This window comes from Podarcis liolepis (assembly GCF_965112155.1).
Source record: "Podarcis liolepis genome assembly, chromosome: 15".
Lineage (NCBI taxonomy): Eukaryota > Metazoa > Chordata > Lepidosauria > Squamata > Lacertidae > Podarcis > Podarcis liolepis.
This window is the reverse complement of record NC_139566.1, coordinates 46,013,672-46,066,744: the sequence shown is the minus strand read 5'-3', so window position 1 is coordinate 46,066,744 and position 53,073 is coordinate 46,013,672. Positions and strand designations below refer to the sequence as shown.

Sequence of the window (53,073 nt, the reverse complement as noted above, 5' to 3'; positions counted from 1 at the left end):
CCTTTGTTCTTTGAAATACTTGGAAGAAGATAAAAGACTGTCCTGTGACGCACCTTTAATCAGGATCCGCCATTATGAGACAGACTGAGTTGCAGAGATTAATAGTCATAGAGGGAGACGAGCTCTTACTTTGTTATTATATCTGTATTTCAAGTCCGATTTGGCAAACCTCCTCTGGAAAGACTAATGTTTGGTGCAACCTGTCTGAGAAAATTAATGAGCAAACGCCTAGATTTTATTTCATCAGAATTGAGAGAAGATAACGCAGTTATGACACAAGCCCACACAAAAGCGGGTTGCATCTGCAACACCAAACCAAGCGCTGGGTGTGCAAACAAGCAGCCGTGTTGTTGAACCATTTATACATAGCTTAACACTGTAATTCAGGGATGGAGGATGTCAAAGGTTGCAGGACTGCAGCTCTCACTCTCCATCCCATCCGCACGCCCCTGGTGGCTGTTGGTCAGGGGTAATGGAAGTTGTCCTATCTGGTGGGTCACAGATTACCTGTCCCAGGATTAGATAAATGTCTGCAAATGAGAATTATTTAAAGCAAATGCAGCAAACTATGGCAAGTTCTTAAAGAAATGGGAGTGCCTGATCACCTCATCTGTCTCCTGAGAAATCTCTATGTGGGACAAGAAGCTACAGTTAGAACTGGATATGGAACAACTGATTGGTTCAAAATTGGGAAAAGAGTACGACAAGGCTGTATATTGTCTCCCTGCTTATTTAACTTATATGCCGGAAGAAATAGTAACAACCTCAGATATGCAGATGACACAACCTTGATGGCAGAAAGTGAGGAGGAATTAAAGAACCTTTTATTGAGGGTGAAAGAGGAGAGCACAAAATATGGTCTGAAGCTCAACATCAAAAAACGAAGGTCATGGCCACTGGGCCCATCACCTCCTAGCAAATAGAAGGGGAAGAAATGGAGGCAGTGAGAGATTTTACATTCTTGGGATCCATGATCACTGCAGATGGTGACAGCAGCCACGAAATTAAAAGACACCTGCTTCTGGGGAGAAAAGCAATGACAAACCTAGACAGCATCTTAAAAAGTAGAGACATCACCTTGCCAACAAAGGTCTGTATAGTAAAAGCTATGGTTTTCCCAGTAGTGATGTATGGAAGTGAGAGCTGGACCATAAAGAAGGCTGATCGCCAAAGAATTGATGCTTTTGAATTATGGTGCTGGAGGAGACTCTTGAGAGTTCCATGGACTGCAAGAAGATCAAACGTATCCATTCTTCAGGAAATCAGCCCTGAGTGCTCACTGGAAGGACAGATTGTGAAGCTGAGGCTCCAATACTTTGGCCACCTCATGAGAAGAGAAGACTCCCTGGAAAAGACCCTGATGTTGGGAAAGATGGAGGGCACAAGGAGAAGGGGATGACGGAGGACGAGATGGTGGGACAGTGTTCTCGAAGCTACCAGCGTGAGTTTGACCAAACTGCAGGAGGCAATGGAAGACAGGAGGGCCTGGCGTGCTCTGGTCCATGGGGTCACAAAGAGTCGGACACGACTAAACGACTAAACAATAACAATATAAGAGCTTGTTCACCATTGTTCTGGGTTCCTCTCCTTTCTCCCTGGGGGGGGGGGGATGGAGGACCCTGTTGCAACAGTTTAATAAAGGTCACGCTCACTAGCTGCTTTGCTTCTCAATATTCTCGTACCAATAGAGAACCTACATAAGGACTCTCTCTGTATGGGCTCTTGGATACCCCATAAGGGATAAAGGAGCAGAATTTTTTTTATAAGAAGTCGGACAACATTTCCCCAGCCCTACCCAAAATGAAGAGTTGCTGATGACCCCCTTGGAGGGAACCACTCCTGGAGCCCCCGTCTGAGCCAAGACTAGAGCCTCCTCCGTGAGAAAGTGGGACCCCCACTCAAATACCTCTGCCCAGCCAGGCCCTCTGGCTCACAGCCCCCCCCCCGCCCCCCCGGCACAGCAGCCTCCCTCTCAATGCTCCGCTGGGCCTCCGTGCCAATAACCAAGCCGGCTCCAAATGGCTTCTGGTAGCTTTTGAGCGTGATCAAATATTAATCTCACAAAATGGGGGGTAGAACAGGGGGAACACGCCGGCAGAGCCATCAAAGATTCATGCGCCCACTGCCAGCACATGGCAGCACATCCATTACGGCAGCCAGGTGCTCACCTCGGGCTGGGAAGTTCATTTTGTGGCTGGCTGGCTGGCTTGCTAGCTGCTCCTTGCTCTCCAAAAACACCCAGGCGGGAGAGAGATTCTCTGTGGTGGGGAGGGAGGGAGGGAAGAAGGACAAGGTCAGTCAGATGCTGAGCAGGGAGGCGGGGGGGGGCCTTGGAGCCACAAGGAGCAAGAGATTCCCCTTCTCGGCAGCATGGGTGCTGTTTCTCAGCAGCGGTCCGCTGGGCTCCTCCTCCACCCACCCCAAGACACGCAGTTATGACACAAGCCCACACAAAAGCGGGTTGCATCTGCAACACCAAACCGAGCGCTGGGTGTGCAAACAAGCAGCCGTGTTGTTGAACCATTTATACATAGCTTAACACTGTAATTCAGGGATGGAGGATGTCAAAGGTTGCAGGACTGCAGCTCTCACTCTCCATCCCATCCGCGCGCCCCTGGTGGCTGTTGGTCAGGGGTAATGGAAGTTGTCCTATCTGGTGGGTCACAGATTACCTGTCCCAGGATTAGATAAATGTCTGCAAATGAGAGTTATTTAAAGCAAATGCAGCAACTGTTTGGTTTAGCAACAGACCAAAATGGGACAAGTTCATAGAAATGTAGGATTGGAAGGGTCCAGAGGGTCATCTAGTCCAGCACCTTCAGAAAGTTCTCTTTACTTGTACTTTGGATCCATTGGTTTGGGTCCTATGGAAAACAAATGGCAGCCCCTCAGATATTTGAAGGTGGCTTTCCTCTCCCCTCTCGCCCTTTTCTACTCCAGACTAAGCATCCCCAATTCCCTGAACCGTTCCTCCTAAGGAGCATGGCTACCCTCCTCTGCGCACCCTTCCAGCTTGCCATGAGCCTTCGTTTAATTGTGTTGCCCAGAACTGGGCACAGGACTCCAGGTCTGACCAAGGCAGAATTGGTGTCACCATTAGTTCCCTGGGTCTGGACTTTTGTTGCTGCAGCCTAGAATTACATTAGCTTTTTTTTGCTGCTGCAGTTTTATTTTTCTCATCCTCTCCCCTGCCAGTTTTGATAACTTGGTTGTCACCCAGAAGGTGAGAAAAGCTGCAGACTTTTAGGTGAATGGAAGATAAGAGCTCCGCTTATGTGATACCAAGTTGTTGTCTCTCTGCCTTGGTGCTACATTTCCTGTTCAATCTGGCATCACTTTGCAGGCCAGGAAGTATTGGCGTTGACACAACAGGCCCTTAAAGGATGAAACAGATGCAGCCCTTGCTTTGGTGCATCACACAGGGGACACGAAGAGACTTTTCAGATGCTTAGCAAGGTGGGCTGGCAAGGGGTGAGGAGGGATTGTTTGATGAGAAGGGATGGAGAGGCCGTCAAAGGTGTGCAAGCAGAAGCTTGTTTGGGGTCTTGGTAGGGTTTGTCCCTCGTTGCAGAGGAATCCCCCCGCCCCCGCTAGTTCAGTGGCAAAGAAGCAGAGCTGTGCAGGGAGAGGATGGCGTTAGTGTATTGGAGTACCTTTCATGCTGGCACAGCCTTTGGTGGTGGTGACCCCCATGTAGTGGCACTATTTTGCCCTTTTTAATAGGGGTGTGCTCCCCATGAGTACACACATTCTTGGGCAATGCTGGCTCCAGAGCACCTTGAGTGGGCCTCTTAACCTGGAAGAGGCAGGGCATACAAATGGATCATTATCTTTGGCAGCACCTGAGCTTCTTCTGTGCAAAGTAGAAAGGGCAGCACTCTTAGGGCAAGGGGCCCTCGGCTGCTTTGGGCCCCTAACAAATGGCCCTCCTGACCACCCTAGTCTGGAGCCCTCTCCCTCCCTCTCTCTCTGCCCCACTCTCCTTGTGTCTGCAAGTAAGAAGAGTTCAAAGTAACCAGGAAAGTCACCAAGTCCTGCTATAGCTTTATAGACATCTCCCTGCCTATCATTCAGTTCTGTGCCACACTTGTGCCTACAGAGACAGACACACATTTTCTCTTTTCTACAAACGGGGGGGGGGGGGGGTTAATTTCAATATGATGACAACAGGAACAATCTTCTATGTAAAGAGTGGCTTTGTGGTTACAGCACTTGTATCTGAACCATTCTTAGCTCAGGTGAAATAAAGGAAGGCAACATGTGAAGGAGACAGCCTCATATATTTATTAAAGAATTAATAAATAAATCTATTTTATTTTTGTAAATTACAAATGAGATAATTAAAAGGAGGCAAATTTGGGATTGTTGCCTATAAGACAAAAGCGCTGTAACGAGGTTATATTAATGGAGCTATCTGAGGTCTGCAAATTAGAGAACAAAAATTACAAGACACTTTTAAAAGGTCCCCAGTAGACCACTATAAAATCTTCTCCAATATACTTTGTGGTTCTCTTTTATTTCCACAGATTTCACCCTTTTACCACAGGGAGTGTTCAAACAAGGGAGTCAGAATTGTCCAAACCTGGCAAATAAATGCACACACACATACATACACACACAAAAGGTGTTTCACAGAGAGCACTTGATTTGGCAATATCAGTAGCAAGCAATATGCTTGGATAACGGAGCTCCACTGTTGCTGGTTGCAAATTTTCTCCTCCTCAGAGCAACGGGAAGCAATTTGCATCTAAAGGAGGCAAAGAGGAAGGCAGAAAAAAGTTACTCCTGGAACTCAATGCCAAACTATTGATATTTATTATATTAATGCCAGTGCTGCCACCCAAAATATATAAGTTTAGGATTACAAGGCAAAGCTTTCAGACATATCCCCCCACTCCTAATTTTTATAAACTTAGAGAAGCTGAGAATTGAGAGAAATAAGTTCTACAACCCTGGCAAGAAGATCTGCTCACCTTCTCAAATACGTACCTGGAAATCACTAGCTTTGTCAGTGAAAAGCAGTAGTATTTTGTGCACCCTGCAAAAAGACACAAGACAGAAAAAATAGCATATTATTTGTGCTCTTTTTACACTGGGAACTCTGCCTTTCTAAACTTGGCCAAGGAGGAGCAAAGTTAGTCTGCCAAAATATTAAATCAACCCTCTATATATCATGTGCTGCAGAATTGATATCTCAATTAGAAAAAGTCGAAGCTGCCTAAAAATGTGTAGAATTATACATTTCACCATGATGGAGCTTTTTTTCTTTTCTGTTTACAAATATGTGTAATTAGAAGAGAATGAAGGGGGAATCTCCATGGGAAGAACATTTCAGAGTCCCAGATGATCTCCTAAACATGGCTGCAATTCAGTTCCAAAGTGCAGAACCTCGAGATCAAGGCAAGGGGGAAAGAGGACATTTGCAGTTTCTCTTCAGTAGCTGCCCTGGGAGGGAGCGTCCAAAACATTCCTGGGTCTTGGGGCCCCCACAAGCATAGAGGCAACAGAGAATAGAGCGGAAGAGATGAAGAAAGGTGACCGGGAAAGGGGAACTCACCTGGAGGTGTCCTTTCAGATTGGCAGGCGTTTTAAAATCCCCATTAAGAACCTGTGCAAAGAGCAAAAGGTCAGGTGAGGCCCCTGCCCGCCTAATATTTCCACACCTCTGATTTCACATTCAACTCTCACGGAGTCCACCTCCACTCTGAATGCTGCTCTTTGGCCACAGCATGAGTGATTACTCCTGCAGAATATCTCTGCGCAGTTGGGAAGCTGGCTATCCTCAATAATGCTGGCCCATTCTGGATTCTAGTCAATATTATGCAATGCAATGACTGACTGTAATTAGGACAATAAAGGCTGCAAATCACAGAATGGAAAGGAAGTGAACTGGAGAAATGGGGAAAGTGGGAAGAGGCTCTTCTTGACCTCTAGGAAGACACCTTTGGCTGCTCAGAGGAACACAGAAGAGCTCAGATAGAGAACAATATGTGTATCTTCTAGCTTTGAGAAATGGGGGTCCTTCAGCCACTAGGATGCTAGGAATGAGAGACAAGCACTTCCCAATTCTGCCCAACTTAACACAACTGGAATGTTCAAAATATCAAGGCTACCAGATCAGCTTGTATTGCAGGGAGCTTAAACTCCACCCCACACCCCACAACTCTTTAATGTACTTTCATGGGGGGGGGGGGAAGAGTGCTCCATTCTTGGTAGCAATGGGGATTAACCCTTTCCCTGATCTAGACTGCAGGGGCTCTTTGGATCCTTCTGGGGTATGAATCAGATCAGCGTAGCTGCTCTGATCACATTCAGAAAACCTTTCCCTGCCGCAGCAACTGCATAATTATTTATTTAAACAGGAGAACTGATCACAAATCTTCACCAGTACATTATCTTACAGCCCTGAGGAGAGTAAGAACTTTTGCTGCCTTTCTTGATATTGTACTAGTTGTTTCCCTTTCCTTGAACAATGAAGGCTTCGTGCTATTTTTTTTTTTAAAAAAGCACGTTCTCGAGCAGAATGCATTGTCACTGAACTGCTGCACCATAAACACAAACTTTAGTAATGCTAAAAGCCAGACAAGTTGATCTGCTACAGGATCTTTTATCACATGGCATAGATCTGGTGGAAACCACACAACCCAGCTACCGTCACCTGAAGGATGACAGGCTTAGTGGCACTCACCCTGTGTGTGTTGTTGATCACCAGAGGGTCTGGATTCCCATAGTTGGGTGGATTTGCATAGGGGTCATAGCCCAGCCTGGCCAGCATGGGAGCAATCTGAGCCATGTCCTGCAGCACATCTGCCGGGATGTGTCCCAGCCACTTCGTCAAGGCCTGTGTGTTCACTGGCTTGATCACCTGGTCCGTGGATCGCTCAATCCTGCACAATAGCAAGAAAACAGTAAGAACCGGCTAGAGCAGAGAGGCAAGGGGTGGCACCTGCTCACGTTCTCTCTTGATTTCTTCAACCTTCCACAGTCCCTAGTTTTCGCTGTGAGGCCCTTAATTGGCTTCTCTTTACTGTAGCCATTGCTAAATGACCGTAGAAGGCCACAGCAATTGAGCCAGGACAAAATTCAGTGTACAAACAGAAGTTTAAGCCTAGTGCTCAGTTTAAGCTTTAAATGCAGTTCATCGCTTCAATTTAAAAGTTTTTAGCATAGGTTTAGGCAAGAGCTAATTTTAACAAACCAGGACGAGGGTGGCACTGTGGGACAGAGCCTAGGGCTTGCCAATCAGAAGGTTGGCGGTTCGAATCCCCGCGACGGGGTGAGCTCCCATTGCTCTGTCCCAGCTCCTGCCAACCTAGCAGTTCGAAAGCATGTCAAAGTGCAAGTAGATAAATAGGTACCGCTCCAGCAGGAAGGTAAACGGCGTTTCCGTGCGCTGCTCTGGTTCACCAGAAGCGGCTTAGTCATGCTGGCCACATGACCCGGAAGCTGTACGCCAGCTCCCTCGGCCAATAAAGCAAAATGAGCGCCGCAACCCCAGAGTCGTACGCGATTGGACCTAACGGTCAGGGGTCCCTTTACCTTTACCTAATTTTAACAAGCTTGCATTCATAGGAGGTGCTTAACTATCCAAACCCTCCTGTCATCACCACTGTCTCTGGTCCACAGCTGAACCACGTGCCCTTGTTGCAACAAGGCTCTCAATCCCCACGGCTATATAAGTTTAAAGGTAGTTTGCAAGGAAGCCCAGCTCTACAAAGCAAGAGGCTGTCCCAGGCAGGGAAGCACCCAGCAAAACACTAACAAAGGCCAGGTGAATTAAGCACTTGTGTGAGTTTAGCAACAGATGAGGAGGTCAGATCAGAAACTCCACACTGAGCCTGGAGGGAGGGGAAACAGCTATGAAGCTAGAAAAGCAGCAAGGCTGGAGGAAAAGTAGGATATAAATTAAGCAAGTCATCACAGGGAGGCTTTGAGGGGGACTTTGCCTCCCACAGCTCCTTGTGTGTGAGTTTTAAGAAGTGAGTTTCCCCTATGACTTTCCTTGCTAGTCTCCAGAGCTAAATTTGCAGCCCCCTCCTGCAGCTGTAGCAAAGCAGCTTCCCTGGGCCCTACCTGGAAGACAGATGGAGCTCTTCGTCCCTCCCATGCCAGATTCTCAATGGACAGGAGAGCCCTCCAATCACGTTTTAATGTTCCCTTGCAAAGTCTAACTCAGTGCTGTCTCTGCTGGCTGGCGGTGGCTCTCCAGGGTTCTACATGGGGGACTTTCTCTGCCCTCTCTGGAGATGCCATCAGCAGAGACGGAACCTAGGATCTTCTGCACCCAAGGAGATGCTCTTAAGACTCAGCTGCACCCTATCCCATATTGTGTGTGAACTAAGGCGTGACAATTCCGGAGATGACAGCCAGTGTGCTAGGAATGCACACTGCAGCGCGGCTGCAGTACAGACACTCACTTGGAAAGGGAGACTCCGCCTGGCTTCCCAATCAGCTCCTCGTGGTGCAGGACGGCATCGCTCCAGGCGATGTCCAGGAATTCCATGATGGCCTGCATCGTTTTTTGGGGGTGCAGGACAAGCTGCTCATAGTAGATGGGGAGGCATCGCGAGAGCCCAATCTCCAAGCACTGGGAGTGCATCACCTCAATGGCTTTGTTCCACTTGATCAAGCAGTCCCGGTAGCTGCGGAGGTCAAAGCCGGCAATGGTGACTTTCCTGGTGATCATGGAGTGGACGGAAGCCCGGCCGTCACGCACCATCAGGAGAAACTTGGAGTTTGGGAAGATGTGGGAGAGGTACAGGGAGGACTTGAGCGTGAAGGGGTCTTTGTTGCAGAGGTACCTGGCTGGCTCTCCATGCTTGGCAATCACCTCCAGGATGAAGGCCTGCATGGCGGCATCCAAGACTTGGTCAGTCACCCCAGCCTCGTCCAAGCGCATCTTCTCCCGGCCAGATTTGGACCAGGCTTGACGCATGGCTAGCACACGCGGGATGATGCGCGTCTCCTCCCCACAGCGTACTTCCGGGTGAGCATCCAGCATGGCACGCATCAGTGTAGTCCCGCTCCGGGGGACGCCACCGATGAAGATCAGAGGCATCTCCTTGCTGTAACGGTATTCCACCCGGTTGGAGTCCAACATCACCAGCTCCTCGTTCTCCGGGCGCATCAGTCCCCGGTTGGCGCCTTGGCCCAGTATGTGCTGGCATTGCAGCATCTGTTGGCCCAGGTGGGCAGAGACCATCAGGGCAATGGCAAAGCCCACCCCCATAAGAACCCGCCTCATGGTCACCCGCATCCTCTCCCCATCCACATGGGCCCAGGATTCGGAGGTGCTCTCCTCACTTTCAGCATTCAGAGGATGGAAGACCAAGCCACAGACTCCCTGGAAAGGACAGAAGCCAACCATTCAAGACAGGGATGGAAACTTGTTCTTTGGGCATTTAGCTTAATATTTTCATTGCATTCTATTCCTTTATGGGGAGAACAAGGGAGCCAAACTGCTTAGTAGCGGTCCATCTACTTTAGTTTTGTCTACACTGACTGGCAACGGCCATCCAAATTTTCAGAAGAGCATTTTCCTCCAGTACTACCAGAAGATGCCAGAATTGAACCTGGGATGTTTTGCATGCAAAGCAGGTGCTCAACCACTTTGAACCTTCTGGACCTTCTCTTCATCCAGTTCTAACACTCCCCCCAAGGCTGACTGCCGATAGACCCCTTGAACTCTTGGAGGGAACCACTCCTGGAGCCCCTGTCTGAGCCAAGACTAGAGCCTCCTCCGTGAGAAAGTGGGACCCCCACTCAAATACCTCTGCCCAGCCAGGCCCTCTGGCTCACAGCCCCCCCCCCGCCGCCCCCGGCACAGCAGCCTCCCTCTCAATGCTCCGCTGGGCCTCCGTGCCAATAACCAAGCCGGCTCCAAATGGCTTCTGGTAGCTTTTGAGCGTGATCAAATATTAATCTCACAAAATGGGGGGTAGAACAGGGGGAACAACGCCGGCAGAGCCATCAAAGATTCATGCGCCCACTGCCAGCACATGGCAGCACATCCATTACGGCAGCCAGGTGCTCACCTCGGTCTGGGAAGTTCATTTTGTGGCTGGCTGGCTGGCTTGCTAGCTGCTCCTTGCTCTCCAAAAACACCCAGGCGGGAGAGAGATTCTCTGTGGTGGGGAGGGAGGGAGGGAAGAAGGACAAGGTCAGTCAGATGCTGAGCAGGGAGGCGGGGGGGGCCTTGGAGCCACAAGGAGCAAGAGATTCCCCTTCTCGGCAGCATGGGTGCTGTTTCTCAGCAGCAGTCCGCTGGGCTCCTCCTCCACCCACCCCAAGACACGCAGTTATGACACAAGCCCACACAAAAGCGGGTTGCATCTGCAACACCAAACCGAGCGCTGGGTGTGCAAACAAGCAGCCGTGTTGTTGAACCATTTATATATAGCTTAACACTGTAATTCAGGGATGGAGGACGTCAAAGGTTGCAGGACTGCAGCTCCCAACATCCTGAGAGCTACAGAGGTTCCACATCCCAGTTCCACAAAATTATGCATCCAGCTGAACAGACATAAATACCCTGCTGCTGTTTATGTGATCATTTCCATCCCAAGCTGGAAGAAGGACACATGATAAGAGCCCTCATCTCGCTAGAGGTCATTCTGAAGGCCAGATTTTCCATGATGCCCTCGGTCGCTTGGCAATGTTACCACAAGCTAGACGGCCAGCCAAGGAGTAGCAATGTGTGGCAAAATGTAGCAAAAAGTGTATTTATCCTACAAGAGGCAATTTTTTAAAAAACACATAAAATTTCCACTTGAGTTAGAACGGGAGGCAAATAACTATTGTCTAAATGGTTCATCATTGGGGCTTCTTTACAACTACAGATTCACTCCAAATGGCCCAAGGCAATCTAAATGTTTTTGGTGGAAGCTACCCCAGGTTAAAGTGTGGTGTCGGCAGGCACTGACTTGTCCCCATCTTAAAAAAGGGACCCTTCAAATGCGCAGCCCACAGAATAAGCCTGTCACCATGGCAACCTGGGGCAGCCATGTTGTACAAAGTGAAGCAAAGCAGGGGACATAAACATCCCTTAAAGGGCTTCAGCCATGAGCAGCCTTCCCTCCTCTTATTTATAGATTCGCACACGCACAAATATGTATAATATGACTTAAGGGGGGAAAGGCCTGTCAGCAGTTCAAAGAAGAAACTTCCTCTTTGCAATCTCAGAGAAATCTGCTCTCATCCACTTAGCCATTGTGTTTAGAATAGCACAAAGCAGCTACATTCGGTGTTGTTTGTTTTGCTAAATGTTGGGAATACATGTGGAATATCATCAAAAGTGGGTTTTTTATTGTCATTTTATGTTGTGAATCACCCTGAGATCTAAGGGTATGGGGTGTACACAAATTTAATAAATAAAAATAAAATAATCAAAAGCGGAATGCTCAACAGAGGTTTAATATTAATTTCCTAAAGGTACATTGAACCAGCTAGTAAGTGTCTGGAGGGCACCATTTTGGCGAAGGCCAGACCCGCACCCTGATGGCCTGTCTGGCAATCATCAAGGCAGCATCAGCATCTTGATAATAACAAACTCTCTCTGAAGCACAGGAGGTCATCCCAATGCTACAGCAACTGAGCATGTGTTTAGCTCAGGAGGGAAGCTTTGGCTAACAGCCTCGCTCACAGGGTACCTGCACAGGCTCCGCAGACAAAGATGGCAAGAACCACAACGCATAGAACAGCACAAAGGGCACAGGTGGAAAGTGGTGGGAGCCACCCGGAAGATCGGGGGGGGGGGAGTTGCCCAAAGGTTTCATAAACACATCTTTGCACACCTTCTGTCGTGTCCCCCTCTATCCCCTACTCCCAATTCCCCATCACTTGCTGCTTCCTTGCTCCTCCCTTTAACTGGAGATGTGACTGGGGTGTTGTTGTTCTTGTTATTTCTATACTGCCCTTCATCCGAGGATCACAGGGTGGTTTAAAATATAAAAACACAAAATTGGTGCCCATGGGAGCTTTCTTCCCAATACAAACAGCAGTGTCAGGGGAGCGATTTAAACCTGCATTCTGCAAAGAAACATTTGACACGGAACCTAGTTTGGACCTAAGGCATTATTTGGGGTGAGTTCACGCACTCACTTACACCTAAACACACGTATACATATATGGCCGCAATATCAAACAGGACGTGTGTATTTGCAACAGCCATCACTGATCAAATGCCAAAAAGCAGAAGACATGTCAATTTATTTACTATGCATTTCATTTCCTCCCAGAAACTCAGATCACAATGCTTTTCTAAGGGGATAGTTCACGTGTTTAGTTGATGCACACTCATGAGTGATTCAACTTCACTTTCTTGGTTACACATAGAGAGAAACAAAAGTAAACTGAGGCTGCAGTCTTAAAGCTACTAACCAAATGAACCTGGGAACTTTTGCCCCGAGCTATGTTCCCAACTCAGGGGAGACTCAGAGGGTAGAAAGGGAGAGGTGTGTCACCTTACATCCTGCCACCAATTCTCCCCCAGAATTGCTGTTTCTGAGTCCCTCATGCCCTGCAAACGGGCCATTGTTCTGATCACGGAGCTTGGCTGGGGAGAATGGCAGGTGGGCATGTTCCTTGGGAGAAGATGCAGACTAGGGAAAATGGGAAAGCATAAGCTCGTTCTTGCTGAATCTCTCCTGCAATCGCACCCCCCCCAAAAGAGAGAACATTAACGCAAGATCCGTCCCAACTTGTAAACTAGGCTCCTTTACCAAGAGCTGGAGGAGCAGAAGGGCTGACTGTGCAGTCCAGCAAGTCTCCAAATATATCTGCTTAAACCCTGGTGTCCTACTTGCAAACAAGGTAGTAAAGGGTTATGTTCTTGTGGCCACGTGTTCTTGTGGCCTTACAGACTTTTCAAAAAGTAGTTCAAATGGATGGAGATACTCTAGAACCGTCACATGTGCTTGTTGCTAAGGAAATTCTGAGCCGTGCAGCTCACTGCCAAGAGATATTCATAGGAGAGGACCCTTTGGACGTTCTCCATGCACTCCTACAAAGCACCTCACCAGGGATGGCAGAACAAACGCCAGCTTCTTCTTCAGCAAGGTTTAAATAAAATCAGCAATGATTCAACAGATGCTGCTGAGTGCAAATGCACTCAGTTGTGGACTGCCTTGGGGAGTTTTTGTGATCGGAAGGGCATTTCATTATCCGGCTTAAACTCCAGGGCATTTTGAAAGTAATAAATTGGTGCAAGGCTTTCCCCCTTTAATAAAAAGTCTCCTGTTCCAGAAGGAGCGAGTGAGATGGTGGGGAGGGAAAAGACAGCAGGAAGCTTGTCTTCGATTGCAGGTGTTCTGCACACCACCAAGCCTGCCAAGGTGGAATATGCCACTTGCTCTGCCACCCATGAGACGAGGCCAGGCACTCTGGGATTGCTGAGGGAAGGCAGAGATCCCACAAGCAGGAAAGGACAAAAGGCCCCCACTGCCTTATAACCAATTGTGCCCTGGAGTTGCCTAGCTCCATATTGTCTACAAGGACAGAGGCCGGGGCTCCAGTGTTTCAGACGGGAGACGTTTCCAGCCCTGCCTGCAGATCAAGATTGGAACTTTTTGTGGGCACAGCTTTCCCTCCGAGTTCCAGGCTGCCCTGCCTTTGTAACCTTCTGCTTCAAGGCAGCACCCTCCATCCAACAAGATGCAAGGCAGTCCAAACTACTGACAGCAGTAGAGGATGGGCAGCAACCCAGATCATCTGCTGATGAGAAATTGCTCTCTGCCCACAGGAGAACCATCCACGATGCAGGCAAGGAGTTTGCCACGCAAGGTCCAAGTTAAGGCCTCTTGGCTTACAAAGTGAGAGGACAGTAAAAGAGACTAATCAGAGCCCCCCCCCCAGCATATTCCAAGTGTCCTCCTTCACAGAGCAGAAACCAAACAGTGAGAGTTACCTACCCCCAAAGAGGGTAGGAAAAAAAACAGGTGGCAATGAACTCCCATTGTGGACACCCCCATGGGAATTGGCCTACAGATGGGCTGAGCAATTGTGGCTCTCCAGATCTTGAGGGGCTACAACACTCATCATCCTCTACCCTGGCCCTATGGACTGGGGCTGATGGGAGTTAAAAGTCTCACAGCATATGGAGGGCCAACGTCTTCTCCATCTCTGGGCTACCTGGTGAGCTCCTCATTCAGTTCACCATTTCCTGCATGGTCCGCACTTTGAAGTTCATAGAATCATAGAATCATAGAGTTGGAAGAGACCACAAGGGCCATCGAGTCCAACCCCCTGCCAAGCAGGAAACACCATCAGAGCACTCCTGACATATGGTTGTCAAGCCTCTGCTTAAAGACCTCCAAAAAAAGAGACTCCACCACACTCCTTGGCAGCAAATTCCACTGTCGAACAGCTCTTACTGTCAGGAAGTTCTTCCTAATGTTTAGGTAGAATCTTCTTTCTTGTAGTTTGGATCCATTGCTCCGTGTCCGCTTCTCTGGAGCAGCAGAAAACAACCTTTCTCCCTCCTCTATATGACATCCTTTTATATATTTGAACATGGCTATCATATCACCCCTTAACCTCCTCTTCTCCAGGCTAAACATGCCCAGCTCCCTTAGCCGTTCCTCATAAGGCATCGTTTCCAGGCCTTTGACCATTTTGGTTGCCCTCCTCTGGACACGTTCCAGTTTATCAGTGTCCTTCTTGAACTGTGGTGCCCAGAACTGGACACAGTACTCCAGGTGAGGTCTGACCAGAGCAGGATACAATGGCACTATTACTTCCCTTGTTCTAGATGCTATACTCCTATTGATGCAGCCCAGAATTGCATTGGCTTTTTTAGCTGCTGCGTCACACTGTTGGCTCATGTCAAGTTTGTGGTCAACCAAGACTCCTAGATCCTTTTCACATGTACTGCTCTCAAGCCAGGTGTCACCCATCTTGTATTTGTGCCTCTCTTCTTCTTTTTTGCCCAAGTGCAATACTTTACATTTCTCCCTGTTAAAATTCATCTTGTTTGTTTTGGCCCAGTTCTCTAATCTGTCAAGGTCGTTTTGAAGTGTGATCCTGTCCCCTCTGGGGTGTTAGCCACCCCTCCCAGTTTGGTGTCATCTGCAAATTTGATCAGGATGCCCTTGAGTCCATCATCCAAGTCGTTGATAAAGATGTTGAATAAGACCGGGCCCAAGACAGAACCCTGTGGCACCCCACTAGTCACTCTTCTCCAGGATGAAGAGGAACCATTGATGAGCACCCTTTGGGTTCGGTCAGTCAGCCAGTTACAAATCCACTGAGTGGTAGCATAGTCAAGACCGCATTTTACCAGCTTCTTTACAAGAACATCATGGGGCACCTTGTCAAATGCCTTGCTGAAATCAAGGTAGGCTACATCCACTGCATTCCCTTCATCTACCAGGCTTGTAATTCTGTCAAAAAACGAGATCAGGTTAGTCTGACATGACTTATTTTTCAGAAATCCATGCTGACTATTGGTGATTACAGCATTCCTTTCTAGGTGCTCACAGACCGTTTGCTTAATGATCTGCTCCAGAATCTTCCCTGGTATTGATGTCAGACTGACTGGGCGATAATTATTTGGGTCCTCTCTTTTCCCCTTTTTGAAATTAGGGACAACATTTGCCCTCCTCCAGTCTGCCGGGACTTCACCTGTTCTCCAGGAATTCTCAAAGATGACTGCCAGTGGTTCTGAGATCACATCTGCCAGTTCTTTTAATACTCTTGGATGCACTTCATCTGGCCCTGGAGAATTGAATACATCTAAACTAGCCAAATATTCTTGTACTATCTCCTTAGTTATTTCCTCTGCTGAATCATTTGCTCCAAATTCTTCAGGTCGGGCATTGTTTTCTTTATCGGAGAAGACTGAGGCAAAGAAGGCATTGAGGAGTTCAGCCCTTTCTGTGTCCCCTGTTTGCATTTCACCATCTTCTCCTCTGAGTGACCCCACTGTTTCTTTGTTCTTCCTTTTGCTACGAACATACCCATAAAAGCTTTTTTTGTTGCTTTTAACCTCTCTAGCAAGCCTGAGTTCATTCTGTGCTTTAGCTTTTCTGACTTTGTGTCTACATGTGGTGGCTATTTGTTTGAATTCCTCTCTGGTGGTTCCCCCCCCCTTTCCATTTTTTGTACACATCCTTTTTTAATCTTAACTCAGTTAAAAGTTCTTTAGATAGCCACCCTGGCTTCTTTAGGCACCTTCCATGTTTCCGTCTCATTGGTATTGCCTGACGTTGTGCTTTTACTATCTCCCTCTTAACAAACTCCCAGCCATCATGAACTCCCTTTCCTTTTAGTATTACTGTCCATGGGATCTCACCCAGCACTTCCCTAAGTTTTATGAAGTCGGCTTTCTTAAAGTCAAGAAATTGAGTCCTAGTATGCTTGGCTGCTCCTTTCCGCTGTATAGTAAACTTCAGAAGAGCATGATCACTCGCGCCTAATTATCCTTCCACTTCTACCCCACTAACCAGGTCATCAACATTGGTTAGGACCAGATCTAAAATGGCTGTTCCTCTTGTTGCTTCTCCCACTTTCTGGACAATGAAGTTGTCTGCAAGGCCAGTGAGGAATCTGTTTGACCTTATGCTCTTGGCTGAGTTTGACATCCAACAAATATCTGGGTAATTGAAGTCCCCCATTACTACTATCTCCCTTCCTTTTGCATGCTTGGCCATCTGTTCCAGGAAGGCATCATCTATGTCCTCCGTTTGGCTTGGGGATCTATAGTAAACTCCCACAATGAGGTCTGTTATTCTTCTCTCCCTTAATTTTGACCCAAATGCTCTCACTTTGGCTTTGAGGTTCTAAATCTTGGATCTCTTCACAGGTATACACATCCCTGACATATAACTCCACTCCTCCTCCTTTCTTGTCTGGTCTGTTTCTCTGAAATAGATTGTATCGCTCCATTATTACATTCCAATCGTGGGACTTATCCCACCAGGTTTCAGTGATGCCTATTATGTCATATTTAGTTTGCTGTACCAAGAGCTCAAGCTCATCTTGTTTATTTCCCATGCTTTGCGCATTAGTGTACAGACATTGAAGTCCATTAATCATTCCCCCGTGTCTCTTATTTAAGGATTTTTTCCTCCCACCACTAGGTCTGCGTGCTGTTTGCTCCATTTGGTCTATGACATTTGGATGATCATCTTCATCAATTGATAGACTCCTACCTTCAGGAGCACTGTCTCCCTCCCCCACATTAGTCAGTTTAAAGCCCTCCTGATGAGGTTTCTGAGATTTTTGGCAAAAACATTCCTCCCAACCGTTGTGAGGTGCAGCCCATCGCTTGCCAGAAGTCCATCTTCAAGAAACTGCAGTCCGTGATCTAAGAATCCAAACCGTTCCTGTTTACACCATTTGCGAAGCCAGCTGTTCACTTCCACTATTTTTCCCTCTCTCCCTGGGCCACGTCGTTCAACTGGGAGGACAGATGAGATGACAATTTGTGCATTTAGTTGCTTCAATTTCCTACCCAGAGCCTCGTAGTCTCTTTTGATCTTCTGGAGGCTATTGCTTGCAGTGTCATTGGTTCCCACATGAACCAAGAGGAAGGGGTATTTGTCAGTGGGTTTTATGATTCCTTGCAGTCGTTCAGTTACATCTTGGATCTTAGCCCCGGGGAGACAGCACACTTCCCGAGACATCTTGTCAGGCCCACAGATCACTGCTTCTGTTCCCCTCAGTAGGGAATCCCCTATCACCACTACACGCCTCCTCTTAGGTTTGGTCGGGGTTCTTCTGTGAGCTGTCCGTTCCAAGGTCGCCTGTACATTCCCTGAGGACTGACTTTGCTGCTCGTCTTCATATACCTGATCGACTGTAATGAGGGAGAGATCCTCAAATGGAGTCTGCTCTTTGTCTTCCATGCTAGGGGAGAGGACTTCAAAGCGATTGTGTATTTCTAAACAATCAGAGCGAACCCTGGGCCTCCTACTTCTTTGAGTCACGTTTCTCCATATATCTGGCACCTGTGTTGGTGAACTAGCCTCCTTCTCAGGGGTGTCCCCTGTCTCCTCCTTGGTGGAGACAGTGTGCTCTGTTGCTTCCAAGAAGAGCTCCAGCTCTCTAATTCTTTGGAGCGTAGCTACACGTTCCTCCAGTTGCTGGACTTTGTCTTCTAAGAGGGCAATCAACATACAATTGCTGCAGGTAAAGCTGCCTGCAACCTTTGGCAAGATGGCAAACATTACGCAGGAACCGCAGGTGACTGCAGCTGTTCCCTCACCCTCCATCTTAAAAAGCGTGAAGACAGGACAAATAACCCCCCCAAAAAAAAACCTAGGTCTCCCCCAACAAACGTTTGAGACTAGCTCCCCTAAATCTAAAAGATGGATCAAACTGTGATCTGCAAGCTCTGATAAGCTCCTCCCACAGCTAATCACCTGACTCAACAGAAACCCTGCCCCCTCTGACCTTTGCACAGGGAGAGCAGCTAATCACCCACAAAGAAACACACACAAGAAAACCCTTTTTGCTCCTTCTTCAGCTGCTGCCCTGCAAGCTCTCTGTGTCCCAGTGCTCTCTCGCTTTTGACTTGGAGCCTTCCCCTCAAAAACCTACTGTCTGAAGCTGAAGCACAACAAAGAGCAATTAGGTAATGGCGGATTCCCTCTGATCCGGAGGGATTAGCTCCACGGAAAACGGGTCTTTCCCGCTACGGCGAAGCGGGGACCCTTTCAAAAATCACAGGCGGATGAAGCCTGTGACCATGGGACTCGACGGGCACCTTTAGCGCCCCCCAACCCGCAAAGGAACCCACTTCTGGGCTCCGGAGCGAAGATGGGAAAGTGGCGCGGTGCTGAGAGTGAACTGCTTCTTCCGTGGAGCGAAGCCGCACAGCCGTTGCCGGAGAGTGCTGCCTTTTTCCTGGGACAATTTGGCTTTTAAAACAATCACCCATGAGTACTTTAATTCTGGACAATTGGACTTTAAATAATGACCTGCGATTAGAAGGAAAATTGGACTAAGAAATTTATATTAATTTGGCACTGAAACGGGAAGGTCTAAACAGGACGTCAGCCTTCCGTTTCTTGTAGATAGATTAAAGCAAAGACATGGCAAGCTAGAGTTCAGAAAATCGCTTGTGAAGGATTAATTTTCATCATTTAAAATTGTTGAACCCCCTTCGGAAGCAGGAGAAGAGGGGGGAATTTTTCCGGACTGTTTAAACCTGCAGAAGAGAGTGTAAAGTAAAGTAATTTTCCACCGTCTTGATCCTGGGAGCCGGGTGTCAGGACTGACGTTCATTGGGAAGCTCATTGACCAGAGACAAACGTCTTTGACAGATAGTTAAATGAAGAGAAACATAGTGATTCCATTGTTCTCTTTCGCATTTTAAAGGAACAAATATTGACAAAATATCTGAAAAAGGAAACTTTGTTGCTAGATCTGCCTTTAAAAGAAAGAACAAATAGAAGTTCTTCCCCTAGAGGGAGCCTGTGAAACTGTTATTAAATCTGAATCGGGGAGCTGCAACAAGATTATGATCGTGGGAATAGGCTTCTGACCTTGTAGAACAATGTATTCAGAGGCTCTGGTGTGTGCTCTTTGCAAAACAAGTGCCCTATTGGAACAGATACATGAGAAGACGGACTTGATGACTGCTGCGATCAGAAACTTTGGACAGGTAGTGGGAAACTATATAGAGCCCACCCAGGAATCAAATCAGGAGTGTGCTCTGACAGACCAGTTGAAGGAAGAGGATGTTGTTGAACCTCCGGCGCCAGAGATGGATGGAGTTGTGGCCCAGCAGGAACGTGAGTTTTTGGATTTGACAAATGAACTTGGAAAAAGCCAGATTTGGAAAGATAAAGTTTGGTTTGGTTTGGAAATGGGGGGTTGGATAGACCCCCCTATGCAGGGATGTTTGGACTTTTCACGTCTGGCAATGGGCCGTGATATGTTTGGGGTTGTGGGGGCTCTTAATTCTGGAGGGACTTTGAAACATGTTCTTAAATACCATATGGGGTTTTGTGTGGAATATGGAAAAGGGACTAATTTGTCGAGAAGGGTCAAAAACACTGTTAAGTTGGAGTTCCCACGAGTGAAAGGAGCAGGAGACAAAGTAAAGTACAGGTATAAATATGAAGAAGAGCCGCGGAAGGGACATGGAAGGGACTTAAGGGCCTCAGACATAAGATTACCAGGTTAATGCGCTTGATTGATGGGATAGAAAGGACTGACAAAACCCGGGACCAGGAGGAAGAGACGCTGGATGAAGATTGGAAGAATTTTTTTTTTTATTAGGACTGCTTTATAAAATTGATGAACATTAGAAAAATGCTGGAATGAAACTATTTGGCTTTAGCAAAATTGTTAAAAGAATTATGTAAGAATATGTTATGGTTATGAAATAAGATTTAAGTTTTAAGTTTTAGGGTCTTCTATAGTAAGATAAGGTTAAAATAGATTAAGGTAATGTAATGACAGAATATTATGAAAAATGGAAAGGATTTGCTGTGACAATTAATAACTAGGATACAAAAAAAAGGGAGGAGTGAGGAGGTCAAAGAAAGAAGGTAATGACAGTTAAGGATTGGAGAATATTGGATTTGTTTTTAAATGTTTGTGGCTTATTTTTGTCTTTTGATTGTGTTGTTGTATTGTTTGATTGTGGTTTGTTTGTTTTTCTAGTTTTTCTTTTTCTTTTTTGTTTTTTCTGTAACTCTAAAATTCTTAATAAATATCATTTAAAAACAAAAAAACAAAAAAAAACAAAGATTGCCATTTCCTCCATTTCTGTGTTTTTCATGTGGAAAGCTCTGGGGCAAAAAAAGAACACTCAGACCTGGAGCCTCAAAGCGTGGGCTGTGCCTGGAAAGTGTGGAGGAAAGGTAAGTGTGGAGAAGCCCTCAGTATCTGCTAATTTTCAGGGCTGCAACCCTTGGATGGGGCAGGCTACGCCGTGACCTGTTGAGCAGCCCTTTCTTTGATGCCTCCATCCCTGCTACTGCCAGACAGAGACAGAGAGTGCAGCAATACATGCTGCTTCCCTCCTTGACTCTAAATTAGGGAACACCAGGAGGAAACATGAGGGTGAAGGGATGCCAACACAGCTGCAGTGGAACTGGGACAACCAGCTATCGTGGCACTTTGCTAGTGATGGAGTTGGCCAGAGGATGGGCATGAACCCAATCTGACATAGAAACAGACGTGGACCAGGAAAGGGGCTGGGTTTGGCCCCCAGAGCAATTTTAGTTGGCACCTGCTGGCCTCCTCAAAAATATTTTCAGGTTTTGTTTGTAAGTCTGTGTGAGAGAGTCCACGCTTGCAAGTATTGCAGCTCTCTCTTGGTCTGGGTTTGCCATAAGTTGATGCACATCTGCAAGCCAGTGTGGTGTAGTGGTTAAGAGCGGTAGTCTCATAATCTGGTGAACCGGGTTCGCGTCTCCGCTCCTCCACATGCAGCTGCTGGGTGACCTTGGGCCAGTCACACTTCCGTGAAGCCTCTCAGCCCCACTCACCTCACAGAGTGTTTGTTGTGGGGGAGGAAGGGAAAGGAGAATGTTATCCGCTTTGAGACTCCTGAAGGGGAGTGAAAGGCCGGATATCAAATCCAAACTCAAATACACATGCTCCATATTTACGAAGCATTCACTGATGGATTGCTCTGATTTCATTATGGAGACGTCCCAACCCCCAACAAAACAGGTCAGGTGAACAATACCAAGATTGGCCATCACTATCCCAGGCAATTAAAACACTGGCGCATGGCTATCAGTGACTTCCCAAGAGACATCAGAAAGAGTTCATGAGTGCGTGCCCATGTTTCATAATATCCACCTGCAAATAAGCTACATTATTTAAAAAATAAATACACAAGCTGAAAGTCCTGCTTGCTGTGTGCAGATCATTCCCTGTTTTCTTATTGTTTGGCAAAGAAGTCTTCCTGTCCAGCAGCCAAGAGTCTCCGCTGGAACCCATGTCTCTTCCACTGCAAAATGACCAAAAATCACACAAGCTCAGGAGATAACCTGCTGATGCAGCAGCATTTAATCCACCCACAGTACAGTGGTTATTCCAAATCCCTTGTGAACTAAGAGTTGCTCACAGTGTTTCATTGATGGTACAGTTCGGATTTGGTGCAACTGCTGATTATGAAGGTTTGGGAAAATGCAGTACAGCATACAAAGACACCCCACCTCGTCAGGCCCGTATCCATCTATGACGGGGGCAAACAAACAAAAATCAGGCTTTGAAATCACTAGAGCAAATTGCAGAAATGCAAACAGAGGCTCAATTGAATTTAAATCCCCCATTATCAAGAGAGTTGGGGCAATATAAATCTACATCAGTTGGAAATGGTTGTGTTGAGTTTGCTATTGGAATTTCCATGACGCCTGGCCTCACAAAAGAGCAATAGAAATGTTGCAAGCTGAACTGCTGTTATCAAGTGTGCCAGCCCAGCAATGCATCACCTGACTGCTCACCTGGGCACACAAGTGACAACGTGGAACAGCTTGAGATGATGCCAGGGAGGCCCCGGGCACGTCTGCTGTGTAAGTGGCTTGCCCCACCACAGCCCCCTGGCAGCCAGCTGCTCACTCACTCTCCACAAGCCCCCTGGCTTCATGGAGCTCACTCCATCCAAGACACCGCTTTTGCTAAATGGCCTCCAGCAGAAGAGCAGCAAGGCAGCCGCTGCACACTCAGCTTCAGAGAGGCTTCCTCTGGAGGCCAGCCAAGCCCAAACAGCATATCCGCAAGGCAGAGGAAGTGCAGCATCGTGAAGCCAAAGCATCAGCTCCTCCCCCATCACTACCCCTTTTTGCACGGCAAGCAGTCAAAATCCTGCGAGGAAGCTTCTGGGTTGCACAGGGCTGTTTCCCAAAGGATGCAAGTTTCAGAGCAGCAATTAAAACGAAAGTGATGGGTGTCCTGCACGCTGTAGGGCTGAGGTCACAGTCTCATCTTCTTTGAAAGACAAAAGGAGCAGAAGGCTTTGGGAGCTACCAGGGCAAACAGTGTTTCCATCAGAAATGGCTGATACCCGAGACCCTGTAAGCTGTATTGGCTGGCCAGGCCAAGAGAATGGCCTGGAACAAGGCAGCCACAGAATTGGGGAACAGCATCACGGCAAAGTGGGAGGGGGAGCACGTGATGTGAAGACAGGAGGAGAGGAGAAGGTCCCAGGCATCTTTCATCAGGAAAGTACAATCCTGGCACAGGATTTGCTTCCTCTCCACTTATCTATACTGTACCCCATTTTCTCCCACCAGCACCCTCACCTCACCAACAGCAGCCTGTCAGGCACTTATTTTCACCACCACAGCCACTTGGGTAGCCCTGAACCCATGAGGACTAGGATTATGACTCTTAAGTTGAAAAAATAATAATCATTGGAGGGAAGTAAGATTCAACCTGTTCTTGTTTAATGGGATTGTCCCAAACAATGAAAATCATTTGGAGATACGGAATAAAAAGGAAAATGTTTTTCTCCTTCAAATTCTCATAGCGCACATTGTTAATTGTAAGCATACTGGCTATGAAATCAGATCCTCCCATATACAGTATGTTATGGAAAATAGTTTTAAGAAACAGAGGGGGGGGGAGAGAGAGAGAGAGAGAGAGAGAATCCCAGAGTCTAACAGAGGATGCTGCAAAGGTGGAAGAAACATTGAAAGAGTTCCTTGCCTTCATGGGACAGCAAAAGAATTTGGGGCTTCTTAGCAAAGAAAAAGATGGTGTTGCCTGTAGTGCAGCTATGGAGAGAGAGAGAGAGAGAGAGAGAGAGAGAGTTTATCTTCCTCTCACAATACTATGGAGTCATCCTAAGAAACGGATGGCAAATTCAAGACAGAGGAGAGCCACTTTCATGCCATACATTTGAAGCACTAGGATACCACTACAAAAATGCTACTTAAAGCACTATGTTGCCATCTAAAATTCCCTACGAAGAGGGAGAGGCTGTTAAACTACCGTATTTTTTGCTCTATAAGCCGCACCAGACCACAAGACGCACCTAGTTTTTGGAGGAGGAAAACAAGAAAAAATATTCTGAATCTCAGAAGCCAGAACAGCAAGCGGGATCGCTACGCAGTGAAAGCAGCAACCCCTCTTGCTGTTCTGGCTTCTGGGATAGCTGCGCAGCCTGCATTCGCTCCATAAGACGCACAGACATTTCCCCTTACTTTTTAGGAGGGAAAAGGTGAGTCTTATAGAGAGAAAAAAATACAGTACTCTGCAAATTGTAGCTCTGGGAGGGGAATGGGGGTCTCCTCACAACTCTCAGCACCCTGCTTAAAAATGTATCCTAGCCCTTGAAACATGCGCCCCTACACAGAATTACCTAACAGAGCCTCCCTGTCACTTGATGTGTTGGTGGCTCTGCCTTGGGTGGCTTCTGAAAAGGAGAGGTCTATCCACACCTGGTTGCATGGAACCTCAGGGGTCAGCAGCAGCCCACCTGGGAAGAGCAGGTGCTGGGGGACCAGCAGGTGGGGCAGTCCTCTTGGTGGGCTTCTCCCGGGGGCACCTGGCTGGCCATGGCGGGTAACAGGAACCTTTGCTCCAGCCACAGCTCCTCCTTTAGCCCCAGGCCATTGTCCTGTGACTTTCCTCACCCTCTGCTGATCAGTTAGCAGGGAGACAGGAGCATGCAGTGGCCTCGGGGTCATGCGCACAAGCAACCTTCGCTCCCTCGGCGCATTGGTGACCACCACAAGGGACTGGAGCCTCTTGCTCTCACACAGGAAGGCGGAGGTCCCTTTCAGGCTGCACAGCAGCACACCCTGTTCCTGCCCAACTGCAGGGGAAGAGAGAGGAAGTCGCCTACATAAGGCCACACAAGCTCCTAGCCCACAACTTGTGTAGCCCGAGAAAAACCCTTGTCTTCAAGCTGGACAATCCTTTATTGACAAGGCCCGAAAAGACTCCCCAGGATGAGAGCAGGGCCTGAAAGCTGCCCAAGCCACCCCCCTGGCCCCACAAGCCCCTCTCCTCAAGGCTGGTGGGCTCAGCAGGAAGCCAAAGGCCAGACAGGAGAGAGGGAAGGTGTCCAGGCTGGGGGCACCCGTGGGGTGAAGAGGGGGGCCTGGAGCCACACCCGTGGGTGGCTGAGTACCAGGTACCAGGGTTCCCCCCCTCGCATCCCCACCAGTGCAGAAACCAACAGCCTGGAGGGTAGGCGCAGCTCAAGCGCAGCCCAGTCGTGTCTGCCCCCCCCCCCCGCCCCAGGTCGGAGATGCCAAACGGCCTAAGGCGGGGGGGGGGGCGCCGCTTTGGCCGTCCTGAGCAGCAAAAGGCCTCTGCTCTCGACTCAACTTCTCCCGCAGCTTTTTCCCAAGGGCAGCGCATCTCTCCGCGCACAAGGCTGGACAGTTCCCCCATCAGGGCCGCCATGTGCCTGGCGAAAGAGACGGAGCTCGCGGGACGGGGGAGTCCTGTCTCACCGGCGGCCCCCCCCCGCCATGTTCCGATCCTGCGGGGCCCGAAGCCGCGGGCCGGGCCGGGGGGGCGGGCGAGCGACCCCTCCCCATCTCCCTCCTGCGGGACCCCCGAGCACTCACCGCCTGGCTGGGGCGCCGCCGGGCAGCAGAGAGAGGAGCGCGGGCGGCGGCGGCGGCGGGCGGCTTCGGCGGCGCCTCCTTCGCTCCTCCCGCTGCCCGCCCCGAGACCACGTCACGCGCAACCGGGAGCGGGAACGCGCCCGCCGCCCCCGCCTGCCGCGTGGGGCCCCCGGGCCTCTTCTTGCCGAAAGGAGGAGTCGGCAAAGGGCTCCTCTTTTTCGCTCTTCGAAAGATGGCAACCCGCCTTCCTCCCAGCAGCTCAGCGGGATTAGGGCGGGCGATACCTGGTTGTCAACATTGCGATACATCACCGCTAAATATCCCGATATATATCAGCAGCAAAGGAGGACCTTGTCACGCCTCCCCATGGCAGCAGAGGGTCCCACCATACTTCGCCGCAGTGGTGGAGGGCCTCAAAATGTAAGGAAGTAGTAGATTTAATTAAAAAAATTAAATAAACTTCCATTTATATATTTTCAACTTATTTCAGTGATTTACTAGTAAAGTTGCATCTGCTTCCACACTCAGAGGTCTAAGTGGAATCTCTACTAAACTTACTTCTACTTTCCTGAGAGTAAGCTTCATTGAATTCAGTAGGGCTTGCTTGTGAGCAGACACACATTTGCTTGCGTTGCTCACTGAAAAAATGCCCTCCCCACCATTCTCACAAGGTACCCAACCTTCCAGTTAAGCATAAGGCTGCCAGCCAAATCTTCTCCCCTCCATTCCCCCTCACCCAAGACTTCATTCCATCAATCTCTCCCGTTTTTATCAAAGGGTATGAGGGAGGGATGGGACGTGACTGAGCCTCTTGGGCTTGCCAATCAGAAGGTCGGCGGTTCAAATCCCTGTGACGGGATTCCTGCTCCTGCCAACCTAGCAGTTCGAAAGCACGTCAAAGTGCAAGTAGATACGGTAAATAGGTACTGCTCCGGCGGGAAGGTAAACAGTGTTGTTTCTGTGCGCTGCTCTGGTTCGCCAGTCATGCTGGCCACATGACCCAGAAGCTGTACGCTGGCTCCCTCAGCCAATAAAGCGAGATGAGCGCCACAACCTCAGAGTCGTCCGCAACTGGACCTGTGCTGGTCCCGGGGGTAAGGTACCTTGGGTGTAGCAGAGTCCACACGAAGAGGGGCAAGGTCCGAGGCAGAGAGCCGGGCGGGGAACAGGAACGCTGGAACAGGAGGCTGTGCAGGGAACAGGAACACCGGATGGTCGGGAACAGGAGGCCGAGCAGGGAACAGGAGTACCGGATAGTCAGGAACAGGAGGCCGAGCAGGGATCAGGAACACAGGAAGGTCCGAAGCCAACAACGACGTTGCTCCCGCAACCTGGGGCCGGGCTGACTGGGCTTTTATCCTCTTCTAAGGCCAGGGGCGGTCCCGGCCCCCAGGAGCCCCGCCTCCTCTGGCCTTAAGGCGAGCACTCCTCCTGGGGGCAACCAGTTCCCTTCGCCTCTCTGCTCTAAGCCTCTGCAGATCAGGAGAGGCCGAAGGGTTACTGGGCCCTGGAGGAGGCTCACCTGTGGCCACTGAGTCGTCAAGCCTCTCTGGGGCCAGAAGGACTTCACCTGGGGCCAGCTCCTGATGCACTGCCACAGGTGCAGGCTCTTCAGCATCTAGGCCTTGCCCCAGTTCAGCCGGCCCTGGAGGCGGGGACTCCTGTGCAGGCTGGGATTCCTCTGTTTCATCCTCCGAATCGGAATCCCAGGCCATCACAGGACCTAATGGTCAGGGGTCCCTTTACCTTTATGAGGGAGGGAGGGCAAGCAAGCAAAGACTTAGGCTTCTTTAAATAAATAAAAAACCCACCATTCCTTATTAATATGGAGGAAAGCTACTTAGGGGAACCAACAACATAAACACCACCAGAAAATAAAAATAAAAACTCTTCCTCCTTTTTTTCCCAGCAGTGTGTGTGAGTGTGATGAAAGAAAGAAGAGCTTTCCAGTTCTTTGTTTACACTGCCTGCAAAGTATCTGCAAAGCATTGTTCAGCTGGGAAGCTATTAATTCTCCACCTCCTTTTGTTTACTGGTGTACTGCCTTGTTGAAACACTTATCACATGTTATTTCAATACCAGTCTTCAACTATTTATTGCACAGCCCTAAGCAGGGTGTCTGTAGAAGTTCTCCTGGGCCTTGTTTTATCCCCACCACAGCAATCCTGTGGGGCAAGTTAGGTGCTGCCTGCCAGCTTCCTCTGCCTTCCCTCTCAGTGTTGCTTTGATAGCACAAAAGTTAGAAGGACTTGATTGATTGATTGATTGATTGATTGACTGATTGATTGATTGATTGAATGATTGCATTTATACCCCATATTTTTTCTCCATGGAGCTCAAGGTGGTGTGTATGGTCCTCCTTGCATGGAAGCATCTGCCTGGGAGTTCATGCTTCAGAAGCCCTCTTTTCCTTCCCAGAGCTGTGTCTTGCTTGGATGAGGAAGGACTGTAGCTTGGTGTGGGTGTCAAACCCGGGAGCTTCTGTGGGAGGCTGCAGCCCAGCCCAGCCCCATCTGAATTGCCTTCAGGCTGCTGCAGAGGACCCACTGGCACCCACAGCCTTGCAGACATAGCCCTTCCAGCCCCAAGCCTTCTTCAGCTACGCAGCGTTAACAGAAAGTATGCTGTGCTCAACAGAGTTTAATTTCTCTTTTCAAAAGGAGGCTAAAAGTCTAGCCCTTGAACTTGGAGGCCTTGATTCTGTGTGTGAGAGAGAAAAGAGACTCACTGGGTTGTTCGCTGAGACACAAGTTTGTGGATTAAGGGCCCAAAAACACTTCTGCTGGTCCTAGAAAGCAGCTGTACGAGTGGTTTTTGGCTTGCCTGGTGCTTCCTAGGCACGAATCAGAGCAGTTTCCCCCTTGCCCCACGCCTTTCTCAGCGGAAACCTACTCTTTAGCTCTGAACTGGAACAAATAGCAATCTGCAGAAAACCAATATTGCTGTTTGCTTCACTTGAGTTTTAAAAAGCAGGTTTTCACAGGGAAAGCTCTGGAGCAAGAGAAAAGGAGGGAGCAGGGTGCTTGGAAACAGAGCTTTAAGACACAGAGTTGTGGCTGGAAAGAGCAGAGCAAAAAGTCAGTGTAGATGAGCCCTGAGTTGTAGCATCACAATCTGACCTGAAGGGTAAATACGTAAGTAAGTAAGTAAGTAAGTAAGTAAGTAAATAAATAAATAAATAACTAAATAAATGGTTTGCATCTCAGGCTGATCCCCAAGGACTTTAAATGATCAGGTACTGTACTCTCTTTTCCTTGAAGGAGGGTGAAAGGCCGTTGACCTCAATGCTGGACAAAGAAGAAAAGTGGTCTTCAGAGGGGCCCCCCAAGGCAACTGGTATTCAGGGTCTGACTGCCTCCTGTACTGCGAAGAGTGCACAGCCTTGTGGCGATTGCCATTCACCAGCGTCTATTCCATGGATTGGTCTATTTCTCTTGTGAACCCATTTACGCTGGTGGGCATCACCACAGCTTTCCTGAACCTGACCCTATCTTTGCAGGGGGTGAAGATGAGGGGAGGTTTCAGGTAATCCCTGCCCTGCATAACCGACCACATGATGCGGTGTGCACACAGCACTCAAATGGCAATGCCCATCAAGGGGGGGCCTCAAATATTTTATTATGGGGGCCAAAGACCCCTCAGCCCCCAGGAGTTGACTCCATTGGGCAGTTGACAGCCCTATCAGTTATGGTCCCCGGGCTTTTCAAGAGGCCCCTGCAATGAACAAGAGCCAGAGGAGAGCAGGCGCTGGCAACACCCACAGATGCAAGAACTCTTGAGAGTGCTTAAAAGTCAAAAAGGCCTCATTCCAGGTAAAGAAACAGCTTGAAAAAGCAGCAGAAGAACAACAACAACGAAGAAATATTTCTCCACATCTATGTGGAACATCTGCAAAGAATAACTGAGGGCATACTACTAATCTTTCAAGCTCCTAGAGATGGAGGCTTTTTCACCCCAAAACATGCCAGAGCCTGTTCTCCTTGTCTTCTTCCCAGTCTCCTGGGTGAGGTTTGCCAGGGTTTCACTCTGTTTTCCACTTTTTCCTGTGCTCCCTCTTGCTTTCCTTTGCACACAAACAAAGGGACAGGGATAAAGCAAACAAGTTGTAGGCATCTTTCCACTCTGTGCTTTTCTGTATTGTTTAAATTGAGAAATTGCATGGGAAGAAGAAGAAGAAGAAGAAGAAGAAGAAGAAGAAGAAGAAGAAGAAGAAGAAGAAGAAGAAATAATAAATAAACTTCCTTTTAGCTCCTGAGCCAAATTCAAGCTTTGTTTGTGGACATTTAAATCCCTAAACAACTGGAGACCCAGATCTCTGCCATGGCTCAGCCGCGGAATCATCATCAGAGGCTCATCCCTCTGAGGGCGTAGAGCCAGCACCTTGCGATGAACCCAAGGAGGAGCCACTTTGCACCCAGGGTGAATTGGGAGGTGAGAGTGATCTGGCTGTGACATCTGTCACCCCATAGATTGCCAGGGTTGATTGGGCTGGGCTGGTTGGCTAGGCGGGTGTCCCCTCCCTCCCTGCTCCATGTGCATCCCTCCTGAAACTGTGTGTTGTTCGATGGAAGAGGACAACCATTCCAGACAGAAGGAGAGTCTTTAGTCAAGGCTTTACGATCACTGCACTCCCCTGCTAAAAGTTCCCAGGGTTTCTGACACTGAGGTTGGACAGGCAGCACCTTAAACACCTGATGCAAACCTGGCCCACATAGAGAAATGCTTGACTCCTCAAGCAAGGACTCCTCAGGAATCAAGGTCTTCTTGGGCTCCAGCTCAGGCACCTGCAGTTCTGGCCTGGAAAAGCTGCTGGAATGGGCCAGCTTAGCCTAGCGGTTACTTCGACTTTACATTTGCAGAATCACTAATTGCTTAACAGCAGTTCGATACTCTGCGGGCGCTGTCTGGCTTTTTTTAAAAAAAGGGGGGGAGGAGAGAAAAAAAGAAAAGCTGCTGGAACAAGTCTCTGTTGCAGCTCTGCACTCAGCATGCCTTGGATGGCCTCTCTTGGCCATGCCTGACCAGGGACTCCTCTAATCCTGCCTCTCACTTGGCCCTTTGCTTGGACTCCAGTGCCTGCAGGTGAGAGCAGGGCAATGCCCAGCAGACCACCTCCCCTGGTGCAGAGACCCCACCAGATCTTCCAAAGAGACCCGGGAGACTTAGCTGGGCCTTCCACAATTGTCACGAAAGCAGGCCTTCTCCAAGACAGCACACACCCCCACTGGGATGCCCTCCTCCCTCTGGCCATTCACAAGGAGGAGACAGACACGGCTCTTAAGAACTTATGTGCTCCTAGATTCACGACACTTTGATTTTTAATTTTAATTCTGTAGACTATGGTACTTGGTTTCATTTGTGACATACAGTTGTGTTTTTATCTTCTTGTAACTCATTTGTTAGGTATTGGTTATTGAATTTGTTTGCAATTTTAATTGCTATTGTATTTTTATTGCAAGCCACACACACACACAAAGTAAGTGCACAGATAAAGTTATGGTATTTCTCAATCAAAAAAACCTACCCGTCTCCACGCACCCCAATAAACACCCACCCACAGGAATCTCATGGAACCAGTGGTGGACCTACATGGTGGAGGCCCTGAAGCTTGAACTGTCATGGGAGCCCCTTCACAACCAGCAATGGTCTGGGTAACCCCTGTCATCATCTTCATCTGTTCTACGACAGATCAGCCCTTTTTAATGCAGTATATATTGTCATGAACACATCTGCCCCAAGTAGAGAGGCACAGCTTGAGTTAGGAAGCAGCCAGCAACAGGAAAGCTTGCCTTCCTCTCAGACACCTGGGAGCAGTCGGCTGTGTACTCCCCCTGACACTGAAAGGAATGCAGATAAGAGGCTAGCCAACTCGCTGAAGAAGCACAGGCAGGCTCAGAAAGGCGGGGGAGCATTTCCTCACCGGAAGAGGAGGCAATTAATCCTATGAGCCCAAGGAGTAGACATATGGGAAAGGTATTTGGCAGGAAACAAACCCAGAAACGTAAGAGCCATAGGTTCAGGATATTCTGTAGAAGCAGGAAGAACTCCTCAGAAGGGTCAACTGAATTGTAGGGTACGGAAGCTCCGATAGAGCATCTGAGGCTGATTGTTTGTTTTACAATAAATATTCAAGCTAATTATGACTTGTGTGCTGTGTTACCAAGACGGCAACCTGGGCTCCTGACATCACACACACACACACACACACACACACACACACTACTACTGCATTACAGATTTTGATTAAAATGATATGGTATATAAATTAATTAATTAAATAATATGGGGGTGAAAATCAGGGAAATGTTATATACAGTGGTACCTCTGGTTACGTACTTAATTTGTTCCGGAGGTCCGTTCTTAACCTGAAACTGTTCTTAACCTGAAGCACCACTTTAGCTAATGGGGCCTCCTGCTGCTGCCGTGCCGCCACCGCGTGATTTCTGTTCTGAAGCAAAGTTCTTAACCCGAGGTACTATTTCTGGGTTAGCGGAGTCTGTAACCTGAAGCGTATATAACCTGAAGCATGTGTAACCTGAGGTACCATTGTACATGCGTGATGCACTTTTTAAAGCATTTTTTAAAGCAAAGTGAACTCCAGTCTTTTGGGTCCCCTCCAGGACGGGGGCTCTGAAGCTGAAGCTTCATTCGTTTCATAGAAGATTCGCCCCCGTGGGGAACCATCACAATCCCAGAGCTAAATCCCAATGGGACATGGTAGAAACACACACACACAATTTTTAATCCTCTTCTTGACTATATTTTAGTTTGGATAACTACACAAATTTTGTCCACCAAAGTGCAATGTACAAGTGGAACACAAAAGGGGAGCGCTGCTCTTGCTTGTAGCAGGTCCCTCGGGGGGGGGGGGGAGGCAGCGTCTTCTCCTCCACCTGCTCCACCAAACTTCTCAGGTTCTCTGCCGGCTGCCCGAGGGGCTCACTCAGTTTGAGGGGCTCCTGGCTGGAAGGAAGCAGCCTTGGGGGCCCACAGCATGTCACGGATGCGCCGGATGGACTGGATCTGCGGCTGGGAGGCGGCCCACTCATTCCAGTGTGCAAAGTCTCCTCTCTCAAAGAGATACTGGTAACCCCGATAGCCAGGGTACTGGTAGCCCACCCAGCTGTGGGGGGAACAAAGAGAAGGCTGGCATCAGTAAACACAGGGAGGAGAAGGTGCCCAGCTATCTCTCGCCCAGGGCTCAGCTGCCCAAAGCCAAAGCCACAGGGCAGCCAAGGTGGGGCGGCCTGGCTTTCATAAAAGCCAGTGGTTAAAAAATCATCCCAAAGCAACACGGATCATAGGGATCCAGTGCAGTTATGGGAGGCTGCGGTCTTCAGGAAGAACTTTCTGAGGGTAAGAACTGTCCGACTGCAGAACAGAGAGCTTTGGAAGGCTGTGGACTCTCCTTCCTTGGGAGTTTTTAATCAGAGGTTGGAGGGTCGTCTGCCATGGATGCTTTAGATGAGATTCCTGCCTTGCAGGGGGTTGGACTAGAGGACCCTTGGGGTCCCTTCCAACTCTGCCATTCTATGATTCTGTGATTCAGACTTTTCAAAACAGAGAACCACCTTCAGCCCAAACACGCATTTGGGAGGATCCACTTCTTAGTTTTGTGCTGCCTATTTGTGTGGTGGTGGGGATGCTAGTGCTGCTGTTTCACCCACAAGGAAAGCCCTGCAAGAGAATCAGGCCAAAAGGCAACATCCTGCTTCCTGCAACTGCCAGCCAGATGCCCCTGGGAAGCCCAGAAGCCAAAGCTCTCCCCTGCTTGTACCCAGGAACTCATATTCAGAAATAAACTGCCTCTGCACATGGAGGCTCCATCTCACCATCATGATGACTAAGACTAACTGACATAAGGACTCCCCCTTCTCTTTTCCCAAGTCCCCATTATATAGCTACTTCAGCTATTGACAATCCCTCTTATCTTGCAGTTCCAAAAATTAATGTTGTGTGGGAAGGATTTCCATGGTCTTGCCCAAATCTCCTGCCCATCAATTTCACTGGATGATCCCAAAGTCCTAGCATGATGAGAGAGGGAGGAAACATCCCACTTTGTGGGAGCAACAGAGGCAGATTCCTCTCCTTAGGGAAATACGCCACCCAAAGCTCATTTGAACACCAGTAATGTAGGATAGGGATGCGGGTGGCGCTGTGGGTAAAACCTCAGCGCCTAGGACTTGCCGATCGCATGGTCGGTGGTTCGAATCCCCTCGGCAGGGTGAGCTCCTGTCGTTCGGTCCCAGCTTCTGCCCACCTAGCAGTTCGAAAGCACTCTTAAGTGCAAGTAGATAAATAGGTACCGCTTTATAGCGGGAAGGTAAATGGCGTTTCCGTGTGCTGCGCTGGTGCCGGCTCGCCAGAGCAGCTTCGTCACGCTGGCCACGTGACCCGGAAATGTCTCCGGACAGCGCTGGCCCCCGGCCTCTTAAATGAGATGGGCGCACAACCCTAGAGTCGGACACGACTGGCCCGTATGGGCAGGGGTACCTTTACCTTTAATGTAGGATAACCAGCTTCATATAACAAACATGCTTATCCTAATTAATGCATGAAGGGGTTAATGCCATAGAGTAAGCTGTCTTGCCAGGCTTAGCTAGGTCACTCCCCCTCACCTTGGGGAAAAGGTAATCAAGCCTATTGTTCACCCTCAGTCTACCTGAGACGCTCAGCATGTAAAGAGATCTGAGCGGCTTGCTCCAAGCTCAGACCTCATGGCTCTTACAAACCACTCTTCAATTCCTATACTGATAATTATTTAGGAACTTTCACCACTGTAACTAAACCAAGTTTTACTGCCTCTGCAACTTTTCCTGAATGCTATATGGAAAAGCACATAAATCTGACCATTGGAGAGTTGGTAAGTAAACTGTTTTTACTTGCAAACTGTTTTAAACTTACCAAGCATGTGGTCTTTTTCTATGTTGGGGTAAGAGGGGGCTATTTGGGAACTCGCAAGGGTATTTTTTAAAGGTCTAACAGCCTATATTTGCACTGCATATATTGTGATTTTAAATCTCTGCTGGGGTTCTCTCACCAAAGAGTACTTGCCCCAATCCTGGATCTTGGCGCCCAAGAAATTCTTTTTATATCTGTTTTTTCCTTGCCACTAAGAAGTGGAGTGCTTAGCATTCGGAACTCACCATTCCCTGACAGGATCTGCGGTTCATGCCAGGGGCTGCACCCCAAACCCTTTCTTCTCCAGGAGGAATATACGAAGCTACCTTAGACCAAGTCAGAGCATTGGTCCACCGAGCTCAGTATGGCCTACACTGACTGGCAGAGGCCCCCCACAGAGGAAGTCTCTCCCAGCCCTGCCTGGAGATGCTGCCAGGAATTGAACCTGGGGTCTTCTGCACGAGCTATGGAGCTTTCCCAAAGAGAAATGGCACCCATTGATTCAGAGGGAAGCGGTCAGATCCAGGCTCGGACTTACATTCCACTGGGCACCTTCACGCTGCCCAGACACCCACAGAAACCGTGGGCCCAGAGGGTTGGCACGTCGTCTTCCTGGATCTCCATCTTGTTTCCCCTGAAGTTGGCACTTTCAAAGAGGAGGATCTTCTGCTCTTGGGCCTCCTGCTGTGAGAGAGAGGGGGGGCATCAACTGCTCCTCTTCCTCACCCCCACAGGTTCCCAGGCCACAGCAAGAGGTGGCAGAATGAGATTGCGAGGGAGGAAGAGGTCTGGGAGGGAGTGGGGGCCCTCAGCAGATGCCCAAAGGCACTACCCTGGCTAGGCCTGGACTCACCATTCTCACGGGGCGCAGGGAGCGGAAGCAGTCGCTGCGGCAGCTGCTGGACCAGGTGTCCCATCGCGGGTACTCGCCCTTCTCGAGGATGAACATTTCGCCACGCAGGTTGCACTGCTCAAAGGCCACCCAGCTGAGGGCAGCGTGCAAAGGAAGGTGTGTCCAGAGGACAGAGGACATTGGCAGCCACAAGACAGAAAGATGGAGGGTGACTGGATGCAGCAGAGCCCCTGTGACTTGGCAGTCAGCATTTCAAGACAGCAAGGTCCTGGGCGGGGGGGGGGGGGCTCCTCCCCTCCCACCTGTAGAACCCAGCTGAAGGGGCAGCTAAATCTTCCTTCAGCACTCCAGAGGGCAAGGGCTCTGCTTGGGAGGCAGAGGGCAGCACTCTCTTCCAAGGCTTTAGATCAACCCCCCCCCCCAAATTTGTGACCTGATGGCGAAGATCATCAACTTTGGGTGGGCCTAGCCCCCTCAGATATTTTATGGGGGGGGGCCAAAGACCCCTTGGCCCCTGGGAGTTGATTCCTGTGGGGGAGAGTACTGCTGCTATTGCCCTTGTGTCCTGCTCGTGGGTTTCCCAGAAGAGGGTTCTGGCTGGGTACTGTAAGAGCAAGATGGTGGGCTAGATCCCCTCCCCCGGCCTCATCCAGCTAGAGGGCTCTTCTTAGGTGCTTGAGTTGAGATCCCTGCATTGCAGGGGGTTGGACTAGATGACTCTTGGGGTCCCTTCCAACTGCATTTCTATGATTAGATGCTGATGGGGACCACAAGTGGGTGGTGGGACAACTTTGTGGCATGTGCCACACACCAGCAGGAATACCACCGTCTGTCCCTCCTATTAGCGGATTTAACTTCCATTTCAGTTGACCCTCTCCAGATTTAAAGGTCCATTTCTTCTGCTCTGGAGTCCATCTTCCTGATGTTACATTTGCTGTGACTCATCTTAGCTTTGCTGGGATTCCTTAAGCATTACCGGCAAAAGTAATAATAATTTGTAATAATAATACAGTAGTACCTCGGGTTAAGTACTTAATTCGTTCTGGAGGTCTGTACTTAACCTGAAACTGTTCTTAACCTGAAGCACCACTTTAGCTAATGGGGCCTCCTGCTGCTGCCGCGCCACCGGAGCACGATTTCTGTTCTCATCCTGAAGCAAAGTTCTTAACCTGAAGCACTATTTCTGGGTTAGCGGAGTGTGTAACCTGAAGCGTCTGTAACCTGAAGCGTATGTAACCCGAGGTACCACTGTAATTTATTACTTATACCCCACCCATCTGGGCAGGCCTCCCCAGCCACTCTGGACGACTAGTAAACAGTTGAAAGTCAAGGCTGCTGGCTGAAAGCAAAGCATTTTTGCAAATCAGCTCAAGCTCCAAACGTGACTAGATTTACTGCAAGCAGAACTACTTGTCAGGTCATAGCTCCCATTCCTTGAACTGTGATATGCCTAAGGAAGCAGAGTAGCCTAGATTGGAATGAGAATGTGTTCTTATAGTTACAGGTAGGTAGCCGTGTTGGTCTGCTGTAGTCGTAACAAAATTTAAAAATTCCTTCCAGTAGCACCTTAGAGACCAACTAAGTTTGTTATTGGTATGAGCTTTTGTGTATCTGAAGAAGTGTGCATGCACACAAAAGCTCATACCAAGAACTAACTTAGTTGGTCTCTAAGGTGCTACTGGAAGGATTTTTTTTAAATTTTGTTTCATATATTATGTTAGAAGCTTCCCAGTGTGGCTGGGGCAACCCAGTCAGATGGTCAGGGTATAAGATAATAATAATAATAATAATAATAATAATAATAATAATAATAATAATAATAATAATAATTAACAACAACAACAACAACAAAAACAAAAACAACAACAATGCCTTTAAAGCATGGCGAAGTGGAGCATCCTCACTCCCACCAGAGGAAGCGATGGCCAGCAACTCTGATGTCTTGGAAAGAGTACTGGAGAGATGGATGGAGGAGAGAGCTGTCAAGGGCTTCTGGGCCCCAGGGCTCGGTCTGTTGGAGGCAGTAACACTTCTGAATATCACCACTCACTGGAAACTGTTGGAAGGAGCCTGGTCTTGCACTTGGGCTCTGCTTGTGGGCTTCCCATAATAAGCATCTTGCTTGCTACTATGAAAACAGGATGTTGGACCAGATCCATGGGCCTGATCCAGCAGGCTCTTCTTCTGGGCTTATGTTTGGAGGTATAAAATGGCTGTAAAAGGGGATTTAGTGCTTGCTTTGGGGGCATCAATTTTTGCTTGCTTTAACCAAAGGCATTCATTTTGTTCTCCCTTTCACTCCCACCTGTAGATTAGCATGCCTCCAAGGCTTCATCCAATTTTGCATGATTACTGTGTATTTAGATGCATAATTCCCAATTGCATTCAAGTGAGTTTACTTCGAGGTTAGTGTGCACAATGGACCCTCTCACCATGAGCTCTTCTCTGCCGCTTCCTCACAAAAAAAAGCCTAGGTTGCTGCAATCTGGCACCCACTTACCTGGGAGTAAGCCCTATAAACCACAAAGAGACTTACTTTTGAGCAAACATGTCTACTGAGTAGTAGAATCTGCAGGAAATAGCTTACATGGAGTACTTTATTTCAAGCTGAGATTTCAAGGAGACCCTAACAAGAAAGGGAAGGGGGGTGTATCCAAAGAGCTCATTTGTCAACCCCAACTCTGATTTCATTCATTGTCAACCCCAACTCTGATTTCATTCATTGTTTAGCCTGGAGAAGAGGAGGTTAAGGAGTGATATGACAGCCATGTTCAAATATATAAAAGGATGTCATATAGAGGAGGGAGAAAGGTTGTTTTCTGCTGCTCCAGAGAAGCGGACACGGAGCAATGGATCCAAACTACAAGAAAGAAGATTCCATTAGGAAGAACTTCCTGACAGTAAGAGCTGTTTGACAGTGGAATTTGCTGCCAAGGAGTGTGGTGGAGTCTCCTCCTTTGGAGGTCTTTAAGCAGAGGCTTGACAACCATATGTCAGGAGTGCTCTGATGGTGTTTCCTGCTTGGCAGGGGGTTGGACTTGATGGCCCTTGTGGTCTCTTCCAACTCTATGATTCTATGATTCTAGAAACACGAAAACATAGCAGCCTGCCTGGCTCATCTCACATAAAATAGGGGAGAGGTCTTATGTTGCTTCCTTGTTTTCTTTCTAGGAGGGTAGAGATTTACTTTTTTAAAAAGAAGGAAGAAAGTGAATCACCTGGGACTCCTATTGGCTATGGAGCCTAGCACATCCCATCTCCAGCACCTGCCTCTCGATAACCCTGTTTGGCTGAGATCACTTACGGTCCAGAGGTTGCCAGGACACTGCGCACCCGGTCAAATCCATGGTCCCCCAGGTTCAGGCATGCACTGGTGAACTCCATCTGCTTGCCCTGAAAGTTCTCCTGGTCAAACACAATGATCTGAAAGAAGCAATATGAAACGTCTCCTGGGGGCGTTGGGGGAGAAGCACAAGCAGCAGTTATTAGAGGATTTGTTTCTTTATTTGCTATGGACATTTATATTCTCTCATTCCCTGAAAGGTCCCAGGGCAGGCAGCACATATAGATTAAAGCCCCAGTTTGGCAATGTAACACCAGAACAAAATGCATCAACAGCACAGATGCGATTACAAGAGGATCCAGCCAGAATAGGTCATTTTGCTGCCCCAAATCAAAATATGAACCCTGAGAAGTCTGTGCCACGTCAGACGGGGCCAGCTGCCAGAGGGCTACTTACTGCTCCATTGACACCTTAAGGAATGAGCGCTCAGGGAGGGTGGCTTGAATGTCCAGGGATGAGGTGAGCTCTGGAGCCACATGTACCAGATTCAAATCCTTCAGCAGGGATTAAGGAACAGCATAAATCCAATTTTCATACTTTGTAGCTCACAAACTCCCTGCTGGGTTAATACAAGAACACATGCGTGTTTGCACACATGCATGCACACCCAGACACATATATCCCTGGTGTGCTTGGGGAGGAAATGGCCATGTAGTGAACTTTCTCTGCCACCCTCTGTTCTTCCTGTGTTTCCGCCACCCAGCTGCCTTATCTTCTTTTATTCCTGTCAGTTGCCAGAGCGCCCTTTCAATTTCCCATTTAATTCAGATTCTGGTAAGATGTTTCAGGGCGCCATGTCCAGGGTTGGTGCCTTTGCCTTACAGAGGAAAGACTAGTATGGTGAAGCTATTTTGTAAGGTTTCTATACAGAAAAAGCAAGCAGAGCATACGGGGAGGTGAATGCCAACCCCTCTGATAAGACAGCAGACCCTGGAGAAAGATGCAGCTATGATTTTTTGCTTTTCTTTACATCCCACTTTTTCTCCACAGACCTCAAGATAACTTGCATTCCCCCATATACACCTTGATCCTCACAAGAACCTAGTGGGCCAGGCTAGGCTAAGAGCCAAACCCCCTCCTGGCAGGCATTGGGTAGGGGGAAGACGTTCTGGGCACAGAAGCAGAGCCTTAGCAGTGGGTTGATTCTGCCCTGGTTTGTTCTGTGATGCCAGCCCACTATTTCTGTCTGAGGGGGGATAAAAGATGACAAGAGCGAGGCGAAGCCAACCAGAATCTTTGTGGTACAAGAAGTTACAGGATTTCAGCAGGAATTGTGGGCTAGGCACTGACTGAAAGTGAAGCAGTGTGACCAGCCCAAATCTTGTGAGGGTGCAAACAGTATTGGAAATGGGATTGCCCATGGCTCCCCCTGAGCATTGTGAATACAAATCACCCTGCATGCCCCATAGGAAAGATATCTAGAGGGGTCCCCAGGGGTGGAACCTGGGTCCCCCGTGGCCTCCCCAGTCCGAGGGGGGCATGTCATGGGCTCTTTCCCACGGCCGCCTGCTGTTTCTTTCAGGAGGTCAGGGGTGTTTGTCTGGGTGGAGAGAGTGAGCAGCCCTGCATAGGGAAGCTTTTTAAGGTTTCATGTTTCACTATGTTTTGATATATGCTGGAAGCTGCCCGGAGTGGCTGGGGCAGCCCAGTCGGATGGGAGGGAGTACAAATCAATGGTTGTTGTTGTTATCACTTTCCTGAAGCTCTGGTGGCCATTCCATTGCAGCAGAGAGAAAGAGCTGCAAGTGTCTCCTCACCATTCTTTCCAGTTCTGGTCTACCAGCCACTGACCTAATCAAAGGATAGGGACTGGGCTTCCAACAGGGCTCTCTTCCCTTCCCCTCCCAAGACAGGCCCAGACTGGATGCAGCACCGAAGGGACAGCCATGCGCTCTAAGGGATCAGGGCCTCCTCCCCATGTCCTGCCTCTCTGCTCAGAACTGGCACCTTCTCCCAACTCACCCGGAAAGGTTCTGCAGAGGACTCTTCCCCCTGACTGCTGGAATCGGGGGATGAGTTGGTGGATGGAGTGGGACTGTCTTTTTCCTTCCTGTCCATGTCATGGCTGGGAGGGGTGGTTCTTGTGTTTTCGGACATGGCCGTGTCTGGGTAAGACCTGAAATTGTAACACTTGTTCAGTTAGAAAGCACCTTTTCAGGTGCCTACCCTACATACCTGGAGCAGTCTCATGCCACCTCCTGCCCTTTCCTGCTGACTCCCTCTGGTTTCTCAAAAGAAAAGCACTTTTTGCATACTTTTCCACACAACTAATCATAAGCTGCAAATTAAAATACGACTGCTATCGTCCTGGGACACACTTCCTTACTGCAGGAGCATTCTGGTGAAATATGCTGTTACTCCTCCTTCCAATATCTAACTTGTGGGGCAGAGTTTGTCGCTTCCCAAAATTCATCTTGCCCTTTTGGTACTATTCTGTTTTCCACCCCTGCCTTTTGCTGCCAGTTCCTTTCTGCCCTTTCTTCAGGGCAGTGTGTGCTTTTCATCAATGCTCAGAGGAAAGAACCTAGGAAGGGCCTGCTGGATCAGGGCAATGGGGGACCACCTCACGCAGCCTCCTGTTCTCGCAGTGGCCCGCCAGAGGCGTCATTGGGAAACCCACAAGCAATGGAGTCCCAGAGCCCTCTGCCCTCCTGTAGTTTCTAGCAACTGGCATTCTGAAGCACAGCTGTCTGCAGCTGGGGACACAGCCATGATGGGTGCAGCCATTGATAGTCTTCCCCGCCTCCATGAATCTGCCCGGCACTCTTTCAAAGCCATCGAGGTTGGTGGCCATCACTGCCTCCTACGGGAAGAACGACTTTCTGCTCCCTGTCCTGATAACATTTCTTTGATCTGGTCCATCTTCCTGCTGCTCAGATCCTGAGCCATCTTTCCCGCTGCTTGAGGGACTGACAAGAAGGTTTCCATGGTGAAGGAAGTGAGCAATAAAAGGGCTCTCCCCGGGAAATGAAGGCAGATCTCATGCCTTGATGGGGTGGGACACACACACACACACACACACACACACACACACACACACACACAGTAGCCAGAAGCCCCCAGGTGTCTCCAGGATGCAGGGCACCTTACCTCCACCTCTTACCTGGGTTGCTGGTGCTTCGTGGTGGAGTGATTGGGCTGGTGTCGTGACTCCCCTGCATTTTATACACTCTCGTTTTATGCCCTAGCCAGGGCAAAGCCCAGGAGGACACAATGGAGATGCTTGGTCATCGGAGTCCTCCTCAAAGGCCACAGTCATCACATCTTGCAATGAGGGCACTCAGCTGGAAAACCACCAGATATCCACCCCAGCCCTGCCCTCTGCTCCACAATACCCGCCACCCCCACCAGACTGGTCCTCCCTCCCAAGCAGAGCAGTTGCTGATGAAGCAGCTTCCATTGTGGAGCTTGTGAAAAGGCTTTCCTGGGCTGAGGAATATTTTGCAACTCAGTCTGTATGCCAGGCTATAAATAGCATCCCAAGCAGGACACGCAGCCCCAAGACCACCTACCCAACCTCCAGGCCTCCTGGACCAGCCAAGAGAGCCACGCAGTGAGGGAGACCCAGGTTCAAACCTTCATTGGCACCCTGGGTGATTCTGAGCAGATCCCCATCCCAGTCTCCCCTTTGTCCCACTCCACAGGGTGTTGTGGCTTGTCAGTGCCATGAGGGAGGCATCCACAGAAGAAAATTGGAAGAGTCCTGCTGGATCAGGCCAAAGGCCCATCTAGTCCACAATCCGCTCCTGCCTACGGTCAGTCAGACACCCACAAGGCGGGGGCTGATGGCAACTGGCATTGGAAAAGGTGCCCTGCCGCTAACAGTGGAGGCAGGACAAGCCATTGTGGCTGGTAGCCATTGATAGCCATTTCCTCCATGAATTTGTCTTGCCTCCTTCATAAGAGCTGGTGGCCGTTGCTACTTCCTGTGGGAAGGAGGCCCAAAGTTTAACCAGGCGCTACTCTGTCTTGCACTTTCCCACATTCAGCTTCACCAGACCGCCCTGCTGGCTTCTAGCATGATATAGGTGGCTTTCTCTCTATCCTCTTCCTCCACCTCGCACACCATTTCGTAGGCATTCTGCTTATGCTCTGAGGCACTCCTCATCCCCTTGTTTCTGGGCCAAGCTTAGCATCAGGGAAATAGTAGCTCTGCACACAGGGGCTGCTCTGAACCCCACCATGTGCCCAGTGACTTTTCCCCTGTCTCCAGTTCCTGCGCTGAGAGGAAGAGAGGGAGAGTGACTGTGAGGGGTCGGGCTCTGGATGAGGCCAGCTTGATCCTCTGGGAGACAGACTTTTGTTCCGGCCTGTGCTGAGTCAGGGCATTTGGGGATGCACAGCGGATATAAAAATCCCTCTGGAGAAGAGCTGATGGGAGAGTCTGGCTGGAGCTCAGCAGGTAAGTGCCGTTGGAAGTCCCATGGGGGGCAGGCAGGCATGGCTCCGTTCGCTTCAACCCTAGAACAGGTTCAGGCAGACTTGGGTACAATCCTGGAACTAGCAACCCCAGGCAATGGGTGTGAACTATTGACTCGAGGAAGGATTGGATGTCATTTTCCGAGGGCAACGTGCCCTGATTGGTGTCTTAGTGGCAAGAAAGGGGAACCATACTCTGCACATGCTCTGTGGCAAACTCATCCGTAAGTGCTGTCTAGTGGTGAAAGAATCTGTCAATGTCGGTTCTCTTAGTTCCTCATTTTTTCCAACCTTAAATTTGGTTCTTCACATTTCTATAACAATTTGAAGGTTGTCCTTTTTTAAATCTTTATGTTTATTCTTAAGCAATTTAGTGCAAATTTCTTCTGCTAAAGATATTTATGTGAACAATTTTGACCAACGTACACATTTTGCAAGTAGTTTGCTCTAATAGAATACAACTGTGTATGCTATTTTCACAAATACATCCATTTTTAATGCACATTTCACCCTAATATTTGAATGTTTGAAAACTTTGGTTGGTTGGAAAACTTCATTGCAAAAATTCATATATGTGCAATTTCAAAGGGTAGGTCTGCGTTTGGGTCTCATCTTGTTAAGGAAAGTGTAAATGTGATGAAATGTGGTTTAAATGCGTCCTGAATTGAGTGTCTTCCCTGCCCTAGTCCTGGCTGAAGGCAGGTCCTTTGAGTAATCGCTACTCTTGCCCTTTCCACATGTTTCTCCTTTATCCCAGCTTTTCCGTATTGGAAGGCTGAGTGGTGTGGCCTGGAAAAGAGGTTTCCAGCGCTAACCTTAGCTCCCCAAGACGTCCTGTAACACCTTTGGCCCTGCGCTTTTCTCCCCTACAGGGAAGCAGAGTCTACCATGAGTCATCACAGCGGAAAAGTCTCTGGACTTTGGAAGGTATGGAGCAATGAGCCATGTGTACAGCAGGGTTGTAGAGGAGTCCCAGGGAACAAACTTTTTTGCAAGGGGGGGGGCGGTATCAAGAAACCGTGAAGGCAGAGAACAGAAATTTGGGGCAGGTTGCTTGAAACCAATTAACAGAAGCAAATCATGTTATTTATCTTACACTTCCGATCTGCCAGGTGCTCCACTGCATTCATTGTGCTCTCCCCCCAAGTACCCTGTCAGTTAGGTTTGCAGCCGTCCCATTTTGCAGATGGAGAGCTGAGGCTTAGAGTGAGTGAATTCTTCAAGGCTAAACAAGGAGTCCAGGACAGGGAAGGACTTGAGCTCAGATGTTTCTGCACTAAGGAGGGATCATATGGTGTAGTGATTTGGGAGCACTTGGCTCAGGCCTGTGTTCAAATCCCCTCAAAATCTCCCTTCCCCTCCCTCCTACTTCACTGGCTCTTCTGGGGATAAGATGAGGTCATTTGCATTCATGTGCTTCCTCGTGTTTGCTCACGCAGGCAGGTGCTTCTCCCCAGAGGTGCTGCTTGTGGGGTTGAATGCGGACGCATGCCTTCATATACAACTGTGGCGGGCATTGAGTGTGTGGCTTCTTCCACTCACCCCTGCACTCTGGAAAAGGGGGTCAGGGTCACTTCTGGCTGCTCCTGGCCCTTCTCTCGACCAAGCCTTCAACCCTCCAGTGCGGAATGAGAGACCCTCACCCACCAGTGCCCCTTCAATCCTGCCAGTCTGAGGGCAGATCTCTGAGCAGCAACAGCAGGTTCTCTGGTGGGCTTTCCTCCCTGCTCCCCCCTCCCCAGGACCCTGAGCCCCCACCCTCGTCTCTTCTCAGATTGTGGCCTGGGACGAGCCCGCCTTCCAGGGCCGGAAGCATGAGTTCACCTCTGAGTGCTACGACATCACATTGTGTGGCTTCGACAATGTCTGCTCAGCCCGCGTTGAGAGCGGCACGTGAGTTGGCTCCCTACTGCTTCCCAGAACTCTTGCCCACTTTCTTGCTTTTCCTGGGACCCCTTCACCCCACTGCCCCTGCCTCGTCCTCACCTTCGCTCTGGTGGTGAATGCCTCGCTCACACGTCGTGAGTGGACCTTGCTGAGCTTCAGAGCCTGACTCCTTTCCTCAGAGTTCCTAGCAGGTAAACCCCTAGACCTGCTCAGATGGGGAGTGTTGTGCAGTGGTTAGTGCTGAGCTGGGACGTTGGGAGACCAGGGTTCAAGTCTCTGCTCAGCCACAAGGCTCCGCTGGGTGACTATGGGTCCATCACAGTCTCTCAGCCTAACCTACCTCACAGGGTTGTTGTGAGGATGGTATGGGGAGCGCTTTGGAGGAAAGAAGGAGGGATATAAATGTAGTGAATCAATAAAATAGCTCCAGCTGCCTTGGAGAGTGAATGTGTACAGGACTATGCTGTGTGCAGCGGGGAGAGAGTGCGCCTGGCCTGTCTTGTGCATTCACGCCAATGTCTGCACACAAACATTCTGGCACCATGCAGGGCACAGCCGGATGATGCTTTTCTAGCCTGCTGGGGCCGAGCTTTGTTTGCAGAATGTTCCTTCCCCCCTCATCCCCCAAGCTAAGCCTGCACCTTCCTGGCTACAGAGGCCCACCTCCTTTCTCCCCACAGGTGGGTCGGCTTTGAGCACCCCGGTTTCCAGGGGCAGCAGTTTGTGCTGGAGCAAGGCGACTACCCCTGCTGGGAAGCCTGGAGCGGAAGCAACGCCTACCATGCCCACCGGCTGAGCTCCTTCCGGCCCCTCTCCTGTGCGATGAGCAGCTGGGGTGGGCCAGCAGGAGGCTGCCTGGAGGGAGTTGTAGCCCAGGCTGCCTGAGGGTGGCAGGGTGCCGGCCTTGCATGCAGACGGTCCCAGGCTCAGTCCCTGGCAGCATCTCTAGGGAGGGCCAGCGAAAGACCCTGCCTGAAACCTGCAGAGCCTCTGCCTGCCTGCGCATGCAATACTGAGCAGGCGGACCAAGGTTTAGACTCCAAATTATGTTCCTCGGTGAGAGTAGGGTTGCTCTGCTGAGGAATCATAGAAATGTAGAGTTTGAAGGGGCCCCAAGGGCCATCTAGTCCAACCCCCTGGAAAGCAGGAATCTCAGCTAAAGCCTCCATGACAGGTGGCCATACACCCTTTGCTTAGAAACCGCAAAGAAAGGAGAGTCCACCACCTTCCCAGGGAGACTGTTTCACTGTCAACCAGCTCTTACAGTCAAACCGTTATTCCTGGTGTTTAGTCAGAATCTCCTTTCTTGGAACCTGAAGCCAGGGGTCCAAGTCCTCCCCTCTGACTTGCTAAGCTCAGTTTTTTTATTTTGCTAACAAACTTAAGATGAGCCAGGCGAAATCAGACTCAGGTGGGTCCATCTAGCTGAGCATCCTACATCCCGCAGTGGCTGAGCCAAGGAGCCTACCCAGCAGCCCTGAAGGTAGCACCCTCCTCATCTTGTTTAGTCCCAGCAGCTGTTACTCAGAGATAGACTGCTTCTAAACCTGGGGGTTAAGCATGTTGCTTCTCCATGAATTTCCCTCATTCCCTTTGAAAGCCTTCTGGACCAGCAGGCATCACCATGTCTCAGACAGGAGCTAATGGTTGAAGTAAATCACTAAGAAGTCCCTCCTGTGGTCTGCCCTGGGTCTACTGCCAAAGAACTTCATAGCTTTGTGCCAGCAAGCCCACTGGAACCCAGCTGTCAGCCACACTGCCTTAGAGGTCACAGGGAAAGTCAAAACCGACCAAGTTTGTCTGGTGGCTTTAGAAACCAAGCCCTGCACTACTGACATCTGGAGAGGCAGGGGGTAGCTCAGCCAAGCCTCTCATCCCTCCAGGAGAAGCGTCAGTAGGAGGAAGCAGCCAGCATCTCCTTGACACAGGAACGCAGCCCTTGGGGTGTCAGTGGGCTGCCGGGCTTTCGTCATTCCTGACTAAGGGCCACACTGGCCTGGTGGGAATTGTTCACATCCAGCATCTGAAGGACTGTAGGTTGCTCACCTGCGCCTTAACAGATTTGGCTCCTTGGCTGTAGAGGTCCAAGAGCTGCAGGACAGACATGGTGGCTGGTATTATTATTGATATTGATATTGTTGTTATTTGCATTTATTAATAATGAGGAGTCCAGTGCCTAAGATGATGTTTTTGCCCTGCACAGAATCACCGGGAGAGCAAGATGACCATATTTGAGCAGGAAAATTTTATGGGACGCAAAGGGGAGCTGAGTGATGACTACCCATCTCTCAAGGCGATGGGCTGGGGCAGCAATGAGGTGGGGTCCCTCCGTGCGAGTTCTGGAGCGTAAGTACTTTTTTTGGGCCCTGCCAAGTACTCCTCTTCCATTTGTTTCTCGGGGCTGGAACTGAGGGTCACATTTCTCAGGGCGAGTTTCAAAGGAGAGCTGAGCTAGCATATTGCAACGTTTTCATGTCCCTGGACTTGTCTTTGGTCGAGAAAGGGCTTCCTCCTCCTTTCTGCAAGGGATTGATTGATAGCAATAGGATGGAGCCAATACAACTTTGCACAACAAGGCCTGGTGGCCTGGCCTGTGACATTACCTTCTGGTGTTTCTGTGGGCCCTCTGGTCTGAAGAATGTAGCTCCCTGAACCCAGCAGAGCGGAGGCCTTGCCATTCTTAGGGGCCTCTGCTCCCTAAGAATAAACAGCAGCAGGGAATTCTATGCAGATGAGGATGGTGTGTGGCCTTGCAAAATCAGAGTTTTCTCGCAGCCTCCAAACACCCCCTGCCCTCTGAGCACTTTGAGGGAGTCCTAAGCCCCTGGCTGCCCTGCTCTGTGCTGGCTTGATCTCCCCACATCTCAGCTGATTTCTCCCCCTCCTTTCTGTCTCCTCAGATGGGTATGCTTCCAGTTCCCTGGGTACCGGGGCTTCCAGTACGTCGTGGAGAGTGATTGCCATGGGGGCGAATACAGGCATGTCCGGGAACTGGGATCTCATGCTCAGACCTCCCAGGTGCAATCCATTCGCCGAGTGCAGCATTGAGCAAGCCCCATGCAGCGTCTGCCACCTGCCTGGCCCCTGGGTGGGTCTGCCAAGCCGAGGGTTACTTCATCCTGTGCTCCGCTGGCCATGTGCTGGCACAGTGGAATAATTAACTGCCAGGCCACAGCAAGGATTTCCTCCGATGGTGTGTTGTCAAGTGCATTTCTGATGGTGTGTTGTCAAGTGCACTCTTCTGACTATATGGCTGTCACAGGCAGAGAGAAAAAGCCAAGGATCTCTACCCATCTAATGTTGTAACCCAAGGCATCTGGAAGGTTCTCAGAAGGCATTGCCTACTCCCACCTCCCCCAAACCCATGAACACCACAACTCTCAGGAGGCTGCAGTCTCCCTTTCATGCCAGTGGTGTGGCATCTTCTCCCTCCCTTCCCACCCCTATTCCATCACCAGGCCAAGGAAAGTTTCACATATAAGCCAGAGAGATGCCAGCCAGCAATGGCTCTGAAGCAATTATAGGGCTGCTCCCTCAACTCAGACAACTGTCAAATATTCGCAAAGGGGTGGTAGAAGCATTGTGCTGATAAGAGTTTCACTCTTTGGGGTGGCGTGGGGGGTAGGAAAGGGGTGCGTGGGAGAGAAATTTTGCACAGTGAAATTGCTTGGTTTGTGCATGAACTTCACTGCTTTAAGGTCGGATTCCACTGCAGTAATCAGGAGACATTTCCTTACAAGAGAGATTGGGGTGGGAGTTGGAGATGATCCCTGGGGAATGGCTGAGGGAACTCCATCAGGAAATGAGTGTTGGCTGAAACTGCTAATAAAGTCACCATATTAACGACTGTCTCAATACATTGACCTCAGACTTATTGCTGCCACAAGCATGGATGGATCGGAATGGGGTGCTTGTACAAGAGAAGGGGGGGGGGTCCTGAGCGTGAGGCCTGAATGTGTTCAGAGGCAGTCTACCTGTGAAGAACAGCATGGGCATACTATACACCATACCTGCTTGGGAGGGAACACAGCAGGAAATAGGATCTCCCATTGTCTTGATCCAGCTGCGGGACTTTTTTTATTATAACATTTTTATTAAATTTTCAAGAAAAACAAAAAAACACACAATAACAAATACAATAACAACCAAAATATATACAAAACAATATCAAATCGATAAAATGGGATTCTCCGAATCCCGTGACTCCCCTCTCCCCCCACCCACTGCATATCATTTCTACTCCAAATTATTATTATTTACCTCAGATTTTCTGTACTATTTCTAAAATTACAAGTGTTTTTAAAATCCTGCCAATGTATTAACCTGTTTACAATACTTTTGCAAAAGCATAATAAACATTTCCCATTCTTTTTAAAATTTGTCATCTTGATTTCTGAGCTTTCCAGTTAGTTTCTAGTCTAGTAACTTGGTTTGCCAATCTTCTTTGGTTGGGACTGCTTCCTCTTTCCATCTTTGGGCTAACAGTATCCGGGCAGCCGTCGTAACATACAGAAACTTTTTTTCTGGTCTTTTGGAATCTCTGCTCCTACAATACCTAATAAAAAGACTTCTGTTTTTTTTTTTAACAAAGGTTACTCTAAACATTTATTTCATTTCATTATAAATCATTTCCCAAAAGTTTTTAACCTTCCTACATTCCCACCACGTATATAACGTACCCTCTGTTTCTTTACATTAACAACACTTATTAGATCTTTTTGCTAATTTAACCGGGGTTAGATACCACCAATACATAATTTTCATATAATTCTCTTTCAGCAGAGTACATGCAGTAAATTTCATATCTGTCTTCCAAAGCCTTTCCCAATCCGCCATTAATATATTATGTCCCACATCTTTCGCCCATTTTATCATAACACATTTGACCTGTTCCTCTTTGGTGTCCAACTCCTAAGAGCAGATTGTAGATTTTTGACAGCACTTTTCTACTACCTTCTACTATTTCTCTTTGAAGTCTTGACACTTCATAACTAAATTCTTTCTTTTTATCATTTTAAAGTGTTTCATTTAATTTAAAATATTGTAACCTTCTGTTACTTTTTCTCTAACGTCTTCAAAATCTTTTAATTTTAATTGGTTGTCCTCATATTCACTTTTTTCATAGATATTACTTCTAATGGGGAAAGCCACCATGGCGTTTTCTGTTCTAATAGATCTTTGTATTTCTCCCAGACTTAAAGAATCAAGTTTATTATTATATGATTATAAAAACTTTTGTGGCCTTATGATACCATAGATACGCATGACAACCAAATCTATTATCATGACCTTCCAAATCTAAGAAATCAGCATTTGTTAAATTTATCCAACCCAGGATCCAGCAAATGCAAGATGCTTCATAATATAATCTTAAATCCAGTAGAGAGAAACCTCCTCTATCTTTAACATCTATTAATCATTTGTGTTTAATTCTTGGTTTTCCCTCTCTCCAGATAACTCTTGATATGTCTTTTTGCCATTCTTTGAAGCAGCTCACACTGCTTACCACCAGGATTGATTGAAACAAAAACAATGTTTTTGGCAATATTTTCCTCTTTATCACTGAAATTCTACAAACTCAGCTGTGGAACTCTTCTTAGGATTCCCATTGGGAAGGCCTTTTGTGTCCACTGATATAAACAAAACAAAACACAACAACAAAACAAAACAAAACAACAAACAATCCAAATCCCACCTCTCCTCCTCTTTCATAGCCCCACCTCTATGCCTATCCTTCTCCTCCACTAAGATCTCCTCCTTATGACCTATACTGATCAACGGCAGTTGGTGCCTTTTAAGCCAGCAGCAAGAGATTTCACAAAGGCTGCTGGGGAGTTCTGTTGCCACCCATCTTGAGTCTGGGCCCCTCCAGCCACTCCTGAGTTGAGGTGCTTCTTCAGACCTTGGAGGCACCTGATCTTCCACCTGCCAGCTTGCAGAGTGTGGGCAGCCGAGTCAGAAAACAGGTCCATTTAGCTTAGTGTTGCCGACACTGGCCGGCAACAATGGCTCTCCAGGGTTTCAGGGAAGAGTCTCTCCTTGTTCTACCTGGAGCTGCTGCTGGGGACCAACCTTAGGAACTTTGCTTTCTTCCCAGGTGGCAAAAGCTTCCATCTGCTAGCCTTTGTGGGCTGTCGAGCTTCCCAATGATATAGCTGCTGGTTCCCTCTGATAAGGGCGAGGCCAACATGCCCACCCCCATCCCATAACCACACCGGCCGATTTCCACCTGGACTGTGACTATACTTGGCCATGATGAGGCCAGAGGGGGCTGAAGACTTGGAGTCTGCTGCCGACAGCTCCCTGCACAGTGCAAGTTGCTAGTCACCCTGACCTCTGGTGGGAGTGGATTCCACGGTTCATTGATGCCGTGTGTGAAGAAGTCCTTCTTATTGCCTGTCCTGAATTGTCCAAGATTCTGCTCCATTGGATGACTCCTTGGGGTTCTAGCATTACAAGTAAGTGGAGAAAGGTTTTTCTCTGCTCACATTCTCCACTCTGTGCATCATTTTACATTACTGTCATGCCCACAATTTACTTTTTCTAAACTAAAAGGGCCAAATGTTGTAACCTTGCCATACAAGGGATCTGCTCTAGTTCCTCGAGCATATCAGCTACCCTTTTCTGAACCTTTTCCAGCTCTACAATACATTTTTTGAGGGTAACACACCCATGTGCTATTATACATTTTAAAGCACTGTCCCTCCAGTAAGCCTGACATTTGGTTTCTTTTTAAATCATCAAGCTTTATGCCCTCAAGTGCACATGTGTGGTCCAGTGCTGGAGGGCTTTGATGTTCCAAGGTTCTCTGTCATCCTTTTCTCTTTGGGGGTGTTGGGTAAGGTTTAAAGGGGGGCGGATGGATGGAGAACTCTTACCAACAGTGTGCTGCTCACTTCCATCTTGGCTCAACGCTTGTGATGCAGACATCAGCTACAGGCACAGAAACTATGATGGCGACTTCAGAACTATGGTTTCTGCCCATACATACAAATTTGATTGATTGCTTGATTAGTCCAGCTCATGGGATTAATCAGCTAAGGATTCTTTCATCATGCAATTGCCTTACCTCTAGCTTTCCACAAGTGATTTTGGGGACAGAAGTTGTGGGAGGCAAAAGAGTTGCAGGGTGGGGAGAGAATGGTGGAAGAATCTCTACAGATGCAAAAGGCCAGTCATGTAGGGGAAGGACCAGTTGAGGTTAAAAAGCCAAGCTGTGAGCCAGGAAGCTCCCAGTTCCAATCTTGCAATGGTCCTCCTTCCTTGGAAGTTTTTAAGCAGAGGTTGGACGGCCATCTGTCATGGATGCTTTAGCTGAGATTCCTGCATTGCAGGTGACTAGATGACTCTTGTGGTCCCTTCCAGCTCTACAATTCTATGATTCTATGCTGTTTCCCCAACAATCCCACAAACATTTCAGGACAAATCCTCCTCTTCATCACTGCTGCAATGCAACCTGCCACCTTGGCATTCTGTTGGTTTCACAGTCTGTTTACTCACCCCTGATAAATTTGTCTTCAGCACTCATGGGGGGGGGGAGTGAGGGGGTGTGTATCTTCCCTGGGCTGAATGACATGATTTTGACCCAACTCATTAATTAATAGCTCATTAGGAGCCCAAATTTGTGATAGATCAGCAGTGGACTTGGCACACTGGCTTAATTTAATGATTTCTTGCATTACTTTGCTAATCATCTTTAGTCTGATTCAATTCATCTCAATGTGACTATGCTAATTTCTAATCAGGGCTGAAATGCCAATGCTCCATATGAACTGCAGGCAACTGTCTTAAGGCAACGGCCGAGGATCCTCTTTTGCCAGCCAAGTTCCTCTCTGGTAAGGTGCATTTGTGTGCTGATGGTGCAAGCAGCTCCCTCTGGCCGCTTCCTTCCTTCCGCTCCTTGCTTGCCGCTTGTCTTGGGGGGGGGAATGTGCCAATGGGTCTCAGCTGCTGAGCTTCTCAGGGAAGGCAGGAAACTTTGCGAGAAAAGTACGCCTGCTAATTCAAAACATTTATGTTAGCCGATATAAATTTATTTAGTGCCATAAATTACATAATTGAATTTTTATTTCCTTCATATATTTGAGTGAAATAACTAATATTTTGAGTCGGCTTGGCCTGCAGATGTCTTTCACAGGAACATATTTCCTGTAATATTATGCCTGTATAAAGCTGACATTTAAACG

At 48.7% G+C, this 53,073-nt stretch overlaps 3 protein-coding genes across 4 annotated transcripts; 1 reads left to right on the top strand and 2 right to left on the bottom strand.

Moving 5' to 3' along the window:
* Positions 1-4,261: 4,261 nt before the first annotated feature.
* On the bottom strand, positions 4,262-25,735 carry TPST2 (tyrosylprotein sulfotransferase 2). 2 transcript variants are annotated; one of them, XM_083476737.1, is made up of 7 exons: positions 25,485-25,735; positions 10,035-10,124; positions 8,418-9,343; positions 6,689-6,887; positions 5,558-5,608; positions 4,990-5,038; positions 4,262-4,747 (listed from the first exon to the last, which is right to left on the bottom strand). In XM_083476737.1, the coding sequence occupies exons 3-6, from the start codon at positions 9,254-9,256 to the stop codon at positions 5,009-5,011; spliced, it is 1,119 nt and encodes a 372-aa protein (XP_083332863.1). In that variant the 5' UTR covers positions 9,257-9,343; positions 10,035-10,124; positions 25,485-25,735; the 3' UTR covers positions 4,262-4,747; positions 4,990-5,008. The 2 variants fall into 2 exon arrangements, with proteins under 2 accessions (XP_083332863.1, XP_083332864.1); XM_083476738.1 differs by lacking the exon at positions 25,485-25,735 and adding an exon at positions 24,383-24,639.
* Positions 25,736-32,245: 6,510 nt separating this feature from the next.
* On the bottom strand, positions 32,246-41,867 carry CRYBB1 (crystallin beta B1). The gene is made up of 6 exons (XM_083476758.1): positions 41,672-41,867; positions 40,544-40,697; positions 38,543-38,661; positions 35,239-35,371; positions 34,924-35,066; positions 32,246-32,607 (listed from the first exon to the last, which is right to left on the bottom strand). The coding sequence occupies exons 1-6, from the start codon at positions 41,740-41,742 to the stop codon at positions 32,424-32,426; spliced, it is 804 nt and encodes a 267-aa protein (XP_083332884.1). The 5' UTR covers positions 41,743-41,867; the 3' UTR covers positions 32,246-32,423.
* An 83-nt stretch (positions 41,868-41,950) lies between these two features.
* Positions 41,951-48,492, top strand: CRYBA4 (crystallin beta A4). Its single transcript, XM_083476769.1, is given in 7 exon segments — positions 41,951-42,953; positions 42,956-42,983; positions 43,873-43,927; positions 44,775-44,893; positions 45,568-45,709; positions 47,091-47,233; positions 47,788-48,492. Coding segments are annotated over 7 exon segments (672 nt in total). The 5' UTR covers positions 41,951-42,916; the 3' UTR covers positions 47,936-48,492.
* The last annotated feature ends 4,581 nt before the right edge of the window (positions 48,493-53,073 follow it).

Bases quoted from the DNA above. Each gene is read 5' to 3' on its own strand.
- TPST2 (XM_083476737.1), bottom strand. From the start codon at position 9,256: ATGCGGGTGACCATGAGGCGGGTTCTTATGGGGGTGGGCTTTGCCATT. The intron at 6,888-8,417 runs GTGAGTGTCTGT...GCTATTGTGCAG, and splicing joins GGCGGAGTCTCCCTTTCCAA to GATTGAGCGATCCACGGACC. The intron at 5,039-5,557 runs GTGAGTTCCCCT...GTCTTTTTGCAG, and splicing joins ATCTGAAAGGACACCTCCAG to GGTGCACAAAATACTACTGC.
- CRYBB1 (XM_083476758.1), bottom strand. From the start codon at position 41,742: ATGCAGGGGAGTCACGACACCAGCCCAATCACTCCACCACGAAGCACC. The intron at 40,698-41,671 runs GTAAGGTGCCCT...TTACAATTTCAG, and splicing joins AACCCAGGTAAGAGGTGGAG to GTCTTACCCAGACACGGCCA. The intron at 38,662-40,543 runs GTGAGTTGGGAG...TGCTTCTTTCAG, and splicing joins CCTCTGCAGAACCTTTCCGG to ATCATTGTGTTTGACCAGGA.